The sequence below is a fragment of the Kogia breviceps genome, chromosome X (assembly GCF_026419965.1).
Source record: "Kogia breviceps isolate mKogBre1 chromosome X, mKogBre1 haplotype 1, whole genome shotgun sequence".
In the NCBI taxonomy this organism is placed as follows: Eukaryota; Metazoa; Chordata; class Mammalia; order Artiodactyla; family Physeteridae; genus Kogia; species Kogia breviceps.
The window spans coordinates 81,711,791-81,783,879 of NC_081330.1; the positions used below are offsets into that span (position 1 = coordinate 81,711,791).

Below are 72,089 nucleotides of genomic sequence, written 5' to 3' on the forward strand. Positions count from 1 at the left end.
AAAGCCAAAAATGATTCAGATGAATCCTTAAAATGACCATGCAAATTAGAGTGTTTAGACTCAAACTTCAACTGTAATGTGCCTGTGTGGATGAGTGTGTGCCACTGCACTGACAAGTGTGTATGTCAGAACAATTTTTAAAAATTATACATTTAATGTCATGTTGGTTTCCCAGCCCCCCACCCAGGTTTCCAACACTAAAGGCATTAAACTGATTTTAATAAAGATACAGTCTTCGAACTGAGGGAAAATTGTAGTGACTCCCCATTCTCTCCTAATACTACTAACCTTTGCAACACTTAAAAAAATATTCCTTCTACTTAGTAATGTAATAATTTAGAGTGAAAGAAAAATACTAACCAAGTACAGAAACTGAAGTCTTCTCTTGTTGATAAGAGGCCGTGATACCATTTGCAGTAGAATTGGGACCAACCCAAGTATTGGTTTGGCCAAAAAGTGCCTTCGGTTTTTAAGTAAAAATAAAAGACACATTTTTCATTTTCACCAAGAACTTTATTGAGCAACGTATTCACTCTTCTGTTCCACTACCTTCTGTCATTTTTCAGGCAACTTCATAATTCCATCTTCCCCAAAGTTTTTATCTTTCTGAGCAAAGAACTGTTCCAGGTGCCTTCTGCAGTCTTCCAGGGAATTGAAATTTTTTCTATTAAGAGAATTCTGTAAAGGCCTAAATAAATGGAAATCAGAAGGTGCAATGTCTGGTGAATACAGCGGATGAATCAGAACTTCCCAGTCAAGCTTTATTGCCTAGTTATCAAAGAAACATGCAGACTTGTGTTATCCTGATGGAAGATTATGTGTTGACTAATTCTGGACGCTTTTCATCGAGTGCTGCTTTCAGTTGGTCTAACTGGGAGCAGTCCTTGTTGGAATTAACCGTTTGGTTTTCTGGAAGGAGCTCATAATAGAGGACTCCCTTCCAATCCCACCATATACACAACATCACCTTCTTTGGATGAAGACCGTCCTTTGGTGTGGTTGGTGGTGGTTCATTTCGCTTGCACCACGATCTCTTCCTTTCCACATTATTGTACAGTATCCACTTTTCATCGCCCATCACAATTGGTTTTAAAAACGGAACATTTTCACTACATTTAAGTAGAGAATCGCATGCAGAAATACGGTCAAGAAGGGTTTTTTTGGCTTAACTTATGTGGAACCCAAACATCAAAGCAATTAACATAACCAAGCTGGTGCAAATAATTTTCACCGCTTGATTTGGATATTTTGAGTGTGTCAGCTATCTCCCGCATGGTATAATGTTGATAGTTCTCAACTAATGTCTCGATATGATTGCTATCAACTTCAACTGGTTTACCTGACTGTGGAGCATCGTCCAGCGAGAAATCTCCAGCGCGAAACTTTGCAAACCACTTTTGACTTGTTTGATCAGTCACAGCATCTTCTCCATACACTGCAGAAATCTTTTTTTTTTTTTTTTGCATTTCAGTTGCGTTTTTACCTTTCTTGAAATAATAAAGCATAATATGCCGAAAATGTTGCTTTTTAAAAATTCCATCTTCAATGTTAAAATAGCTACACAAAAATTCACCAATGTAATGTCTTTTTCTTAAATGCACGCTGATACGACAGCTGTCACATACAATCTAACAAAATTGTTTTGAGTGAAGTTAAAGACAACTAGGTGCTACGAGAGCTATCTCACGGGAAAAAAAAAGAACGTACATTTTGACCAACCCAGTAGAAAGTAGACTGAATCTGCAAAGATTATTTTATATTTCTGATGACTGCAAATACCCAAATCTCTACCAGCAATAAATAGGCTTTCATTTTCATTGTGGTGTCAAACACTTATGTGATATGAATTTGCCAGTTTCTCCAGTCTCAATTCAGACCACTACATCTCCTGTCCACCAGAAGAACAAGGTAATGATGGGGGAAAAACAGAAAAAGAAAATCTCAGTGATATGTGCCTGGTCATTTCCAAATGAGTGAGCCATACCCTGGGGGGAGGGGGTATAATAAGAGGTTATAGAATACACAGAGCACCAGATTGTACTCAAAGGTTTGGGAGAATTTTTACATTAAAACAATTCTGTGCATATCAGAAGAATGCAAACTCTGCACACATGTTTAAGGTAAAACAAGAGACTTTGCAAGGGGCTTCCCTGGTGGCGCAGTTGTTAAGAATCTGCCTGCCAACGCAGGGGACACAGGTTTGGGCCCTGGGCCGGCAAGATCCCACATGCCGTGGAGCAACTAAGCCCGCAGGCCAAAACTACTGAGCCTGTGTGCCACAACTGCCGAGGCCCGTGTACCTGGACCCCATGCTCTGCAACGGGAGAAGCCACAGCAATGAGAAGCCCACGCACTACAATGAGGAGTGGCCCCCACTCGCTGCAACTAAAGAAAAGCCCGAATGCACCAACGAAGACCCAATGCAGCCAAAAATAAAAATAAATGAATAAATAAATTTAAATAAAAAGAGACTTTGCAGAAATTCCACACCCGCACGAGCCTCAGCAGGCACACTGTAGGCCCTCCACCTCGCCTTCACTCAGGTCTGCGTGTTCCCTCCTGGCGCACTCTCAGCAGTGATGTCACGTGCTCAAAACAGTGCCATGTGACTCATGGTATCCTGCATAGATGATATTACCATGCTTTACCAACCAAAGCAAAAACACAATGTTCCTGGTCATTTCCCCTAGAAGACTCATAAGTTGGTATCTTAGATGTTAACATGATCTGAATAGATGAGGATAAGGGAGGCATGGGGAAGCACTATAAATTGTCGGCTTCACAACCACTAATTCTGAAGGTGATCACATTTCTTCTAAGAAATACCTATTACAGTACATTCAAGTATTTATGGGAGGCTAATTCTCAGTTGCTTTTCTTTTTATGGCTTGTAAAATGCTTTCATATCTACCCGCTCATCTAACCTTCAAACCATTCCAGTGAAGTACACAGGGCAGTATTATCCCCGTTTATAACTGAGGAAATCAAGACCCAGTAAGCTGATGAGCTGATTTCCAGCCACCTTCTCAGCTCCAAACCCACCCTTCCTGTACACTGCTCATGAAGCTGGGACTGGGGGCCAGAGAAAACACCCCTCCTTTTTTTTTTTTTTTTTTTTTTTTTGTGGTACGCGGGCCTCTCACTGTTGTGGCCTCTCCCATTGCGGAGCGCAGGCTCCGGACGCGCAGGCTCAGCGGCCATGGCTCACGGGCCCAGCCGCTCTGCGGCATGTGGGATCTTCCCGGACCGGGGCACGAACCCGTGTCCCCTGCATCGGCAGGCGGATTCTCAACCACTGCGCCACCAGGGAAGCCCAACACCCCTCCTTTGACAGCTGTTATGCTCCAACAGTAGCAGACACCAGAGGGACAAGGGCAAGGCTGGATAGAGGAAGGAGAAGGAATTTGTTCCCTCGTTCGCTTGCTTTCACTCAACAGTAGCTCTGTTCCCCGCAGCAGCTGTTCGTTCCAGTTTCTCTTTATTTCTGTACACTTAGAACCAGTCTCATCCTGTCCCCTCGGAAATACCAGCTCCAGCCGGCTGCCACCCCCTTCTCAGAGGTTCAAGAACCAGCTCTGCAGGGGTCTCATCGCCAAGGGTCTAAATTCTAAGAATCCCAAACTCTTCCTTTTGTTCCTTCAGCCTTAGGGGTACAGGCGGCTGCCCACAGTTTCAATCTCAATGTTCCTTCTCTGTGTTCCCTTTCTGCCTTCTCAGTCCTCTAGTGCTTGGTTAACCAGTTCCATATGTTAAACTCTCTCTGATAAAATAATAGCTGTGGCTTTTGTTTTCCTTAATGGACTCTGACTGATAAACCAGGCTTTCTGAATCAAAATCAAAACTCTGAAAAATACACCTGAGGTGTAAGAGACTGAGCAGATATACACAAAAATAGATGACAGTATATTAGAATTCTTGATGGGAATGGATAATGGAATAACGGTAATAGATAACACCTTGTGCCAATTTGGCAAGCATTGGAAATATGATTGTGGTAAAATCCCAAGCTGGCTTTGCTTTCTACCCACCCTGTCAGTATACCTGTTTTTTTCCCAAACAATGTTTGTCTTTTTCCTTAAGACGATGGTTTACCAGCCTCATCTAATTGCTTCTTTCTGAGAATCATCTGTTAGTTTTCACTGTATCCAGTTTTGTAGTTTTCCTGGGCAATTTTATAGCTTTTCTTCAGGCTATTGTTTAATGTTGTTTTAACAATTTATATAATTTATTTATCATTTATATGTAGATACTCACATTTATTTATAATTTATATATTTTAGATTTTCTAGTGCATTATAGTTTTAAAATATTTCACACTTACCAGTGCCTTATAGTTTGTAAAGTGGTTTCTGCTTCGTAATTTCATTTGAAGTTTATCTGAGAATAAGAATATTCTGTTCACGCCTCATAGCTATTAAGGGGCAGAACTTAATTCTTCTTAGTAGTTGCCAATGTGATATTCCCTAATCTTCTGATGAGACTGGTAGCACAAATATTATTACGATTATTTTATAGACTCAGAATTGAAACTTAACTGACATGCCTCATCAAAAACAAGTGAATTCTTGCCAGAGTTGAAATTGGAATAAAAAGTGAGAATTTCCTGATTTTTAGTAAGATCTTTTTTCTGTTGTGGAACAAAACCCTTTTACTTAAGACATATTATCAGATCTTATATCTTTAACTTATGAAGCAAAATAGAAAAGTGTAAAATTGAAAAATAAAACTTAAGTATAACTTGTCAGTTTTAAGTTTCTTACATTATAAAATGAACATATATAATGTTTACCTGAAATTTTTTGAAGTGCCTTAAGAAGTAATAGTTAGGGGTCTGTCATACAGAGTGAAGTAAGTCAGAAGGAGAAAAACAAATACCGTGTGCTAACACATGTATATGGAATCTAAGAAAAAAAATGTCATGAAGAGATTAGTGGTGGGACGGGAATAAAACACAGACCTACTAGAGCATGGACCTGAGGATATGGGGAGGGGGAAGGGTAAGCTGTGACGAAGTGAGAGAGTGGCATACACTACCAAATGTAAATTAGATAGCTAGTGGGAAGCTGCCTCATAGCACAGGGAGATCACCTCTGTGCTTTGTGACCACCTAGAGGGGTGGGATAGGAGGGTGGGAGGGAGGTTGACGCAAGAGGGAAGAGGTATGGGAACATATGTATATGTATAACTGATTCACTTTGTTGTAAAGGAGAAACTAACACACTATTGTAAAACAGTTATACTCCAATAGAGATGTTTAAAAAAAAAGAAATTAAAGACCAAATGGTCAGCTGATTGTGTTGATAATTTAGAAATTCTAATCTTTACACAAAAAAAAACTTCATGTAAAATTATTAGATAAATAATGTTGTGTTAGACGGACATTCACACACAAGCTGTAAAACTGATGCTTCTTGGTTTTCATGGTTAGGAGGTCACTGAATTTCCTCCCTTAAGGACATGTATTAAATGCAAATTAGTAATCCACACTTCCTATGCTGTACCTCAACCTCCTATTTCTCCCAAAACACAAATAAGTAAAAACCTATTTATGGTGAAAAAAAAAGATGTTAATAAAAAAAGACTAGGGAACATCACAGAAAATATTTATGATGAAGTCAGTGAAAAAGAAGAGCACAAACCTGGGAGTTCACTGTGGATGGAACGAGATGAAGATTTGACTACAAAGAGCTAAACAATGGAAAGTGAGAAACGAACAGTTCTTTGAGAGAGATATGACGATTATTGATTTGGTTTTTTGTTTGTTTACTTTAATGTTGTTATAATAAAGATTTTGGTTCCCCCCCCAAAAAGAAGTAATAGTTAAATAGTAATGTTGCTTTAAGAATACTCAAAATATTTTTAGTCTATTCAAGATTATTCTTCAAAACTTGGGGTATGTTAATGCATGAAATGCTCTAAAACTTTAATATAAAATCAATTTCCAGGCAATACTGTTTTCTTACCTCGTTAATAATTCATTTTATTTCAGGTGGGAGAGGCCACTAAAAACTTCGCAGGATTTAATTCATCAACTAGAAGTAGATTTTATTTCCATGTCATGTTAATACTGTAGCATAAAAGTTGGGCTAAAAGTTGGTAATAGCTAGTTTTCTAAATGATTTACTGTAATTGTATGTTTACCTGTGCACTCAAGACATGTATACTACAGATGGTGGTAGAAAAGTAGAGGACTTGCAGTAGCAATTTCTGGAGCTTTTTGGTTATCATGTTGGAAAAAAAACTTAAATATTATAGGGATAAAGTAGAATGGGCTTTGATAGTCACTAGATGCAATATCAACTTTAAGGTTTTCCCAAGTAGGTGCAAATATCCTAACAGCAAATGAGTATCTCTTATACTGCCTTAAATGCGAGGAAAGGATTTTGGCTTCTTCATTATTGAATTGGATGAATGGTATTGATTAAATGAGATAACACATAAGAAAGCATCTGTCATAGGGTTGAGACCATAAGTTCTCAGTACATGTTACTTTCCTTTCCTTCTTCCATATTCCTGATGATTTGGGGCATCCAGGGAGAGAGACACATGTACTGACATTCACCCTCTGCCCTACATGTCTCATGAAACTCCACATAGGCCTAGCTCTAATTCTCCTCACTTACCTGGAGACTCAGATGGATAAGTAGATTACAAGAGTCCTTTCTTACTTCCCCTGACTCTCATGTTAGTCTGTTTTCCTCTCTAGAACCAAGGACATTCTTGCATTTGAACTTTGAAATTTCTATCACTTTATCAACTTTATGTATTTTCCTTTGGCATTCCTATGTGCTTTCACCTGAGCCTCTTCAGGAAAGGGATTTCAGCTTGAGAGGATGATTGTCAACAGTCAGAAGAATTATAGAAAATACTTCATGTGGAATTGTTTGTAAAGTTGACTGTAAGTGAGATTTTCCCTTTTTAAAAAGTGGAATAGGGGCTTCCCTGGTCACGCAGCGGTTAAGAATCCGCTTGCCAATACAGGGCACATGGGTTCGAGCCCTGGTCCGGAAGGTCCCACATGCTGCAGAGCAACTAAGCCCGTGCACGGCAACTGCTGAGCCTGCGCTCTAGAACCCGCGAGCCACAACTACTGAGCCCATGTGCCACAACTGCTGAAGCCCGTGCACCTAGATCCCGTGCTCCACAACAAGAGAAGCCACCACAATGAGAAGCCTACATTGTTTTCCCTTTTAAACGATAGGAAAGGATGCGAAGGACTATTTGACCTTGAGATCAGGTTATCCAATTATAGCAAGGCTGTTGGAAAGGGAATTAAAGTTAACCCTGAAATTATTGCCTCCTTCTTCTTCATATGTTGTATTTAATTTATTACCAAGAGCTATTATTTTTCTTCACAAATCACTCTCAGATTTGCCCTGTTCTTTTCATTCTTCCTGCTGACACCGAAAGCTCAGTCTTCACTTCCCTGGTATCTCTCACCCTAAAACATTCTGTGTACCATTTAAAAATAATCATCCCGAATATTCTAAAGCATTTTTCAGTATTCTGTCCCATCATCCTCTTCTCCTGACTAAATTGTACAATGTATGGTGAATAGTGAAAAAATAATCCCCTCAAATGGCTGGTTGAAGAATGTAGGTGACAAATTCTATCTTGCTGTGCTGGAAGCAGGAATGTTCTAATGTTTTTGACCTCATCTAACCCTTTTGACCCCATGTTCCAAGATTCAGCACACTCTAATAATTGGGGATATTATGAGATGAGCTTCGGATCCATCGAAAAGCCCAGGCATAATTTTTATGGCTAAGCATCAAATGTCTTGCGATCCTGCATGGTAATTGGAGGTGTCCCAGTGTAGGAGAGCCACTGCAGGGACTGATTCAGCAACAGGTCTGGGAAAACTGCTTCTGAATACAGTTAAACTCTTGTGTTTTCAGGGATACAACAAACACCACAGAAGTTCCATGACAGACCTTTTACATTTAGGTTTTCTTTTTTACATTCGGTATGAAAATTATCCATGCGTGTATTTCTTACCAACTATCTAGACGACATACACCTAGCGTAGTGATGTTTTTCCTTTCTACCCAGTTTTTGCTGAAGAGGGTTTGAAGCTTGCTGCAAGTGTGCAAGTTTTCTCAAAACAGGTAATGCACGTATCCCTCCCTGGTGCTGGTGGTGATGTCGTAAATACACACTTTGAGGGTATATTATTAAGGTATAAAGGTACTTAAGATTTAAAAGATGGAATTTCATTGGAGTTGTTATAACTTCCTTATTTACATTTCAGCTGAAAGATGATGATAAGCTTATGCTTCCCCTGGAAATGAACAAGCTTGCTCTTCTATGCCACCAGCTCCAGACAGCAACTACGACACCTTTGCAGAATCAAGTGTTTCTAAAGGTAAAAGGGAGGGTGGGACATTCAGGAAAGCACTTGAGAAACTTTCACACTTCTTTTTTTTTTTTTTTTATTTATTAGGTTAGCTTCCAGCTCCGTTTTCTTCAAAGAAAGCGTTAATACCCACAGAAGAACAATTTATTTCCATTTTTCCTGCCTTGACTGCAAGAACCATTTAGCATCTGCAGTTACAACTGACCCCAGGAAACAGTAGATTCACCAAGTAAATTAGCTTTGAGGACATGATTAACACCACAGCATGGAGCAGCTACCCTTAAATCCCAACATCATCACCTGACTAAATAGGGAACAGATCCCTCAGACTGAAGGGCTTCTATTGTTTGTTTTAGGGAGTCTGAGTGCAAAAAAGTAGAGTGCAAGGAATTGCAAAGAAGGGGGTTCACTGCCACTATTTGGTGCACTTGGAGAAGCCCCTAAGCCATCTGAAATAGAACAGGTTGATTTTCCATCCATTCTTCCTGGGGTTCCATGAAATTGGCATGAGACTTGAGCAACAGTCCCTGCTTCTGAGTTCTGGGACCTTAGGTCATCAAGTCAGTTCAGATGCCTTAATCTACATACCCTTTGAGATCCCTTAGAAGAAATTTTTACCAGTTTCAAACTAAGTAAATGATAAAGTCTTTTGAAGGCCTCCTTCTAAGAATTTGATTTGCTTCCTTTCTGTCAGTATAGGTTGATCAGAGTATTACAAAGACAAGAGGCATAATGGCTATTTTCATCCAACTTCTCTCGTTTTGCTATGAACTGCTGAAGAAGGTAAGATAATTTGTCTATCTTAAACTCACATTTAACAAATTAGGCTAAAGGAAAATGCAGAAGAAAATAGATACTATTTAATTTTGTAATTTTTATTTTAAGAGTAAAGCAGAAACCAATTGTCTTAATTCTTTCCAGCTTCAAGTGGAAAACCACCGATGGATCTCAGATAGAAATAAAGATTCTGTGGACAGTAAAACTTGAGAAGCTCTTGCGGTCAGATCTCTGCAACACCATGTGGCAAAGCTGGCATTTTTAGAAAGCAAAGGATCCTGTATATTTCAGAACTACAACAATTTTGGAAAGAAAACAAACTGAAATCTTGCTTTATTTTCTGATCATGAAACGGATTGTGAAGCTTTCTGACAACTATAAACGCCATGGTAGTTGCTCTATTTCTAATTGCAGTGTGATTTTAAATGGGACATTGCCATGAATAGTGTTCTTTAAAAGGCAAACCAAATATCCTTACTGCCTTCATGACAATTTGATCCAAAGAAGCTATTTGGAAAATATGCTCACCTTTGGCACATTTGACCCTAACTTGCTATGTTTTTCAACTTTAAGCTTATCATCTGGGACACTGATTTGCAGCAGAAGAAACACAGTAGTCTGGGTGATGCAGGGTTTTCCTTAAACCTGTGGACTCTTCTTCAATCCCTCTGTCCACTGAGTGTGACTGGGCCTCTGCTGTCCCCTCTGTCACAGATCATCCATGCCAGGAGCACACGTGTGCTCTCTAGTAAGGGTTTCACAGAGCACAGGAAATCTGTTGTGATGCATGTCCCTCCCCCACCCAAAAACAGGGTCATGGAGCTGACTCCACGGAATCCTGGAGGAACTCACTAGGAGATGGTTTTAGTTCTTGTTCTAGCATAGCTGGCCTGTCCGCCCTGGATATTGGCTGGAATCCTAAGCCTATCTTCCTGGCTTGACAAGCAGTTTTTGTACGTCTCAGTAGTAACTGATGGAACAGAAGATAGAAGACAGAGAACAATTAAACTAAACTCTTGAAAATAATGTGTGAATAAGTATAACTATGTGCCTTTGGAATATTCATTAAACCAACGAATTTAGTCTTTTTAATTTTAGGGTTTAAAGCTTTTGTTTTTGTGGGGTGGGTTTTGATTGAAGGATCTGCTTATAAGTTCTGTCCTTATGATGTAGTATAGTTAACTTGGTTTTGGGCGGCTTGTATCCCGATGCTTTGAAATGTATTTTGAAATCGAACGGGACGTGTCCGTTGCCATATGGCAGTAGTTCTATAAGCTCATCTGATCATCATTATCTGGGTCAGCCATCACAGTCAATATTCACAAGATCCTGAAGAACCACAGTGCTACCAATTAGCTAGTCAATTGTGGAGTGCGCCATTCCCGTTAAGGGTATTCGGCCTGGAGGAAAATGACCAATTGAGCACAGGCTCCCAAAATAGAGGCAGGCATTCATGCATGCCTCAGTAAGGTTGAGCCAACGCTCTTGGGACTTCTCCAACCCACGTTTCCCCCCGAGGTGATCAGTGCATGACAGGTGCAAGTGAAGCCCATTCTGGACAGATGAAAGCCCCCTTTTTGCTAATGTTTATCACAAGGTCAAGAACAATATGCCCAGTTATAACAGAAACTTTGGGTGCAAACACAGACGGTAGAAATATTGTTATCAAGAAGCTAGCAGGATGAAGGACAGACTGTTCCCACGAGAAAGAAACTAACCTAATCTTAAATAGAACCTAGTATGCTTTAACTCCCTGAGCTCCCTGTAACTGCATTTTATAAAAGCTGTGCATATAAACAATAAAATTGACACTTGTTTGCAATGGCTCCTGGTGTCCCTCCCGTCCTCACTCTTTCCTCTTAAACTTTTTCCTCATCCCCTTGCCGCCTGAATTCGAGCCCTCGGTCGTGCTGGCAGCGACAGTCAATATTTTATTGAAGGAAACTTGAAGTTACTGTAGGCCTTGGAGAGAAAATGGGATGCACTCAGCTTGGTTATGACCTTTATAAAATATTTCTTTATAAAAATCATCAAATATGATTTTTATTCCCAGAAACCAAACTATTCTTTTAAATTACAATGGAAATAATGGGAGAACGATGTGAGGTAATGCTACATGTAAAATAGATACATAATTATTTTACTATCTTTAGTATTTCTGTTTTATGACACCTTTGGGAACCATTTGTGCTACCTGAAATGGGGATTTGCTGGTTTGTGCTTACACTTTCAGCGCACAGCACTATCAGAGTAGATGATTCTATAGTTACTACCTGTATCATGTCTAGTGGGTATACTTAGGGGAGGAGAGTTAGGGTTAAAAGAAGTTTCCTTGTGAGTCAAAGATAATTAAAACAATGTTTTTACAAAATATTTTACAAACCTCAAATGAGAATATTCTCTTATTTAAATGCAAGTAGGGGTGGGGAAGGGATAACTTTTGACTTGAACAGCAAAAGATGATGGAGAACTCAAAGAATTTAAACTGAAGGATAATGGTTTTATTTAAAAACAGAAATGTTGGGCTTCCCTGGTGGCGCAGTGGTTGAGAGTCCGCCTGCCGATTAAGGGGACTCGGGTTCGTGCCGCGGTCCGGGAAGATCCCACATGCCTTAGAGCCGCTAGGCCTGTGAGCCATGGCCGCTGAGCCTGCCAGTCCGGAGCCTGCGCGTTGGGAGCCTGGGCTCCGCAGCGGGGGAGGCCACAACAGTGAAAGGCCCGCGTACCGCAAGAAAAAAAGAACCAGAGAAGTGTGTATATGTGTGTATATGTTGCAGCCCTGAAGGAAAAAATAACAATTTTAAAAGAAGTCCTTTTATTTGAAATTCAAAGTAAACAAGTACACAATCTTAAACCATGAATTCATAGTTTTTTGTTTATTGTTTAAATGATGTGAAAGCTTTTGTTCTGTTCAAAAGCATCTGTGTCTTTGAATTCCAGGAACTTTTTGGGAACTTCTTCGCTGGTTACCCTGTAACTAGAGTGTGAGGCTGAGTGACCCCAAATGCACATGTTACTTCATACCACATTATAATATTGATACTTCCATGTTAGCAAAGCCCCTTTCAAAGCCTTTTCACGTGTCCCTCATTAAGAAGCCAGTGTTACAGTGCTACATTGCTCAGAGTTGAAGGCCAACCCATAGATTTGGAGAAGGTACACTCTACACCCTGCCTCTTCCTGGCAACCTGAGGGGGGCAGTTGGGGCAAAAGGGGTGGGACCAGACGTTTGCGTCGTGTCACACTGAAGCAGACTGGGGAAGAAAGGCCAGTTGCGTTTCAACTTCAAAGTGACAGAAAATTGAGGCAAAATCAATAATCATGACATAATATTCAAACAGAATTACATCAAAACCTAGTATTTACTAACGGGTTACAGGATGATGGGTAAACCATTTTTACTTTTCTGTCTTTTCAAATTTTCCTCACACTGCTTTGTTTGTTGGTTTTTAATCAGAAAAACGCCTCTCACTTGCCAGTTGTTAGAAAGAGAAAAGCAAAAGAAGAACAGAGTGAGTACATGGGCAGGCAGATCTGGGAGGTCCAAGACAAAATAGAATCAAGGCTTGTTATGCAAGACAAAGAAGGAAAACTAGGTCAGGTTTTAAGATCAGGTCTCCCTGCGCATAGCCCGGTGTGAAGTGAAGGACGCTTCAGCGCCTCTGGTTCTTCCTTAGTGCACTGACTCATAGGCCAGGTAAGGATAAGAATGCCAATGTTTTTACTCAATCTTAATCCTCATGAGGTAGCTGCTGTGGCATTGATGCTTTTCAGCACGACTTCTTCATTCTGTTTTTGTGTCAGTAACCCTTCTGTTATGCTTTTAGTTTCTTCAAACTTGGGCAACACAACTGCAGTGTAGCTTTCGGTGGATGGCTAGAGGGAAATACTTAGTACCGTCAAACGGTAAAAAATCAGATAAAAAGTATGTGGATGGGATCTTACTTCCCCAGACCCTTTTACCTTCTCTTGAAGAATAGATGGCTTGTGGAGAATGCTTTCATTCACTTCCATCAACTCTGCTCTAACACTGCAATTTAAAGAAAAACTTGCTTTGAAGATAAATATTACCTTCTTTATTTCCCCAAAATTGTGGTTAAAAAATAACTCACCTAGACATGGTGTATTCTTCTCCATCAGAGCAGCAAATATTACACAGAGGTGCAAGTTCTGTTAGAAACTGTGCCCCCGATAATAAAAGGGAAGAAAAAATTAATTGATGTACATTTTCACTTTTCTTTGTGAGGCAGCCCTCAGGGTTACAATAGGATATATTCCTGGAATTAGTGTTTTAAATGAAAATGACTTAAGTATTTAAGTCATCCACATTCATTTATTCAAATATTTAAATACTAAATGCCTCTACGGTCTGGGCACCACCCTAGGCTCTAGGGGAAAAAGCAGACTAAGACAAATGTGATAATAGGTAGTTTAGTTACATATTAAGAATATATTTTATCTTAACTTACTACACTTTATATTTAACTGTACATGAGAAAGCTGCACATAGCCAAGTGTAAAGATTTCAAAAGGGTAGGAAAATCTTACCAATAAGCAGTAATATTAAATTCAACATCATAGAGAATGACAGCAATATTGTACAGTTAGTTTCATTAAGATTCCTACCTTATTTTTATATTAGAACTTAATAGAGAAGGGAACTTGTTTATTAGGCCAATCACTAAGACTTTCTGAAGAAGGGATATTTTTCTAATTTAAAAACTGCAATTTGAGGAACATTTGGAAAACAGAAAAGATTTAAGTAGCAGATAAGAGTAACTTACCCATTATCCTTTAACCCGCTAGCAAATACTACAGTTTGACATATGTCTGTTTGAATGTTGTGGCACGGTTATACTTTCATGTACTCCACCATATGGATATATCTGGGGAGGTTCTGACAAATACCTACTGAGTCGGCCAAAAAGTTCGTTCAGGTTTTTCCCTAACATGAAAAACCTGAACGAACTTTTTGGCCAAGCCAATACAAGGATGCTCATGGGAAACGGATGCAAGCATGTCTGATGAGTTGCTCTTTTTTCCCAGGAATTTTTCCTGCAGGGAACATCTGAGGTCAGGATGCTGTTCTTTATGGCCTCTTTCCCACTCACCCCATTAATAGACAGCATTCAGGTGTTACTGCATGCGCTTCACTCCTCTGCCTGTGGGTACTTTGTTTCAAAATACTAGTCAGTGTGACTCCCCACTTTTGGGAGGAGGGGCTGGGGACTTGTCCCAGATGGTTTGTCTACCACTGGCTCTGTGTCAGAAAGAAGTGTTTTAACCCCTTTTTGTCACCTCCCATGGGAGAATAAATGATGGGCAGTGCTGAGACGTGATCAAAGCTTATCTACCGTGGGCTCCATATGCAGGTCCCTCTCCGTTCCTCAGAAGTAACAACAGTGTTACTATTTCTGACAAAGATGTATCACAGGAACATCACAAGCACTAACTCTTTTACTTGCAATTGGTAGAGTTTTAAGAATGGTCCATGCTTTTTAAAGTTCACTTGCTTCTTGAGTGAGGAAAAATCAATAATTATAAGGCAGGTTTTTAGGGGCCTTCAGGACTACAAAGGGGAGCATAAACAAGGGTCTTCCAGAACACTGAGGGTAATTAGCAGAAACTCTTAGTATGAACTCAGTAAATGAAAGACCTAAATCACCAACTGAAACTTTGCCATCCAGGGGGGTCTGTCAGGATAGTTTAGTATGGTATCGAGTTGTCCTTGGTGTGATACCCTCCTTTAAGAATAAAATGTCCATCCTGCCCAGAGAAGTAGAGGGCAGAGGTAACATTTTCTGTAACTAAACACTACGTGGAGTTAGAGGGTGTAGCTAGATGTGTATTAAATTGGCAATGATTTAGGAATGGGAAAACATACAAAGCAAATACTGTATATTTTCTCAGATTGATTTGTTTTTTCACTACCTCAGGACATATTTTACTTTTAAGTTCACATGTGAAAATATACGATAAAGAAGTATTGATCACTTACATTTTATAGAATTCGAAATACTGGCTTAACACAACTAGAAAGTACTAAATATCTTGTTATATTGGTATTAGAGTTGTTCTTTCAAAGGCCCAGCTTCCCCCTCCTTCATCCTCCAGATGATAGGGATGGTGTCCCAGAAGCTAATATGACAACATACCTTCTGAAATACCTCATTTCCTTGGCCTGAGAATTTCTTTAGAGTTTAAGTCATCTTAAAATCATCTCTAACCACCAGGGAAGTATGCTGAGCATACATTATTGGGTTCTAAGACTGGCTGGCTCTATCATTATTATGATAATAGAGGATTTAAGTAGAGAAATACAGGAACATACACACTTAAATTTCCCAGAGACTTTGTTCTGAAATCTGCTACAGTTGGTACTGATTTGATAGGAAATGCTTTTAACTGCTTTCCCACTTTGAAGAACTAGATGGGATCCTGACAGTGTGATGACACATATTCTACGAGGAGCAAAAATTGATCCTGTATTATTGCTTGGTATGATTCTTCCTCCTATAACACCATATTCCTACTGGCACAAGAATAGCTGAGCTGACATTTGTTTAGTCAGCCTATCATTTCCCCCCATTTTCCTCTGGCTACTATTGTAGCTTAACTGAAGAAAAGAATGCAGTAATAAAAATGGAGAAAATGGGACTGAATTTCCTTCCCCAAAAGGGAAGAGTACCAGAGGTGTTTAGACAGCATGGAGGAGGAAGAGAGAAAAGTAAGGCATGCCGGTATGTAAAGGATACCATCTGTGCTTGCTTCTACCCGAGCCCTCTCCATGGGCTTGGGCCATTCAGTGGTTAGGCACAGGCTGGTTACTTGAGGTAGCAGCCGACTGAGGGTGTGGACCTCCATTTGGAGGTTGGGGTAATCAAGTTTATTTGTTTAGCGTAGGCACTGAAAGACTCATTCTTGTCAACCAAACCCCTACTAAAATTAATACCATCTCAGTAAAGTGGAATAATCGTTTAATGAATATTTATTCAATACAAGACCATACCAGGCTACAGTGCCAGAAAAAAATTTTTTTTGATAATTTAAAATTCCCAATTTGCTTACCGGTTACAGTGTTGTAGTATACAGTGGTCCTCACAGGGTTTTCCTTTGACATCTAGAAGAAATGAATGAGTCTGATGGCTGTTGAGTCAATATTTACTACCACTGTCCAGTACTTTCTTTGGTTCATAGAGGTAGTTAATTATGAAGGGTGGACACATACATCACTGGTATCCCTTCATTACTCAAAGAGATATACCTAAAGGCTTACCATAAAGTACTTAAAGATATCTGGTCCAGATGGAAATATTCATTCAATGTTAAAATGATGATTAACTCTTTGCGCCACCTTTTTTAATCCTCACTTTAAAATGAGTACAATCATTATTTAGAAAAAAGTGATTAGTAATGTATTCTTTTTGTTGTTTTGTTTTAAACTTTATTTATTTATTTATTTTTGGCTGTGTTGGGTCTTCGTTTCTGTGTGAGGGCTTTCTCTAGTTGTGGCAAGTGGGGGCCACTCTTCATTCCGGTGTGCGGGCCTCTCAGTATCGTGGCCTCTCTTGTTGCGGAGCACAGACTCCAGACGTGCAGGCTCAGTAGTTGTGGCTCACGGGCCTAGTTGCTCTGAGGCATGTGGGATATTCCCAGACCAGGGCTCAAACCCATGTCCCCTGCATTAGCAGGCACATTCTCAACCACTGTGCCACCAGGGAAGCCCAGTAATGTATTCTTTATGTAATTTAGTAGCATGTTTTTTTGGTCTATTTTAGAGAGACGAACTCATACTGGTTCGCCCAGGATTGTCCTGATCATAGCACTGAAAGTAATGGATTCTGGAAAACACCTCAATCCAGGGTAAACCGGATGGTTGGTTACACTAAGTCTGGCTAATAAAACGTATGCTATTGTAAAATATTTCAATATTGTAAAAGATGAGTACACCTATTACCCCTAAATGAATTGGAGAAAGTTGGTTTAGAGGAGGGTCCCCAACGATGCTTTCATCACTGATATTTGCTGGGTACACAAAGCTGTACAACAGGATACCTACTTCTAAGTGGCAAATGTGTAATACCAGCGACTTCCTTTAAGTAAAACTGTTAGATTCTGCTTTCTAAATGCCTCTACTCTACCCCACCCTCTTCTCTCCATCCCTATGCCTCTACCTCAGTTCAGACGGCTACCATTTAAATCAGTTTATGTATCGCATCTTCCTGGAGGACAGAGCCCCCCAAATCCCTTTAGACACTCATGGAGATTGCAATCCATCTCCTGCCTCCCTCGGGGATCTCACCTTAGTCTACCATCTTCCCGCAAGCCACCCACCCTCGTGAACTCGCACTGAGCTTGCCCTACCCAGCATGCACCCTGCTGTTTTCCATGTCTTTGCAAATGCCATTCCCTTGGCCTACAGGGGAACAGAGAGATCCAGTTCCTTCTGACGTGAGGAGGAAGCGCTGGGGAGGGCGCCTATGGCTTACGATCTGTCATCATAGTCGCTATACTGTCAGACAAATTGGGCCCAGAGGAAAATGACATCATTCTCCACTTACCAGCTTTGTACCAGCGATTGAAGTAACTATCCACAAGCGATGGCATCACGGGCTCCGCAGCCAAGGTGGCCTCAGGGGTCTCCTGCTCGGTAGCCATGGCGACCTCAGGTGCTGCAAACCCCGCCCCCTGGGGACCTGTACTCTTCCTCCACTTGCCAAGGAGGAAGGTGTCTTTCTGGCCTGTAGCCCAGAACACGCGCGGTGCGCACGCGCGCTGCTCCCCAGGCTCCGCAGGCTCCACCCACCGGTGCCACTCACTGAGCTTTGCGGTCTGACGTCAAAGCGGGGCTCAAACACAATAGGCTAGTCAGTAGGAGGTAGGGATAGCGGGCAGTGGCCAGCGCCGCTCCTCCGAAATCTTTGCGGGGCGACGAAGCAGGCAGCCTACGGCCCCTCGGCGTCACTCCTGCGCCGCTTGGCGCGTGTCGGGGTATCTTCGCTTGCGAGTACGTGTTTCGTCGGTCGCGCCTCCGCACGGCTTCAGCCACTACCGGAGGGGGTCGAGCGGCGCGGCGGCTCGGAGACCCAGTGCGCGTCGCGAGAGCTCAGACAGAAGCAGCGGACTGGTAGAGGCCCGTGCACAGCCCTGGGCAGACGCAGCGCTGTTTGGGGGTCCTCAGAACGCGGCGTAGGTGAGCGTTCGAGCGACCTAGCTGGGTTGGGGGCACAGAAACGGGCCCTGTCCGCCAGAGGGTGTCCTGATGAAGGGGACCCTCTAGCGCCCAACCGCTGCCGGCTGCTGGGCTGGGTGTGAAGTGCGTTCTGAGCACCTCTGCCCTCCTTGAGTCCCCTTTCTGCAGACTTGCCGCCCGCTGCACCCGCGACCATCAGTGGGCTCAGCGCGGCGTTTAAGGAGGGGGAATGACATGCTGCTTGCCCAGCTGCACACTTATCCAGTCTCCGGATTCCTTTCAGTTGCCGACAATACCGCTGAACCAAGTAATGCACCAATTAAAGCACAACAATGCATGATAGAAGGTGACGGTAGTAGACAGAAGTTCAGGTACTGCGCTGCGAGTCCCTTCTCGCACCTGCAGCTTTTCCTTGGAGACGTTGTCCCTGTGCATTTCCATGCAACGTGGTATCTTATGTGGCCCTCTCCCCCGTTAAGCTGTGACCTCTGAGGAGGCAGTGACTTTCAGTCATCTCTTGTCCAGACTAGCACTTAGCAAGTGCTCAGTCGGTATTTGATGTAGGCCACAAACCGGATCGTAGCATTACATAGTAAGTAAAGGATTCAAACCGTACACTGACAGGGCAGTAACCAGTGAATAATTTACTGTGAAAGTGTGGGCAAAAGGGAAGCTGACACACAGTTTCAGCTTGGAGGACAGAGAAAGAAGGAATGCCATGTCCCCAGAGGGGAACATAGTTTGGTAGAGAATAGCAGATACTTCATTTAACAGGTTGCATTTGACGTGTTTTTGAGAAATCCTTGTGGTGACAGCAGGAGGTTGAGAATGTGAGTTTACTGTTCAGTTTAGGGAGGGTCAGGGCTAGATGTTTAGACCTACTAAGCATATTAGTGAACTGTTTGGTACTTGTGGTCATGGGCATGATAATTAGCCAAGAGGTGGATGGTTGAAGGGGCAAGGGAAGAAAATAGAGGAGTTGCAGAAATTTCTGAGAGGATCCAGAATTGATCTACGGTGTGGAGAGATCTTTAGCGCATTTAAGGGCTGAGAAAGGATGAGTCATTTGAGGGCAGGGGAGTTTGGAGATGGCAGATGTAAAAGAAAGGGTTCTGATAAGCCAAGGTCCTGGGGGAGTTTGGAGGGGTCTCCTTTGCTGGTCTTAAAAAAGAGTAGGACACTTCTGAGAAGGTACGGGAATAAGGATGATAGGTGTGAAATTGTAGAGAAGTTCATTTTGAGGCTGGAAGGGTTGGGGAGGAGGGAGATGAATGATGAGCTGCCCTTGTGTCACCAAGTCTAAGCTCGTACTGCTCACCATACGACAGGCCAATAATCGATAGACGAGTTGCTGGGGCAAGGAATAAGGACGTTTATCGGAAAGCCAGCAAAACAAGATGGTGGGCTCGTGCCCCCAAAGAACCATCTTGCCTGAGGTAGACTTCAGGCTTCTTTTATACTAAAAGGGGAGGGAGTAAAGTCAAACATTTCCTGGTTCCCATCAGCCTCCAGAGGGGTATGTGTGAATTTCTTCCTCCCTGCAGTCATTCACAGGTGGGCCTAGTCAGGTGGTTTCTTGTGAGCTAAACAAAAGTATTTTGGCTTAATGCTCATTACCTGGGAGTCAGGGTTCTGAGAGTTGGGTGATGATGTATAATTTAAGCTTATAGGCTGCATCCCTTTAGTGATTAACTTATAATAGAATACCAAAGGTTCTTCCGTATTACACGTGGCTGGTGATTTTGAAAGCTCAGTGATTTGAGAGCTCAGGTTGTTTGGTATGTTTGTCAGTCAGGGTCCAGTCAGGAAAGTAGAAGCCACATAATATTTCAACAGAATTTAAAACGAAGAATTGGTTAAATAGCTGCTGGAGGGACAGAAAGCCAAAGGGAGCAGTGAAGTAACTAAACAAGTAAACTGATGGAATAACTTACAACGCTTAGCTAGGTCTGAGGATCAAAACAAGGGAAGCCATTGGGGTTATCAATGGCCTAACCTTGGAGGAGAGGCATTGTAAAGCTGGTGTTGATAACTCTGGAATTCAGAGGAGGAGCTGCATGTTACTAGACTTCAGGCACCTGGAGGGGGCAACTGCCTGGTTAGTGCTGGTACCTCTGAGGTGGTAGTTATCATGCTGGTCATGGGAGTGCTAGAGGCTGGGACCAAGGGCCGCTGGAAGGATGAAGGCCCATTGCTGGGGTGATATGGATGGAAACAGCAAGGTAAAGGAAAAAGGGAGTCCTCCTCAGCTCCTTCTGCCTTTGCCTTCCAAAGACTTATGCTGGTGTTCACGGACGCCTGAGCTCCACAGATTGTTGGTGAATAGAATCCAAGTTCACAGGGAGACATTTTGATGCTCTGATCATGGCAACAATAACAGCATAATTATTATGAGCCAAACCAGGATGAAATACACCTGGTCTTCTGTCGCCTGTTTTCATCTCTTGCTACTCTGTCCCGTGTTTGCTCCCCTCTAGTCAGACATCCTCTCATCTCAAATCTACCCATCCTTTCAGATCTATGTCAGTGGTCATCTTTATGTTATTTAAAGATGGAAAATAATGTAATTTTTATATGCTTTCAAAAACCCAAGCTTTCTATACAGAATTAAATCTAAATAAAAAGTCTTCATGGTGTAATACAGGTTCAAAAAGTTTGTAGAAGTTCTTGAATATAAATGTCCTGAAAGCTTAGAAAACCATTGTTTGCCTTGATTCTCTTCCTCGCTTCCACCATGTGTTGGCTTGCCTTCCTTTAACCCACATTTTATGTTGTCTCACTCATACTACACTTAATATTTTATCTGCTATGTAGTATAAGGATTAACTCATGTTTATTCTTTCATTGTCATAAGTATGAAATGCAAAATGAGAGAATTCACCTTGGATTAAGGTGACAAGAAGGCCAGTGTGGACTGTGTAATTGTCACCCCTAACATAAGTTAGGGACTTCCAATTACAGTATAAACCTTAAAGGGGTCTGGATATAAATATACAGCATGTTAACTTATTTTTCCCTCTTAGATAATGTTATAAGTTAAAACAAGTCTGATTTTGCCAAACCAAAGTAGATTTCCTATTGATTGTTCTTTTCTCAGCTTTTCTATTGCCCTGGTGAAAATCAGGCCAGGAAAGTGGAGTAATGTGAAGTAGTTTTATCTGGTTATCAAGCTCCTTGACCTGTTTGTCATCATTTTGAAGTATACTGTTGTAATTTCATAGTGTCTTCTTTTCTCCCTGAGAGCAATAAATGGTTTTCTTTTCTTCTTTTTTTTTTAAAAAAATATTTATTTATTTATTTGGTTGTGCTGGGTCTCAGTTGTGGCACTCGGGCTCCTTAGTTGCAGCAGGCAGGCTCCTTACTTGTGGCATGCAAACTCTTACTTGCAGCATGCATCTGGGATCGAGTTCCCTGACCTGGGATTGAACCTGGGCTCCCTGCATTGGTAGTGCAGAATCTTAACCACTCCACCACCAGCGAACTCCCATAAATGCTTTTCTTTATTTCTATGTTCGATTTGAATTTTAGTTTTTTAATGAAGATATAGAGCCAGTTTATCAATAAATGTAGTTGGTGGTATTAAAGTAATTTTATTTTCTTCAGCTGCCAGGATATATATGTGGATTTTTATATTATTTTGTAAATCTGTCAAGATATGAAAACATCCTCATGTGCAAAAATAAAGTGTTTTCTCATTCATTGCGTTCTTCTCAACTTTCCTGCAGAATAACTGATGTTAAATCTTTTTTGAAGAAAAAACTCTGAAGTTGAGAATCTTGCCTCTTGCAAAGAGTGAGACCGTAAAATAGATTTCACATCCTCAATTTGTAGACCATAGATTTACACAATTGATTTTGGTGCTACCACTCATCTCTGTGTGGGTTCAGATTAGATCTTTAGTATTTTTCCTTTTTTTTCTTTGTTTTTCTAACTTCTCTGCTCCCTGAATCGTTTTGCTTATATTGGAGTGTCACTTATCTCTACTAAGGTGTTTCAATTTCTCAGAGACATTAAAGCTTCATCAAGAGATATTTGTATATTTGTGCCACATATATACAATGGAATATTACTCAGCCATAGAAAGAAAGTAAATTGAAATATTTGTGTGAGGTAGATGGACCTAGAGTCTGTCCTACAGAGTGAAGTAAGTCAGAAAGAGAAAAACAAACACCGTATGTTAACACACATATATAGAATCTAAGAAAAATAAAAAGCTCATGAAGAACCTAGGTGTAAGACGGGAATAAAGACACAGACCTACTAGAGAATGGACTTGAGGATATGGGGACTGGGTAGGGTAAGCTGTGACGAAATGAGAGAGTGGCATGGACATATATACATTACCAATCGTAAAATAGATAGCTAGTGGGAAGCAGCCACATAGCACAGGTAGATCAGCTCGGTGTTTTGTGACTACGTAGAGGGGTGGATAGGGAGCGTGGGAGGGAGGGAGCGAGACACAAGAAGGAAGAAATATGGGAGCATATGTATATGTATAACTGATTCACTTTGTTGTAAATGAAAAACTAGCACACTATTGTAAAACAGTTATACTCCAATAAAGATGTTTAAAAAAAAAAGAACCTTCTTTGGAACAAACAGAAGTTCTGCTACACACAAGGAGCTCTTAGGTGTCCAGGTGTTACCAAAAGTGGGGTCCGGCTGCTCGCCGCTCTAAAGCCAATAAAGAGACAAGGTTGGTGGAAAGGAAAGTTTGCTTTATTCTGCTGGATGACAGCAACCGGGGGGTGGGAGGGTTGGGGGCAGGTTTTTGTGCAAAGGCCGACTCCCCTCCCTGACAACCAGTGGGCAAGAGCTTTTATAGGCCGAGGGAGGGGGCTACATGCAGAAACAGTACAGGCAGCTCTGACAGTCATCTTGAAATTGGTCATGTGCTGGTCTGACCAGCATCATCTTGATTATTAAGTACAGTTAGTCTTTACTTCCAGGGTCGGTTTGTTCCCATTTCTTTGAGGCCAGTTCTCGGATTTGTGGCAGCTTATGTCATGGCCACAGTCTGGTCATCATGTAGTTAGCTTCTTCCACCCTGTGGGGGTTTCAGTATCTATAAGACAGTTCAAAGGATATGGCTCAGAATATCATCTATAGCCCTTGAGGAGGAACTAAAAAGGTCCTTGACTGTGCTTAATGACTAAACTATTATTATGTAGTCATGTTGGACTGTTTTCCTTTGTTTCTGCATTTTCTCACTTCTCTGATTAAACTTACTGTTTGGCTCAAGGTTTTCTGCAGACAAAAGGCAGGCTGAGGACATGGGGTGCGGGCCGGTGGGGGGACAATAGGGTCCTGCTCTGTTTCACAAGTAGAGGGTGTTAATGGGCAGATCTCTTCTGCTCTAGTAAAACTGAAGCTGTTTAGAGACCTTAACGAATGAGTCATCCTAGAAAGATCCTTTTATCCTTTCTGTTGCCAAGTTGTTTTGTAATTCTTTTTTTTTTCACATAGAGGATAATGATCACCAATATTCATTTAAAACAATAAGTCATCACAGACAGAAATGAAACACTCTGTATCCCTTCCTGATACCCTTCCCCTTCCTCCCCAGAAGGAGCTGCTGCCCTGCATTCACTGTTGATCATTCACATGCATGTTTTTCTACTTTTCCTACATATGTATATATTAGTCTTTTTTTTTTTTTTTCTGATTTCCCTTCCTGGATGAAACTATGTTTTCCTTCTTTCTGGATACATTTTGAAGATAGAGCTACAGGATTTATTGATAATAGATCAGATGTAGGGTAAGAGAGAGAGAGAGAGAGGAGTTGGGGATAATCCCCTCATGTGGGCCGGAGCAAATGGAAGCATTTTGTCAACATTATATGTGGAAATTTCCCTGAGCTGACCTTCTAGGATAGATGAAATCATTTACTGCCTGCCGTTACATTTTCCATCCTTAGTTTATTTCTGGCTACATTCCGTGTCACTCATATTGTCTCCTAACCCTTCACTAGAGGAAGTTTGTGTATACCACAGGGCGATTTCATTGAGAATAAATCTTGTTAGGCTGCTGTGTATTCCCTACTGTGCAGCTTGTGGCACCAGCACCATTCCGACTTAGCCTATCACTGGAATGTGATGATGGATGCTCAGGTGGTGGTCATTTGTCCCCAGCCGCACAGAATTGGCTTCTGTCTTCAAGGCTTTCGGGACGGAGGTGCAAGTGGCACTGGAAACCTTTCTTCTTTCTGTGCTGCAAAATGCGGAGCTTGTCCGTGTTTTCATCACTGCTGCTGGCTTCATCTCCTCTGGCTCTTCCCTGCCCACCTTCCTCTCATCTTCTTAACTCTTCTGTGCAGCATTGCGAAGTTTACTCAGTGAATGAAAGTCTACCCGCTTGAATTTAGACAAACGTTAATTTCCTTGTATAAGGTTACCCGATAGATTCCTCAGCTCGTTATTTTTAATATCTAGATCTGTAGCTCTTTTTCCCTGTTGCTATGCTTGGAGGCCACTTTTTAATGCCCAGAGAAAGATTTTGATTTGCTTTGTTAAGTTCTTTTCTCTTGATTTCTGGGTCTAAGGGCCCTTCTGGAAGGGTTCCTGAGGATCCTGTGAAACTCGATTTCTAGATAGCTTAAACCTTATATAAAAGATTTACCTTTAATAGCCTGAGGCTTGTTTGGTTCTGGGCCATTTAAGGCCCCCAGTACCATTTGTGTTTCTTCCTCTCTTTAGCACAAGCCTGCTTTGCCCTGGGATGACCATGGACCACAAGTTACCTGGTGTGGTGATGGACAGTTTTTTGCCATGAGTGTTGTTCGCATAGAGACAGGTATGGAAATAAATTTTTCTTCAGTTTGCTTTGAGGGTTTTCTTTCTTTACACCCATGCGGTAACGATGTGCTGGTTTCGGTATTAAATGAATATAGAGCTAAGAATCAGAAGAGTTCTTTGCGGCTATTTGGCCCAGCCTCCTACCTGTTGGATACGAATTTTTAACAGGATTCATCTAATTGGCTTTGTGAAACCATGACAGTTTTTATTAATAAGGAAGGTGTTTGGAAGTTCGGACTTGACAACATTTATCACAAAGCTTTAAGTTTTGCCGTTGTTGTTTTTCTCCCTCTGTCTACTACACAGGGGCTCAAAAGGTCAGAGTGTGGAGCGGGGAGATTGCTTTATAGTCAGCCAGTGAGCCTGTGGCAGGACTGGGACCTGCTCTGGCTTGGAAGTGAGTGGGAGAATAAACCTTGTAACTTCTTCCCAGAGAATTTCTTGGTACTAGGGTGGGAGTGGTGGTACCTATTGAATGTAGGTGTTTATAAAACACAAAGAGATAATTACTTTTTCTCATTTGGCTGTAAGCCTGTGTCTTTCTTTTATAGTTCCCTGAAGTCTGAATGTGGTTTGAGTAGTAGATTCTGAGTTTCACAGACCTCATCATTCCAAGGCCCACACATTTTGTAGGTTATAGGCAGGGCCTACCTGAAGCCACTGTGTAAAACAGAAAGTGGTGCTTAGAAGGAAAGTTGCAGTCTGTGAATTTCTGTGGGGCAGCAGAGCTTTGGTGAAACCTAGGAAAGGGCTTCCTTTCTCTGCACAGACTCCCACACTAAGGGGACCTGTTTGCTGAGGAACACGTGAGCTGGATTTGGGCCCAATTCACCCGTTGGCCCACTACCCTTGTGCAGGCCACAACCTGCTTGTGATATATGGCTGCCCTGATTGTAGATAGAAGAAATATTTCCTGCCTCAGTAGCATCTGTTACAGGCAAAACCTAGGTCTCTAGGTTTTAGACATGTGTTTCCCACCAGTATTTCAGTGGCAATTGGATGGCAGAGCAAAGGGAGAAATGTATTTGAATTAAAACTAGAGACACATATAAACAAGATGGGGCGATCAAGGTGTTTTCAGTAGATTGAGAAGTCTTTAAAAATACCTACCTGAGTTGCTGAAGTCATATAATTGAAGGAGAAATAGTTCATGGTTTTATAGGACATTATCCTGGAAATGGTTTAAATAATTTATTGGTTCTTTTAAAAAGTCACTCAAGTGCAGTCTAAATCTGTGAGTCTGTGTGGGCAAATAGAGACCTTGTGCAAATCAGGAAAAGGCACTATGTCCTCTGGGCAGATACAGTCCCACACTAGGGTGACTGCTTGCCAGGAATCATGGGATTTAAAACTTCCTTGGATGGAGGCTTTTTGTTTTTGCTGAAGGAATTGTTTCTCTGAATTTCATCTTGTTCTTAGCCAGCTGGATGAGCTTTTGGATGCTCTAACACTCTGGGTTTGCTTTAAGGCCCTCAGGCAGTTTGATTGCATCTACGCAAGATAAACCCAATCAGCAGGATGTTGTGTTTTTTGAGAAAAATGGACTTCTCCATGGACATTTTACACTTCCTTTCCTCAAAGATGAGGTTAAGGTAGGTGCCTGAGTTGTTTTACCATCACATTTGGAGGACTTTCCACAGCTATAGAGAAGATTTGTATTTGATATGGGTATGTAAATAGAAGCCCCAGAGTAGACAGTAAGAAAATTAGTGGCTTCCTATGACTGAATTTGTTTTTACAGACCAAATTGTTTTTCTTTTTTTTTTTTTTTTTTTTTTTGCGGTACACGGGCCTCTCACTGTTGTGGCCTCTCCCATTGTGGAGCACAGGCTCTGGATGCGCAGGCTCAGCGGCTATGGCTCACGAGCCCAGCCGCTCCGCGGCATGTGGTATTTTCCCAGACTGGGGCACGAACCCGTGTCCCCTGCATCAGCAGGTGGATTCTCAACCACTGCGCCACCAGGGAAGCCCCAAATTGTTTTTCTTAAGGAGATTTTGCAGAGAAGAAATAGCATTCCTTCCTCACCCTAGATGAAACACAGAAAGGAAATTAAAATGTCAGTTTTTATTGTTCATTTTGACAAAAGCATAATTCTTCCAGTGATAAAGATACTTGTCATTTTTAACATTTAAACCTTCAGGAGGTTGTGTACCATTTAGATCTTTGCTGGAGTGGAAACAAATCATGGTAATTTTTAAGTGTGTAAAAATTTAAATATATTAGAAGTTGAGAGGAGAGTTTAATGAACTCCCATGTACCTATTACTTACTTTCAACAGATATATACCAGCATTTTGCAAAATTATTTTCATCTATTCTTCTCGCCTGCACACACGCACACACACACACACACACACACACACACACACACTTTGTAAAAATTTCCTAGGGTTTTAATTTTTAAAATCATATTTTCAATATTCATTTCTCTAACAGTTGAGAACATGTTTCTTTGTATAAGCACAATTCCATTATCACACCTTACAAACTTTGTAATAATTCCTTAATATTACCTAATACCTCATCCATATTCAAATTTCCCTGATTGTCTAAAAATGTCACCTTCATTTTGGTTAAGTATTTAAACATAATGCATGTTTTTGAAGTCTTCTACATATGATGACAGAGATTTGTTTAATAACTCCATAGATTAGTAATTTACAGCTAGGTATCAACTCAAGTGTGGGATTATTTGACTTGTGAGAGCAGGGAATTTAGCTATCATAAAGATTTAGAGGTAAATACGTAAAGGCCAGTGATAGGTCTTTTTTCCCTACTAGGTTAATGACCTTCTCTGGAATGCAGATTCCAGTGTGCTTGCAGCTTTGCCTGGAAGACCTTCAGAGGGAAGAAAATTCCACTCTAAAAACCTATGGTAAGACAGCTCTCGTATCTTAGCCTTCTGCCCCACAAAATGTAATTGAAAGTAGTAGGCCGTGGAGTTTCCTTTATCCCTTTCACTTAGTCCTGTAATGGAATCAAAGATAACTGAAGGGGGTAGGTAGAGATGAGGGAGTGGTTAGCTATTGATGGGAGGGATTTCAGTTACGTATCAGGCAGGGTCTCTAGAGAAATAGAATCAGGGTAAGCTGGCTGGTTGGAAATTCAGTGAAGAGTTGATGTTGCAATCTTGAGTCCAAAATCTGTGGGACAGGCCCACAGTCTGGAAACTCGCACAAGATTCTGTGTTACAGTCTTGAGACAAAATTCCTTTTTCTCTGGGAAGCCTTAGTTTTAGATCTTAAGGCTCTATAAACTCTTTGGATGAGATCTATCCACATTATGGAGGACAGTCTGCTGTACTTAAAGTCAGCTGATTATAAAGGTTAGTCACATCTGCAGAATACCTTCCCAGCAACATCTAGACTGGTGTTTGACCAAACAACTAGACACCATAGCCTAGCCAAGTTGACATGTAAATTAACCATCACAAGTCATCAGTGCTTTCTCTTCATGGATGGTACCAGTGTGGCAAATCAAAATGCTAGCCAAAGGAATACTGTGGAAGTGAAAGAGAAATGAGATTAGATATAAGTAAGAATTTTCTATAGCTTTTAAATGGTAAACCAAATTATAAATATGTATTTTTCAGTGTATATGTAAGATGTGAAAGGATTAGAAAATAAAGATGGGAAGAAAAAAAGTTCTTCTGTAATTCTGTCACTCAGTAATAATCAGTATTTAAATTTTCTTGTCTTCCAGATTTTATGTATACATCTCAGTATAGCTGTGATCTCATTTTTGTTAAATATGTAGGTATGATACCTGCAGTTTTGTAATTTGCTTTTACAGTGTGTCACAAACTATTTCCATTTCAGATATCTATCTCTATCATTTTAACTTGCTATATATTCATTTATGCTACAGTTTATTCAATCTTATGTTGTTAGGCATTTAAAGTTTTGTAATTTTTCACTGTCATCGATACAGCACTGAACATTTTTTTCATAAATCTTTTCATTTGCTTGATTATGTTCTGAGTGGCTTTCCAACATTTTAATCAATAGAACTAACTGAAATGTTATTAAGAAGCTCATTCATTCATTCAGCACAATAGTTCTCAACCCTGGCTGTACCTTTAGAAAAAAAAGATGCTATCCATGTCTTATCTCAAGAGTTGCTCTCAGTGCGTTATAATGGGGACTATACATCAGTATTAATTAAAAAAAAAAAAGCTTCCAGGTGATTTTTTTTAAACACTGACATTTATTTTTTTATAATTTTATTTATTTATTTTTGGCTGCGTTGGGTCTTCGTTGCTGTACGCGGACTGTCTCTAGTTGGGGCGAGCGAGGGCTACTCTTCGTTGCGGGGCACAGGCTTCTCACTGAGGTAGCTTCTCTTGTGGAGCACGGAATCTAGGCACACGGTTTTCAGTAGTTGTGGCTCTCAGGCTCTATAGCACAGGCTCAGCTGTTGTGGCGCACAGGCTTAGTTGCTCCGCGGCGTGTGGGATCTTCCCAGACCAGGGCTCCAACCCATGTCCCCTGAAGTGGCAGGCAGAGTCTTAACCACTGCACCACCAGGGAAGTCCCCAGGTGATTTTTTAGTGTGTAGCCAGAGTTGACAACCACTGACTAACCAGGTGTTAATGGCTGGCCCTGTGATATGCTCAGGATAAAAGTGTTGCTGTAAGAACAGTCACAACATCTGTCCTCACAGAGCATGAGCATGGAGTCTATCTTAACTCAAAGCTAGGTCTAAGTATTGTAGTAGCCTGGTTCTAGAACTAGGTTGGATTTGCTGTTATTGCTGAGTTAAGAATTAGTAATCAGGGAGACGTTTAAAGAAAAGAAATTCCTTAATATAATTAAAATCTTCATTTATATGTGTCACCTGTTTAACAAAGGTTGGCTTTGACATGATTAGGTCATTTATTTTCCAGCTTTACTGAGATATATTTGACATGTAACATGTACATTCAGGAGGTACAATGTGATGATTTGATACATGCATATGCTGTGAAATGTTTACCACAGTAAGGTTGATTAACTCATGCTTCACTTCACATAATTACCATTTTTGTTGTTATGGTGAGAACTTTTCTTTTAGTTGCGTTGGGTCTTCATTGTTGCGTGTGGGGTTTCTCTAGTTGTGGCGACCGGGGGCTATTCTTCCTTGCCGTGCATGGGCTTCTCATTGCAGTGGCTTCTCTTGTTGTGGAGCACGGGCTCTAGGTACTCGGGCTTTGGTAGTTGTGGTATGCGGGCTCAGTAGTTGTGGCTTTTGGGCTCTAGAGCACAGGCTCAGTAGTTGTGGCTCACAGACTTAGTTGCTCCGTGGCATGTGGGATCTTCCCAGACCATGGCAAAAACCCGTGTCCCCTGCATCAGGAGGCGGAATCTCAACCACTGCACCACCAGGGAAGCCCGGTGAGAACATTTTAAATCTACTCTCATAGCAACTTTCAAGTATACAATACAGTATTGTTAACTGTAGTCACCATGCTATACATTAGATCTCTGGAACTTGTAACTGAAGGTTGTACTCTTTGACCAACTTCTTTCTGTTTCCTGCACTCTACAGGTTTTGGTCTGGTTCTTTTAAGGGTAATTTCATGCTGATCTCCCTTGGACATAACTGCATGCCAAACACCTGGAAGAAAATAATAAGCATCTTAAGCCTAATACAACATAGTGATGCTACTCTAATGCTCTTGGATTGGGTGTTTTAATACTTTTAATCTGATTGCCAAGTTTTCTTCTTTGTAAGTCTTTATGAAAAAAAACAACTCACTAAAGCACTGTCCTATGGTAGGAGACTTCCATCATCATGATCATAAAGTTTGAAGGTAGAGGCAGAAATGAACACATGTGCTTCTGACCTTATTGATGCTTAATATTTTGTCCTCATGAAAAACTGTACTTTAAAAATTATTGTTAACATTATTCTCTTAGTGAAGAGGCTGAGCAGAAAGCATCATTTGAAAAAGAAAAGGGTGCCCTCATCCCTCTCTAGCAAGTGGTACGAAGTCTGGTCCTCTGGCCCCTGCCTCTGATGGCCTTCTTTTCATTTTCCCATGCAGTTCATCTCTGGACAGTTGGAAACTATTACTGGTATCTCAAGCAAAGCCTGCCCTTCGGCACCTGTGAGCAGAGTAAGATTGTGTCCCTGATGTGGGGCCGGGTGACCCCATACTGGCTGCATGTTCTCTGTCAAGGCTGGCATTACCTCTACTGTGAATGGCACTGGACGACTGACCGGAACTCAGGAGATAATTTAAGTGACATGGCAAATGTGGCTGTTGTTGATGGAAGTAAGGAGCTGAAAAGTGTGTCCATGGGCCTACAAGGGCACTGAGCCAGGAACCTGCAGATGTGGTAGTTTGACTTAGACAGTGCAGGATTTTCATTTGATTGATTATTCTGGATGTTTGGTTTGTTTTTACTTGTTTTGGTTTCGATTGGATGGGAACACCCTTAGGTGAGGCGTGTACTCCCCTGAGGACCCATAGTCTCTCCTCTCCCCCCGCATCCCTCAACTCCCTTTTCTACTACAACCATGGCCTTTACATATTTACTTGTCTGGGCTTTGAAGACATTGACATTTCTGACCCTGGGTCGAGAGGAAGACAACAGTACGCTTGTGGCATTGGTGTGTCAGCCTTGTCTTTGTGCCCTGACATAGCCTTACGTTGACTCTCACACCACTCCATTGTGTTGCTTTGTTTTCTGATATAATGCTTGCTAATTATGTACCTTTCCAGTATCTTCAGTTCAAGTCACAGACATCTGCCTAGTACTCATATTGGATTGGTGTTTTTTAATTAGGTTGAGGGTTTTTGTTTAGTGAGGGGAAAGAAACTAGGGAAAGTCAGTCTTTCCTGAATCGACAGTTTATTTATTGCTGATGACATAAAGGAAGACTTGCTTCTAAGATTGTAATGTGAGTTGTGTACTAATTTATGTTCTATGTAGTGATCATAATACTGATTTTACAATCATATGTTCTGTATAGAGGACTTAAGCACATATGCCTTATTACCAGATCCATATACAGGGAAGTGCTTAAAGGATTTTGGTTTATTCTGGCTTGGTTGCAGGCCCAGGTTTAAAGCTAGAACTCTGACCTTTCGTCCTGCTTGCCGTAGTCCCTGGCACCTGAAACTCCAAGCCCCCAGATGGACTGCTATAGGCCTGGAGGTGACAATAGCCAGATATAGACAGAGCTCTGACACTTACTTTCCTCCTCTACACTGTATTTAAGCTTATTCATGATAAAAACACCAACAATTACTTTTAAGAATCGCTGTATATTTTCTACCACCATTATTTGTTTGTGGTCCTGTGCTGTTCAGATGCCTTGTTTTATAAATTGAACATCCATGTGTCTAATCCTCTCTGTCTCGCCCATGCAGACAGGGTATTCGTGACAGTCTTCCGGCAGAGTGTGGTTCCACCTCCCAGGTGCACCTACTGACTGCTGCTCCCACACCCTGTAAATCAAATCATGTTCTCCACACACCCTAAAAAGAGTAACAACCTCTCTGTCCTAAATGCCAGTAACCAGATTTTTGTTTATAAATGTGGTATGTTCAAAAACTGTTATCAGGTTGTCCTGAATCAAATCTCTCCTACACAAAAGCAAATTATAGTTTGCTGTTGTGTTAGCTCTAGGGCATTGAAAAATTTTGACGTTTATAATTAATATCATTATTACTGTGATGTTTAATTGACTTGTAGGGTTTTTTTGGTGTGTTTGTGGTGGGGTTCAATCCTACCCTGGCTAATAAGAACAACTCTTTTGCTTTGTTGACCTTGAAGGGTTAGTATTTAAGAATAATTCTGAATCCTAGAAAGAACGTAGTATCTCATTACATCCTTGATATGTTTTACAGTTTTCATTGCCATTGCACATATTTTCAGTTGATCTCGCAGCTTTCCTAGGAGCTGTGTCAGAGGTGGAGTTCTTCTGTTTTATAGATGAGGGAACAGAATGCCAGAGGGTTTGCAGTCTGCTTGAGCAAAAAAGGACAAGGACCTCTACTTAGGTGTTTTAGCATCTAATCTAGTTGTCCTTCCACAGTCCCGTTGCTCTCAGTTTCTACTTACTTTCCTGATGTTCTTGAAGAACCTGTAATTTGTGAATTCTATGGTTGTATCATAAGTTATACTGGCACATGGCAGTGGTAGCCTGGTTTGCAAATATGTTTTGAGTTGTCAGCATGAAAGTTAGGCAGAAATTTAAGAAAGAGGTTCAGATATGGTTATTTTCTAGATTGCTTGATTTGTAAAGTGGATTACCTTCTAGAACCCATTAAATGCATGACCCCATATCTGTAGTATCAGGAAGAAGGTTTGTAGTTTACAATGATAGTATTTGTATTTTTCCCTAGCTGATAGTCCAAGCATAGACTCTACAGTGAAACTGGGAGCTGTGGGTGGAAATGGATTTAACATTTCTCTTAGAACACCTCATCTGGACAAGAGATTCACGTAGGTTGTTCTTAGTTTCCTTGGAACTCTGGGCACAGAAGTAGACAGCATTTGGTCCTAAATTCAGCCAACTGTTATTATCTTATCCTGTGCCTGTTGCTCAGTGGAACAAGAAGTAGATACAACACCTGGGCCCTGGTTTTTCAGCCTGGTTGGGGAAGTCAGTTACCTATGTATCTGAATATCATATATGCTGATGGGTGGCAATGGAGCATAAGTCTTAAGCTCACTTAGAACCCATTCCCCTAACATCCCTGGGGGGATATTCAACAGGGAAAATCCCATGGGAAAGATGGAGATGCAGATGATAGAGCAGAGTGCATTTGCTTACAAAGATGAGGATACGTACATTGTTAATGTGCGGCTGACCTAATGCAGTCTCTACTTTGTCTCTTCCTACAGTGCAGAACTTTTGGTTGCTGTGTTTTGAGGGTCTCAGATTGGAAATCAGAATGCATTTTCCTATTGAAACGATACTATGAAGAGTTGGATATAAGTGAATACCTCAGGTATATCATAGGTTTTGTAAAATGACCCAGAAGCCAAATTATTAATTATAAGTCCATTTCTGTGAGAATCCAGAATTTGATTCTGTTTTGTTTAATGAGCTCATATTCTTTTTTTTTCCTTTACATTGTTTAGTTTCCGCTTTATAACAAAGTGAATCAGCTATACGTATACATATATCCCCATGTCTCTTCCCTCTTGCGTCTCCCTCCCTCCCACGCTCCCTATCCCACCCTTCTAGATGGTCACAAAGCAACGAGCTGATCTCTCTGTGCCATGTGTCTGCTTCCTACTAACTACAGATTATACATTTGGTACTGTATATATGTGCATGCCACTCTCACACTTTGTCCCAGCTTACCATTCTGCCTCCCTGTGTACTCAAGTCCATTCTCTTGTAGGTTTGTGTCTTTATTCCTGTCCTGCCCCTAGGTTCTTCCTCACCATTTTTTTCTGATTCCATATATATGTGTTAGCCTACAGAATTTGTTTTTCTCTTTCTGACTTACTTCGCTCTGTTTGACAGACTCTAGGTCCATCCACCTCACTATGTATAACACAATTTCGTATCTTTTTATGGCTGAGTAATATTCCATTGTATATATGTGCCACATCTTTTCTATCCATTCAGTTGTCGATGGACACGTAGGTTGCTTCCATATCCTGGCTATTGTAAATAGAGCTGCAGTGAACATTGTGGTAAATGACTCTTTTTGAATTATGGTTTTCTCAGGGTATAGGCTAAGTAGTGGGATTGCTGGGTTGTATGGTAGTTCTGTTTTTAGATTTTGAATGGAGCTCCATAATGTTCTCCATTGTGGTTACATCAATTTACATTGCCACCAACAGGGCCAGAGGGTCCATTTTCTCCACACCCTCTCCAGCATTTATTGTTTGTAGATTTTTTGATGATGGCCATTCTGACCGGTGTGAGGTGTTACCTCATTGTGGTTTTGATTTGCATTTCTCTAAAGATTAATGATGTTGAGCATTCTTTCATGTGTTTGTGCCAATCTGTATATCTTCTTAGGAGAAATGTCTGTTTAGGTCTTCTGCCCATTTTGGATTGGGTTGTTTTTTTTGATATTAAGCTGCATGAGCTGCTTGTAAATTTTGGAGATGAATCCTTTGTCAGTGGCTTCATTTGCAACTATTTTCTCCCATTCTGAGGGTTGTCTTTTGTTCTTGTTTATGGTATCCTTTGCTGGGCAAAAGCTTTTAAGTTTCATTAGGTCCCATTTGTTTATTTTTGTTTTCATTTCCACTTCTCTAGGAGGTGGGTCAAAAAGAATCTTGCTGTGATTCATGGCATAGAGTGTTCTGCCTATGTTTTCCTCTAAGAGTTTGATAGTGTCTGGCCTTACATTTAGGTCTTTCATGCATTTTGAGGGTTTGTTTGTGTGTATGGTGTTAGGGAGTGTTCTAATTTCATTCTTTTACATGTAGCTCTCCAGTTTTCCCAGCAGCACTTATTGAAGAGGCTGTCTTTTATCCACCATATATTGTTGCCTCCTTTACCAAAGATAAGTTGACCATATGTGCGTGTGTTTGTCTCTGTACTTTCTGTGCTGTTCCATTGATCTATATTTCTGTATTTGTGCCGGTACCATACTGTCTTGATTACTGTAGCTTTGTAGTATAGTCTGAAGTCAGGGAGCCTGATTCCTCCAGCTCCATTTATCATTCTCAAGATTGCTTTGGCTGTTCGGGGTGTTTAGTGTTTCCATGCAAATTGTAAAATTTTTTGTTCTAGTTCTGTGAAAAATGCCATTAGTCGTTTGATATGGATTACATTGAATCTACATTGAATGTGTAGGTTGCGTTAAGTAGTATAGTCATGTCACAATGTTGATTTTTCCAATCCAAGTACATGGTATATCTATCTATCTTTTGTATCTTCTTTAATTTCTTTCAACACTGTCTTAAGTTTTCTGCATACAGGTCATTTGTTTCATTAGGTAGGTTTATTTCTGGATATTTTATTCTTTTTGTTGTGATGGTCAATGGGAGTGTTTTCTTAATTTCAATTTCAGATTTTTCATCCTTGTGTATAGGAATGCAAGAGATTTCTGTGCATTAATTTTGTATCTTGCTACCTTACCAAATTCATTGATTATCTCTAGTAGTTTTCTGGTAGCATCTTTAGGATTCTCTGTGTATAATATCATGTCATATGCAAACAGAGACAGCTTTTTTTTCTTTCCCAACTTGGATTCCTTTTATTTCTTTTTCTTCTCTGATTGCTATGGCTAAAATTTCCAAAACTATGTTGAATAAGAGTGGTGAGTGTGGGCAAACTTGTCTTGTTCCTGATCTCGGTGGAAATGGTTTCAGTTTTTCAACATTGGGGATGATGTTGGCTGTTGGTTTGTCATATATGACCTTTATTATGTTGAGATAATTTCCGTCTATGCATGCTTTCTGGAGGGTTTTTATCATACGTGGGTGTGGGTGTTGAGTATTGTCAAAAACTTTCTCTGCATCTATGAGATGATCATATGGTATTTCTCCTCATTTGGTTAATATTGTGTATCCCATTGATTGATTTGCATATATTGAAGGATCCTTGCATTTCCTGAATAAACCCCTCTTGATCATATTGTATGATCCTTTTAATGTGCTGTTGGCTTCTGCTCATTAGTATTTTGTTGAGGATTTTTGGATCTATGTTCATCAGGGATATTGGCCTGTAGTTTTCTTTCTTTGTGACATCTTTGTCTGGTTTTAGTGGTTTTTTTGGTTTTGTTTTGTTTTGTTTTGTTTTTTTGTGGTACGCGGGCCTCTCACTGTTGTGGCCTCTCCCGTTGCGGAGCACAGGCTCTGGACACACAGGCTCAGCGGCCATGGCTCACGGGCCGAGCCGCTCCGCAGCATGTGGGATCTTCCCGGACCGGGGCACGAACCTGTGTCCCCTGCATTGGCAGGCGGATTCTCAACCACTGCGCCACGAGGGAAGCCCATGTCTGGTTTTGATATCCGGGTGATATTGGCCTCGTAGAATGAGATTGGGAGTGTTCCTCCCTCTGCTATCTTTTGGAAGAGGTTGAGAAGGACAGGTGTTAGCTCTTCTCTAAACGTTTGATAGAATTCGCCTGTGAAGCCATCTGGTCCTGGGCTTTTGTTTCTTGGAAGGTTTTTAATCACAGTTTCAATTTCAGTGCGTGTGATTGGTCTGTTCATATTTTCTATTTTTTCCTGGTTCAGTCTTGGCAGGTTGTGCATTTCTATGAATTTGTCCATTTCTTCCAGGTTTTCCATTTTATTGGCATAGAGTTGCTTGTAGTAATCTATCATAATGTTTGGTGTTTCTGCAGTGTCAGTTGTTACTTCTCTGTTTTCATTTCTTATACTATTGATTTGAGTCTTCTCCCTTTTTTTTTTTTTTTTTTTGCAGTACGTGGGCCTCTCACCGCTGCGGCCTCTCCCGCTGCGGAGCACAGGCTCCAGACACGCAGGCTCAGCAGCCATGGTTCACAGGCCCAGCCGCCCCGCAGCATGTAGGATCCTCCCAGACCAGGGCACGAACCCACGTCCCCTGCATCGGCAGGAGGACTCTCAACCACTGCACCACCAGGGAAGCCCTTTCTCCCTTTTTTTCTTGATGAGTCTCGCTAATGGTTTAGCAATTTTGTTTATCTTCTCAAAAAACCAGCTTTTAGTGTTATTGATCTTTGCTATCGTTTCCTTCTTTTCTTTTTCATTTATTTCTGATCTTTATGATTTCTTTCTTTCTGCTAACTTTGGGGTTTTTTTATTCTGCTTTCTCTAATTGCTTTAGGTGTAAATTTTGGTTGTTTATTTGAGATGTTTCTTGTTTCTTAAGGTAGGATTGTATTACTATAAACTTCCTTCTTAGAATTGCTTTTGCTGCATCCCATAGGTTTTGGGTAGTTTTCTTTTCATTGTCATTTGTTTCTAGATATTTTTAAATTTCCTCTTATATTTCTTCAGTGATCTCTTGGTTATTAAGTAGTGTGTTGTTTCATCTCCATGTGTTTGCATTTCTTACAGATTTTCTCCTGTAACTGACATCTCGTCTCATAGCATTGTTGTCGGAACAGATACGATTTCAATTTTCTTAAATTTACCAAGGCTTGATTTGTGACCCGATATATGATATATCGTGGAGAATGTTCCATTAGGAGTTGAGAAGAAAGTGTATTCTGTTGTTTTAAGATGGAATGTCCTATAAATATCAATTAAGTCCATCTTGTTCGATGAGTCATTTAAAGCTTGTGTTTCCTTATTTATTTTCATTTTGGATGATCTGACCATTGGTGAAAGTGGGGTGTTAAAGTCCCCTACTATGATTTTGTTACTGTTGATTTCCCCTTTCATGGCTGTTAGTATTTTCTTTATGTATACATGTGCTCCTATGTTGGGTTTATGAATATTTACAATTGTTATATCTTCTTCTTGGATCATTCCCTTAATCATTATGTAGTGTCTTTCTTTGTCTCTTGTAATAGTCTGTGTTTTAAAGTCTATTTTGTCTGATATGTGAATTGCTACTCCAGCTTTCTTTTGATTTCCATTTGCATGGAATATCTTTTTCCATCCCATCGCTTTCAGTCTGTATGTGTCCCTAGGTCTGAACTGGGTCTCTTGTAGGCAGCATATATATGGGTCTTGTTTTTGTATCCATTCAGCCAGTCTGTGTCTTTTGGTGGGAGTATTTAAACCATTTGCATATGGGGCAATTATCGATATGTATGTTCCTATTACCATTTTCTTAATTATTTTGGGTTTGTCATTGTAGGTCTTTTCCTTCTCTTGTGTTTCCTGCCCAGAAAAGTTCCTTTAGCATTTGTTGTAAAGCTGGTTTGGTGGTGCTGAATTCTCTTAGCTTTTGCTTGTCTGTAAAGGTTTTAATTTCTCTGTCAAATCTGAATGAGATCCTTGCTGGGTAGAGTAATCTTTGTTGTAGGTTTTTCCCTTTCATCACTTTAAATATGTCCTACCACTCCCTTCTGGCTTGCAGTGTTTCTGCTGAAAGATCAGCTGTTAACCTCATGGGGATTCCCTTGTTGTTATTTGTTGTTTTTCCCTTGCTGCTTTAAAATTTTTTTCTTTGTATTTAATTTTTGATAGTTTGATTAATATGTGTTGTGGCATATTTCTCCTTAGATGTATCCTGTATGGGACTCTCTGTGCTTCCTGGACTTGATTAACTATTTCCTTTCCCATATTAGGGAGGTTTCAACTATAACCTCTTCAACTATTTTCAAAGTCCCTTTCTTTCTCTCTTCTTCTTCTGGGACCCCTATAATTTGACTGTTGGTGTGTTTAATGTTGTCCCAGAGGTCTCTTGAGACTGTCCTCAATTATTTATTTTTTTTCTGTTCTGCAGTCGTTATTTGCACTATTTTATCTTCCATGTCACATATCTGTTCTTCTGCCTCTGTTATTCTGATATTGATTCCATCTAGAGAATTTTTAATTTAGCTTATTGTGTTGTTCATCATTGTTTGTTTGCTCTTTAGTTCTTCTATGTCCTTGTTAAACGTTTCTTGTATTTTCTCCTTTCTATTTCAAAGATTTTCGATCATCTTTACTATCATTACTCTGAATTCTTTTTCAGGTAGACTGCCTATCTCATCTCATTTGTTTGGTCTGATGGGTTTTTATCTTGCTCCTTCATCTGCTGTGTGTTTCTCTGTCTTCTCATTTTTCTTAAATTACTGTGTTTGGGGTCTCCTTTTCACAGGCTACAGGTTCATAATTCCCGTTGTTCTTAGTGTCTACCCCCAGTGGCTTAGGTTGGTTCAGTGGGTTGTGTAGGCATCCTGCTGGAGGGGACTAATGCCTGTGTTCTTCTACATGAGGTTGGATCTTGTCTTTCTCATGGGCAGGACCACCTCTGGTGTTGTGTTTTTGGGGGTCTGTGACCTAAGATTTTAGGCAGCCTCTATGCTTATGGGTGGTGTTATGTACCTGTCTTGCTAGTTGTTTGTCATATGGTGTCCAGCACTGTAGCTTGCTGGTCATTGAGTGGAGCTGGGTCTTGGCCTTGAGATGGAGATCTCTGGGAGATTTTCTCTGTTTGACGTTACATGGAGCTGGGAGGTCTCTGGTGGACTAATGTCCTGAACTCAGCTCTCCCTGGTCAGAGGCACAGTCCTGCCTCCCGGCCAGAGCACCAAGACCCTGTCATCCACACGGCTCAGAATAAAAGGGAGAAGAAAAAAAAGAAAGAAAGAAAAGAGAGAAAAAGAAAGAAAGAAAGAAAGAAGACAGGAAGGGAGGGAGGAAGGAAAGAAGGAACAAAGAAAGAAAGAAAGAAAGAAAAATAAAATTGTTAATAATTATTTTTTGTTCATTTTAAAAAATAAAAAAAATTAAAATGCAGTTTTAAAAAAGGAAAGAAAGAAGAGAGCAACCAAACCAAAAAACAAATCCACCAATGATAACAAGTGCTAAAAACTATACTAAAAAAATCGGACAGACAGAACACTAGCACAAATGGTAAAATCAAAGCTATACAGGCAAAAGCACACACAGAAGCATACACATACACACTCACAAAACGAGAAAAAGGAAAAAAATATATACTTGCTCCAAAAGTCCACCACCACAATTTGGGATGATTCGTTGTCTATTCAGATATTCCACAGATGCAAGGCACATCAAGTTGAGTGTGGCGATTGAATCTGCTGCTTCCGAGGCTGCTGGGAGAGGTTTTCCTTTGTCTTCTTTATTCGCACAGCTCCTGGGGTTCAGCTTTGGATTTGGTCCCGCCTCTGCATGTAGGTCGCCTGACGTCGTGTGTTCTCACTAAGACAGGATGGGATTAAAGGAGCAGCTTATTATAGGGCTATGGCTCACTCAGGCCGGGGGGTGGGGGATGGTGGGCAGGGAGGGAGGGAGGGAGGGGCACAGAATGCAGTCTGAGCCTGCAGTGGCAGAGGCCATCATGATATTGCACCAGCCTGAGGCATGCTGTGTGTTCTCCATGGAAGTTGTCCCTGGATCACGGGACCCTGGATGTGGCGGGCTGCACAGGCTCCTGGGAGGAGAGGTATGGATAGTGACCTGTGCTTGCACACAGGCCTCTTGGAAAATTCTGCTATTGATCCCATCTAGAGTATTTTTCATTTCATTTATTGTGTTGCTCATTGTTGCTCGCTTCCTCTATTTCTTCTAGGTCCTTGTTAACTGTTTCTTGCAATTTGTCTATTCTATTTCCAAGATTTTGGATAATCTTTACTATCATTATTCTGAATTCTTTTTCAGGTAGACTGACTATTTCCTCTTCATTGTTAGGTCTGGTGTGGTTTTATCTTGCTCCTTCATCTGCTGTGTGTTTTTCTGTCTTCTTATTTTGCTTATCTTACTGTGTTTGGGGTCTCCTTTTTGCAGGCTGCAGGTTCGTAGTTCCCATTGTTTTTGGTGTCTGTCCCCAGTGGCTAAGGTTGGTTGAGTGGGTTGAGTAGGTTTCCTGGTTGGGGGGATTAGTGCCTATGTTCTGGTGGATGAGGCTGGATCTTGTCTTGCTGGTGGGCACGTCCACATCTGGTGGTGTGTTTGGAGATGCTGGTAGCCTTATTATGATTTTAGGCAGCCTCTCAGCTAACGGCTGGGGCTGTAGTCCTGTCTTGCTATTTGTTGGGCATAAGGTGTCCAGCACTATACCTTGCTGGTCCTTGAATATAGCTGGGTCTTGGTGTTGAGATGGAGATCTCTGGGAGATTTTCGCCATTTGATATTGTGTGTAGCTGGGAGGTCTCTTGTGGACCTGTGTCCTGAGGTTGGTCCTCCCACCTCAGAGACACAGCCCTGATGCCTGGTTGGAGCGCCAAGAGCCTTTAATCCACATGGCTCAAAATAAAAGGGAGAAAAAATAGAAAGGAAAGAAAGGAAGGAAGGAAGGGAGAAAGGAAGAAAGGAAGGAGCGGAGGAAAAAAGGAAGGAAGAAATGAAGGAAGGAAGAAAGCAAGAAAGGAAGGAAGGAAGGAAGAGAGGAAGAAAGGGAGGAAGGAAGGGAGGAAGGAAGGGAGGAAGAAAGGAAGCGTGGAAAGAAGGGAGGAAGAAGGAAGGAAGGAAGGAGGGAAGAAAGGAAGAAGACAAAATGAAGTAGGATAAAATATAGTTATTAAAATAAAAAATAATTATTAAGAAAACAAATTTTTAAAAATATGGGTCGCTCAAAACCCTAGGACAAATGGTGAAAGCAAATCTATACAGACAAAATCTCACACAGCAGCCCATACATGCACACTCACAAAAAGAAAAATGGGGAAAATAGTCATATATCTTGCTCCCAAAGTCCACCTCCTCAACTTGGGATATTTCGCTGTCTATTCAGGTTTTCCACAGATGCAGGGCACTTCAAGTTGATTGTGGAGCTTTAATCCACTGCTTCTGAGGCTGCTGGGAGAGACCTCCCCCTCTCCTCTTTGTTCGCACAGCTCCTGGGGTTCAGCTTTGGACTTGGCCCCGCCTCTGCGCGTAGGTTGCCCAAGGGCGTCTGCTCTTCAGTCAGACAGGACGGGTTTAAAAGAGCAGCTGATTCAGGGCCTCTGGCTCAGGCCGAGGGGAGGGAGGGGCACGGATGCGGGGCGAACCCATGGCGGCAGAGGTCGGCGTGACGCTGCACCAGCCTGAGGCGTGCAGCATGTTCTCCAGGGGAAGTTGTGCCTGGATTCCGGGACCCTGGCAGTGGCGGGCTGCACAGGCTCCCAGGAGGGGAGGTGTGGCAAGTGACCTGTGCTTGTACACAGGCCTCTTGGTGGCAGCAGCAGCAACCCTAGCGTCCCACACCGGACTCTGGTGTCCGCACCCACTGCCGTGGCTCGCGCCTGTTTCTGGAGCTCCTTAACGCGGTGCCCTTAATCCCCTCTCCTTGCACCCCAGGAAGCAAAGAGGCAAGAATAAGTCTCCTGTCTCTTCGGCAGCTCTGCGGCCGTTTCTGGAGCTCCTTTACGTGGTGCGCTTAATCCCCTCTCCTTGCGCACCAGGAAACAAATAGGCAAGAAAAAGTCTCCTGCCTCTTTGGCAGCTCTGTGCCCATCTCTGGAGCTCCTTTAAGCGGCGTGCTTAAGGCCCTCTCCTGGCACACCAGGAAGCAAAGAGGGAAGAAAAGGTCTCTTGCCTCTTTGGCAGCTCCAGACTTCTCCCGGACTCCCTCCCGGCTAGCTATGGTGCACTAACCCCTTCAGGCTGTTTTCACTCTGCCAACCCCAGTCCTGTCCCTGCGATCCGACCGAAGCCAGAGCCTCAGATCCCAGCCCCCTCCCGCCCCGGTGGGTGAGCAGACAAGCCTCTCGGGCTGGTGAGTGCCGGTCTGTGCGGCAATCTCTCCACTTTACCCTCCGCACCCTGTTGCTGCACTCTCCTCCATGGATCCGAAGCTTCCCCCCTCCACCACACACAGTCTCCACCCACGAAGGGGCTCCTAGTGTGTGGAAACCTTTCCTCCTTCACAGCTCCCTCCTACTGGTGCAGGCCCCATCCCTATTTTCTCTCTGTTTATTCTTTTTCCTTTTGCCCTACCCAGGCACATGGGGGTGTTTCTTGCCTTTTGGGAGGTCTGAGGTCTTCTGCCAGTGTTCAGTGGGTGTTCTATAGGAGCAGTTCCACGTGTAGCTGTATTTCTGATGTATCTGTGAGGAGGAAGGTGATCTCCGTGTCTTACTCTTCCGCCATCTTCTCTGGTTCTCCACTTTGGATTCTTTTGGAATTCTTTTTGACTAAGCAGCATTTTTAGTTAAGAGAAGTGTTTCTTTGTTTTGCTCACATTCTTTGAAGAGCAAATGGGTACTGACTGTCCAGACGTAGGTGTTTTGAAAACCAGGTTGTGCTCTTGCCATTGCAACCAGACTTGCAGAACTCAGAGCTTTAGTCTCCTGTGTCTTCCTGCAAGGGCAAAAGCTGAGGAGTGGTGGAATTGTTTCTCATCACCTATAGGAAGCTTCTACTATTCCCATTATTTTACTGGTTACTGTTGTGTTGCATATTTTACAAGTAATCAACAAAATAGTTTTGGAACCTTTGTACTTCACAATTTTTACTTCTTTAAAACTCAGTGCTTGCTTCTCAATTAATGAGTGTCTGTATTTGGGGGTGTTGGTTTAGCCTTGGGCTGGAGGCACATTCCAGCTGTATCCAGCACGTGCAAGCAGTATGAACATGTTTATTTGAAATTCTGTGAGTAAATGCAGGCCGAGAAGCAGCAGCAGGTGTGACCTAGGCAGGTATCTTGCAGTTTCAGCTGAAAGGTGATAAGAGCCCCGTCGTGGATTTTATGGTGAAGAAATGCCAGCCAAACCCAAATGGAGTGAAACTGCACAGAATAAGTGGCCTAAAACCTTCTAAAATATCAAGAGCAAGAAACTAAATGAAAGGAGGTAGAACTGTTCCATACTGAAGGAGTAAGTGCTAGGTATATAACTGGGCTGTTCCTGAACGAGGAAAGATAAACTATAAAGGACATAATTCAGAAAATTGATGAAATTGGATTATGGACTGCATATATGTGTGTGTATGTGTATGGCTATAATTTTCTGAGCCTGGAGAAGTATATATACTAAGTTGTTAACTTTGGTTATTTGGGAAAAAGTGGGGGTTGAGGATGAAGGGGGAAAATACCACACTTTAGTTATTTTTCTTTTAACTTTATTGGAGTAGAGTTGCTTTACAATGTTGTGTTAGGAAATTTAAAAAAATAAACAAATGGGACCTAATGAAACTAAAAAGCTTTTGCACAGCAAAGGGTACCATAAACAAGACCAAAAGACAACACTCAGAATGGGAGAAAATATTTGTAAATGAAGCAACTGACAAAGGATTAATCCAGAAATTTTACAAGCAACTCATGCAGCTTAATATCAAGAAAACAAACAACCCAATCCAAAAATGGGCAGAAGACCTAAACAGACATTTCTTCAAAGAAGATATACAGATTGGCAACAAACACATGAAAGAAGGCTCAACATCTTTAATCATTAGAGAAATGCAAATCAAAACTACAATGAGATATCCTCTCACAATGGTCAGAATGGCCATCATCAAAAAATCTAAAAACAATAAATGCTGGAGACGGTGTGGAGAAAAGGGAACACTCTTGCACTGTTGGTGGGAATGCTGGTTGATACAGCCACTATGGAGAACAGTATGGATGTTCCTTAAAAAACTACAAATAGTACTACCATATAACCCAGTATCCCACTACTGGGCATATACCAGTGAAAACCATAATTCAAAAAGATTCATGTACCAAAAATGTTCATTGCAGCTCTATTTACAGTAGGCAGGAGTTGGAAGCAACCTAAGTATCCATCATTGGATGAATGGATAAAGAAGATGTGTCACATATATACAATGGAATATTACTCAGCCATAAAAAGAAACGAAATTGAGATATTTGTAGTGAGGTGGATGGACCTAGAGTCTGTCATACAGAGTGAAATAAGTCAGAAAGAGAAAATAATATACCATGTGCTAACACATATATATGGAATTTAAGAAAAAAAAGTCATGAAGAACCAAGGGGTAAAACGGGAATAAAGACACAGACCTACTAGAGAATGGACTTGAGGATATGAGGAGGGGAAAGGGTAAGCTGTGACAAAGTGAGAGAGTGGCATGGACATATATACACTGCCAAACGTAAAATAGATAGCTAGTGGGAAGCGGCCACGTAGCACAGGGAGATCAGCTCGGTGCTTCTTGACCACCTAGTGGGGTGGGATAGTGAGGGTGGGAGCGAGGGAGATGCGATAGGGAAGAGATATGGGAACATATGTACATGTATAACTGATTCACTTTGTTATAAAGCAGAAACTAACACAGCATTGTAAAGCAATTATACTCCAATAATGATGTCAAAAATAAAAATAAATAAATAAATAACAGCCAAAGTATGCAACAATGTTAAGTCATCAAGATTTCAAAGGACAAATGGTATTAGAGCAGGGACTATTTTCTATTTCACACACTGAAAACTTACTTTTCAACAAAGCATCTCTCAGGCAAAAACACTGGCAAGTATGGGAAGGAGTCGATAAAAATAAAAACTCATCATATACTGCAAATGATGTGATATTTGAAGCAACCTACAAAAGGTCAGGGAGCAAAGGGGAGAGTTAGCTATATTACTTGGAGCCAAGACTGAGAAAGATCCAGTGTCCGAAGAAGCCTTGATACCTCAGTGTCACTGACAAAAAAGCAACATCTGTCAGTCAGACCAAGGACACATTCCTGCAAAGAAATAAAATATGAAATTACAAACAATTCTAACCAAACTAGTTAAACAAAACTCTTCTGTTACATGGTTCCATTGCCCTATGATTTCACATCTAGGTCCTTGTAATGGGGACTGAAGACACCGAAGATGTGGTTGGTCCAGTGCAAAGTGGACTGTGTCGCATCCAGTGCATCAGCAAGCCCTGCCATTTCTATGTCCTACGCATGTCTCAAACATATCACCTTTCGGCCCTCACTGCCTCCACTCACAGCCACTTCCACTCTCGTCCCTTTCAACCTACTCTCTACTGGGCAGCCAAAATAACCTTTCAAACCATGAAGCACATCACACTACTCCCTGATTAAAATCATCAGTTTCCCAATCTATGTTAACTGAGCCAAGCCACAGTCCTTCCGATGGCCTATCACTAAGGTCTAGCCATTGCTTCCATTAGGTTCCTTGAATAAGCTGAGCTCTTTCTAAGCTCACAGTACGTACAGTTCCTCCTCCCTGGAACACTCTCCCTTTCTCAGAGATAGAGCTTTCTTTTTCTTCACACTCAGCACATACACCACCACCTCCTAGAGGCTTTCCCAGACCACCAAAAGTTGGTCTCCCCATCCTCACAGCTACCATCCTCTAACTAGACTCAAACATTTCTCTATTCTCTACCATTACACCCTGCTCATTTACTTCATTCTCCTATCAGAGGCGACAGCCATACCCGTATTGATAGATTAAAAATTCCAGAAGGGCAGGAATTAGTCAGCTGTTTGGTTTTGTAACCACTGTGTCCTACCACCTGCCACAATTATAGGCATTCTACTATTTGATGAATGATAACTGACTGAATACTAGTTTCAAGATTACATTTCTGTTGTCCCCAAAAGTTACTTATAAAACTAACTTTGAATGTTTTGTACAACTGGGGATAAATGTCTGCCAGTTGCATTTTTCTATTTTTGAGTATATACTTCCAAGCAAAGAAATCAACTAACTACTACATGCCAGGCAATCTCTTAATCCCATTTCAGAGATTGAGAGGCTGAGGATCAGGAAATTCTCATTGTTGACAGTGAATAACTTCTCATTGTTGCCTTGAGATTTAGTGGACACTCAGGTCCACCTCCAAAGCACACACTCTTTCTACTTAATGCTGTCACTTCCTTGGTCACTGCTCTAAGTGGTAAGTTTTTCTGCCTTGTGTTTACTTACCTCTCCTCCAATCATGGCCAATTCAGTCTGGGTGCACGGATAAGGAAATCAAACAGGAAATCCACCAGGGTTCTTCCATGGTTCAACAGCCAGAGAGGGTGATTCTGCAGGATTGGCAGATGAGGTTTACCAAGAGCTGATTTGCTCTGTGTAAAACAAAAAACTGTTACATTAATACTTGCTAAATTGATTAACATGCAATTTAAATCACTTTCCAAATGTGTTTTGGAAACTCATTAAAGTACTCCAGTTCATTACAAGAGAAAATACAAGGAGAACACACCTGCTAATTCCACTCTATAGATTAGGGTTTCTCAGGGTAGTTAAAAGGCCTAATAACCACCACAGTACTGATAAGATACAAGTATATGTGCTCAAGAATTAAATATCTACGTAAGTCATAAACATGCTTTCCTAACATTTTGATACTCACCACAAAGGTACTTAAGTATCTGACCACCAGACACCTGCAGTGCTACTGACTTGGTCCTTGAGTTGCAACACAGACTGATTATGACCCCCATCCACTGTCACAGATGAACTGACAAGATGTAAAAAAAAAAAAAAAAAAAAAAAAAGGAAATGAGGAAGGCGTGGACAGACCATTTCTCTCAAAAGTAGTGACATTTCACTGATTTTGCAAAACAGAAAAAGAATTAAGTTTCCTTTGGTGCTGCACTGCCTATTTCAATATAACGTAAATGTAATAAGCGCACACATATATATATACACACTAATAGATAAACTATTGCAAGCGCTAGCCCAGGTAAAGCAATTACCTGTCACATGACATGATTTTCCACGATGTCAATAAGCTAGGTGTCTACATTGTGAGGTCACCACTCCTATTCTGGCAGCAACTTTATATAACGTATTGCAACTTACTTCAATTTACTGCATTAATAAAGCAGTCAATCTGTAGGAAAGTGAGCACACTTAATACCTCTATTGCTATTATATTCATTCATAGAAATCTGTGAGTCTCCCTTAATGGGAAGAGGGGAATCTCTTATTGCCATTATAGTTTCTCCTAAGTCAATGAACCAAGAGTAGACATGTCTTAAGGGAAGTGGAAGAGGTACAATAAAGGCTAATGGTGCCAATGCTAACATTTATTCAAAGAGTTTTTAACAAATCTACAAAAAACCCCAAAATACCACAAATCTGGGGAGGATAAATTACCTGAGAAGTTAAGGGAATAGACTCTGGAGGTGAAATGGCTGGGATTGGATCCTGGCTCCACCTGCATTATCTCAGGCAAGTTACTTAAACTGCTCTGTGCCTCAGCTGTCTCAGCTGTAAAATGAGGGCGCCAACAGTACATACTTCAGAGAGGTATTGTGAGAAATAAGTGAGTTAATATAGGAAAAGCACTTAAAAGAGTACCTTTTAAAAAGCACAAGCTATAGTAAATGTAAGCTCTAAGCTGATTGGGGGACTACATATTCATCAAAGACATTAACATTTTACATGAACAAAACAGTCTTTTTTGAGAAACAAAAGTCAAAGCAGCAGAAATATATTTTAAATGACTTCTCACTTCCTTTACAGCAAATGAGATGTCCGCATCTACCTTTTACAAGATAATGATAAAAAAAACCTTCAAATTTGGAGTAGTAGAAACATGCATAATTTAGGCATTTCTAATGTAAATTGCTCTGTTTTCCAAAGGAAGCCCCTGTTAAGTCTGCATGCAGCTAGCACACGTTCTGCATCCAGACATACTCACAAAACCTTCTTAAAAATATGAAGCATTATTGGGACTTCCCTTTTGGTCCAGTGGTTAAGACTCCACACTCCCAATGCAGGGAGCCCAGGTTCGATCCCTGGTTGGGGAACTAGATACCGCATGCCACAACTAAAAAAGATCCCGCGTGCTGCGAGTAAGACCTGGCGCAGCCAAAATAAATCAAAAATAAATAAATATTTCTTTTAAAAATATGAAGCATTATCATTCAAAGATTAGAAGTTAATGACTGCATTTGGAATATGCTTTATGTATACAATATGGGTTCCTAATTTTGCAACAATGGTTTTCAGAATTTAAAGCTTACCAGTAGACCTTTAATTCCATGTGAATCTGGGGATTATTATCAATGTATGCCTAAGGAGCCGAGTTTTGACACTGGAAACCTGAGGATTTCTCGGAGCTGTCCAGACAACGCTATGTGCTGCACAACAGGGCTTGCGATACAGAAAACAGCATTCATTAATGACACCTGTTATGTGACAAAGATGCAGTCAGGGATCAAACTCAGGGCCAGGAAGATATGAAATTTTAGCAAAGAAAAATACAAGGTGCGTTTAATGTTGTCCCAGAGGTCTCTGAGACTGTCCTCAATTGTTTTCTTTCTTTTTTCTTTATTCTGTTCTGCAGTCATTATTTCCACTATTTAATCTTCCACGTCACCTATCTGTTCTTCTGCCTCTGTTATTCTGATATTGATTCCATCTAGAGAATTTTTAATTTAGTTTGTTGTGTTGTTCATCATTGTTTGTTTGCTCTTTAGTTCTTCTAGTTCCTTGTTAAACGTTTCTTGTATTTCTCCTTTCTATTTCCAAGATTTTTGATCATCTTTACTATCATTACTCTGAATTCTCTCTCAGGTCGACTGCCTATTTCCTCTTCATTTGTTTGGTCTGATGGGTTTTTATCTTGCTCCTTCATCTGCTGTGTGTTTCTTTGTCTTCTCATTTTTCTTAAATTACTGTGTTTGGGGTCTCCTTTTCACAGGCTGCAGGTTCATAGTTCCCATTTTTCTTGGTGTCTATCCCGAGTGGCTAAGGTTGGTTCAGTAGGTTGTGTAGGCATCCTGGTGGAAGGGACTAGTGCCTGTGTTCTGGTAGATGAGGTTGGATCTCGTCTTTCTCATGGGCAGGTCTGCTTCTGGCTGTGTGTTTTTGGGGGTTTGTGACCTGATTATGATTTTAGGCAGCCTCTCTGCTTCTGGGTCATGTTTTGTTCCTGTCTTGCTAGTTGTTTGTCATAGGGTGTCCAGCACTATAGCTTGCTGCTCGTTGAGTGGAGCTGGGTCTTGGCCTTGAGATGGAGATCTCTGGGAGATTTTCACCGTTTGATATTACATGTAGATGGGAGGTTTCTGGTGGACCAATGTCCTGAACTCAGATCTCTCTCGTCAGAGGCACAGGCCTGCCTCCCAGGCAGAGCACCAAGACCCTGTCATCCACACGTCTCAGAATAAAAGGGAGAAGAAAAGAATGAAAGAGAGAGAGAGAGAGAGAGAGAGAGAGAGAGAGAGAGAAGTAGGGAGGGAGATAATAAAGTTGTTTATAATTATTTTTTGTTTTTTTTTATTTTAAAAATTAAAAAACTTAAAATGTAATTTAAAAAAGGGAAAGAAAGAAGAGAGCAAACAAACCAAAAAACAAATCCGGTAATGGTAAGAAGTGCTAAAAACTATACTAAAAAAATCGGAAAGAGAGAACACTAGGACAAATGGTAAAATCAAAGCTATACAGGCAAAAGCACACACAGAAGCATACACATGCACATTCACAAAACGAGAAAAAGGAAAAAGAATATATACTTGCTCCAAAAGTCCACCACCTCAATTTGGGATGATTCGTTGTCTATTCAGGTATTCCACAGATGCAGGGTACATCGAGTTGAGCGTGGAGATTGAATTCGCTGTTCCTGAGACTGCTGGGAGAGGTTTCCGTTTGTCTTCTTTTTTTTTTTTCCTTCGGTACATGGGCCTCTCACCACTGTGTGGCCTCTCGCATTGCAGAGCACAGGCTCCAGACGTGCAGGCTCTACAGCCATGGCTCACGGTCCCAGCTACTCTGCAGCATGTGGGATCCTCCCAGACCGGGGCACGGACACGTGTTCCCTGGCAGGTGGACTCTCAACCACTGCACAACCAGGGAAGCCCCCTTTGTCTTCTTTATTTGCACAGCTCCTGGGGTTCAGCTTTGGATTTGGTCCCGCCTCTGCATGTAGGTCGCCTGAGGTCATCTGTTCCCTCTTAGACAGGATGGAGTTAAAGAGCAGCTTATTGGGGACTATGGCTCACTCAGGCCGGGGGGCGGGGGCTGGTGAGCAGGGAGGGAGGGAGGGGTATGGAATGCAGTCTGAGCCTGCGGCGGCAGAGGCCATCATGACATTGCACCAGCCTGAGGCATGCTGTGTGTTCTCCCTGGAAGTTGTCCCTGGATCATGGGACCCTGGATGTGGCGGGCTGCACAGCCTCCTGGGAGGAGAGGTGTGGATGGTGACCTGTACTTGCACACAGGCCTCTTGGTGGCTGCAGCAGCAGCCTTAGCATTTCATGCCCATCTCTGGGGTCCTCGCTGACAGCCGTGGCTCACGCCTGTCTCTGGAGCTCCTTTAGCTGGCGCTCTTAATCCCCTCTCCTCGCGCACCGTGAAATAAAGAGGCAAGAAAAAGTCTCTTGCCTCTTCTGCAGCTCCAGATCTTGTCCCTGGGCACACTCCAGCCTAGCTGTGGTGCACTAGCCCCCTTCAGGCTGTGTTCATGCAGCAAACCCCAGTCCTCTCCCTGAGATCCAACCTCTGAAGCTGGAGCCTCATCTCCCAGCCCCCACCTGTCCTGGTGGTTGAGTAGACAAGCCTCTCAGGCTGGTGAGTGCTGGCCGGCACCCATCCTCTGTGCAGGAATTTCTCCGCTTTGCCCTCCGCACCCCTAATGCCGTGCTCTCCTCCGTGGCTCTGAAGCTTCCCCGCTCCAAGTCCATGTTCTTAATTACTGTGCTACTTTGTCTCCTGGGAACATTTATTTCTTAATTAATGGGAATAATGAGGAAATAACTGAATATAATAAATTATATGTTTCTTAAATATCATTATATACAATATATTTAATAAATGAATATATTTCATACCTGTGTATGATTTGGGAGCTGTCTGTATAATGCTTAGTAGTTTTTCAAAGAGCATGTACATGGATTATTTCCTTTCCCAGAGTTGAAAGTTTAGAGGACAGATTTAAGGCAAACTAGAAAGTGTGAGGCAATTGAGAATATAGTTTCATGTTTTAAAATATTGTGAGAAGGATAGCTCTAAGTCATTTAGAGAAGATTTCATGAAGGGCATAAATAACTTACCTTGAACTTTGAAAAAGAGAGAGGTTTAGGATTTCCAGAGAAGGATTGAGAATGTTGGGTGTGGTGGGCAGAAGAGTGTCAGTGAGAACCCGAGGCAGGAATGCTCCTGTGTGGGGCTGAATGCAGTGGAGAGACTGAGTCCAGGGAGAGCTGATTGAATAGGAAGATCAGACTAGTGCCTCAGCTTGTTCAGTGCCCACTGAGGATCTGCTGCTTGAGCTGAAAGGCAGGAAGTAGCCATTGTGAGTTCCCGCATGAAGTAGTAAAAACAGGCCCTCCTCCAGTGTCTGAATGCTACAGGAGCAAGGCATTAGCGGCAAAGAAGTCATCTCCCAAACTAATTAGTCATTTTGAAATGAGATGCTTAGGAAAGGATCCATTCAACTGAGACCTAAATATCTGCTGGAGCCTGGTTTGAATGCTGGTAAGTGGTAACAATGGAAGACTCCTGGGGTTTATTAGTGTAGGTCATGGGGCAGTCAGTTTTTCTTCTGTAGTCACTTTCGTAAAATGTTCTCTTCAAATCTAAGGATCTCAGAGTATAAGATACTTAATTTTAAATACTAGAAAACCATATTCTTAAGCCAGACAAACATTATTTGTGGAGTTTTTAGTATTGGGCATTACCTCAGGTTTTGTCCCTCCAAATAATGAGTTGACTGTATATAAAGTGTTTTGTTCTTCATTCAGGAAAATCTCGGTGATGTTAAAGTTTTATTCATGTTTTGAAAATTCTTCAATATTTAAAACAGAATTCAGTTTGAGAACAGGGAAGATGAAGAAGTAAACCCACTGAAGCTTAGCCTTCTCACCTGGGTTCAGGAAGAGATTTTCCTGGCTGTGAGCCACAGTCAGTCCAGCCCACAGTCTGTCATCCACCATCTGACTGTGGCCCCTTCTGAGATGGATAAGGAGCAGGGACAGGTCAATATTAGGCATTCCAACAATTCCCTGTATTCCATGTGTTAATATGCAGATAGAGTTAGGCTTCTGTCTTTTATGAGCCGAGGACTTTTTTTTTTTTTACTTCCACTTAGCAGGGTTGAGGGGCAGTGGCTTCCTTTTTAGACATACTTAGCAAGTGGGTTAAGTCTAGTTTTTAGTCATGTCAGAACATAGACTAAAATGCATCAAGAATTGGTGAAAAAGAGCACAAATACCAATAGATGAGGCAAAACATTTTTAAGGTGTGTTAAGAATTTCAATTCAGCCTATACTTACACTCCAGCAGAGTAATTATTAGCCAATGAGAATTAGCCACTCTAATTACCCTTGTTAGTTATTAAAATCAATTATGAGATCTATCCATATGCACTTCATTTAGATTTAATGACTTCAAAATACTTCTTCCGGCCTCCTATACATTTTGTTGGACAGTTGATTGCATTTATTACTAGAAAGCCTCTCCCATACAGGATACACCTAAGGAGAAACATGCCAGAACATATATTAATCAAACTATCAAAATTTAAATACACAGAAAAAATATTAAAAGCAGCGAGGGAAAAACAACAAATAACATACAAGGGAATCCCCATAAGGTTAACAGCTAATCTTTCAGCAGAAACTCTGCAAGCCAGAAGGGAGTGGTTGGACATATTTAAAGTGATGAAACGGAAAAACCTACAACAAAGATTACTCTACCCAGCAAGGATCTCATTCAGATTTGACGGAGAAATTAAAACCTTTACAGACAAGCAAAAGCTAAGAGAATTCAGCACCACCAAACCAGCTTTACAACAAATGCTAAAGGAACTTCTCGGGGCAGGAAACACAAGAGAAGGAAAAGACCTACAATGACAAACCCAAAATAATTAAGAAAATGGTAATAGGAACATACATATCGATAATTGCCCCATAGGTAAATGGATTAAATACTCCCACCAAAAGACACAGACTGGCTGAATGGATACAAAAACAAGACCCATATATATGCTGCCTACAAGAGACCCAGTTCAGACCTAGGGACACATACAGACTGAAAGCGATGGGATGGAAAAAGATATTCCATGCAAATGGAAATCAAAAGAAAGCTGGAGTAGCAATTCACATATCAGACAAAATAGACTTTAAAACACAGACTATTACAAGAGACAAAGAAAGACACTACATAATGATTAAGGGAATGATCCAAGAAGAAGATATAACAATTGTAAATATTCATGAACCCAACATAGGAGCACCTGTATACATAAGGAAAATACTAACAGCCATGAAAGGGGAAATCGACAGTAACACAATCATAGTAGGGGACTTTAACACCCCACTTTCACCAATGGACAGATCATCCAAAATGAAAATAAATAAGGAAACACAAGCTTTAAATGATGCATTGAAAAAGATGGACTTAATTGATATTTATAGGACATTCCATCTAAAAAAACCACAATACACTTTCTTCTCAACTCCTAATGGAACGTTCTCCACGATATATCATATATCGGGTCACAAATCAAGCCTTGGTAAACTTAAGAAAATTGAAATCGTATCAAGTATCTGTTCCGACCACAGTGCTATGAGACTAGATGTCAGTTACAGGAGAAAATCTGTAAGAAATGCAAACACATGGAGACTAAACACACACTACTTAATAACCAAGCGATCACTGAAGAAATATAAGAGGAATTTTAAAAATACCTTGAAACAAATGAAAATGAAAAAACAAAAACCACCCAAAACCTATGGGATGCAGCAAAAGCAATTCTAAGAAGGAAGTTTATAGCAATACAATCCTACCTTAAGAAAGAAGAAACGTCTGAAATAAACAACCTAAACTTACACCTAAAGCAATTAGAGAAAGCCGAATTAAAAAACCCAAAGTTAGCAGAAAGAAAGAAATCATAAAAATCAGATCAGAAATGAAAAATAAATGAATGAAATGATAGCAAAGATCAACTACACTAAAAGCTGGTTCTTTGAGAAGATAAACAAAATTGCTAAACCATTAGCCAGACTCATCAAGAAAAAAATGGAGAAGACTCAAATCAATAGAATAAGAAATGAAAACAGAGAAGTAACAACTGACACTGCAGAAATACCAAAAATTATGAGAGATTACTACAAGCAACTCTATGCCAATAAAATGGAAAACCTGGAAGAAATGAACAAATTCTTAGAAATGCACAACCTGCCGAGACTGAACCAGGAAGAAATAGAAAATATGAACAGACCAATCACACGCACTGAAATTGAAACTGTGATTAAAAACCTTCCAAGAAACAAAAGCCCAGGACCAGATGGCTTCACAGGCGAATTCTATCAAACATTTACAGAAGAGCTAACACCTATCCTTCTCAAGATCTTCCAAAAGATAGCAGAGGCAAGAACAACCCCAAACTCATTCTATGAGGCCCAATCACCCTGATATCAAAACCGACAAAGACGTCACAAAGAAAGAAATCTACAGGCCAATATCACTGATGAACATAGATGCAAAATCCTCAACAAAATACTAGCAAACAGAATCCAACAGAACATTAAAAGGATCATATACCATGATCAAGTGGGGTTTATTCCAGGAATGCAAGGATTCTTCAATATACACAAATCAATCAACGTGATACACTATATCAACAAACTGAAGGAGAAAAACCATATGATCATCTCAATACATGCAGAGAAAGCTATTGAGAAAATTCAACACCCATTTATGATAAAAACCCTGCAGAAAGTAGGCATAGAGGGAACATTCCTCAAAATAATAAAGGCCATATATGACAAACCCAAAGCCAACATCGTCCTCAATGGAGAAAAATTGAAACCATTTCCACTAAGATCAGGAATAAGACAAGGTTGCGGACTCTCACCACTCTTGTTCAACATAGTTTTGGAAGTACTAGCCACAGTAATCAGAGAAGAAAAAGAAACAAAAGGATCCAAATTGGAAAAGAAGAAGTAAAGCTGTCACTGTTTGCAGATGACATGATACTATACATAGAGTATCCTAAGGATGCTACCAGAAAACTACTAGAGCTAATCAATGAATTTGTTAAAGTAGCAGGATACAAAATTAATGCACAGAAATCTCTGGCAATGTTATACACTAATGAAGAAAAATATGACAGTGAAAGTAAGAAAACACTCCCATTTACCACTGCAATAAAAAGAATAAAATACCTAGGAATAAATCTACCTAAGGAGACAAAAGACCTGTATGCAGAAAATTATAAGACCCTGATGAAACAAATTAAAAATGATACAAATAGATGGACAGATATACCATGTTCTTGGTTGGGAAGAATCCACATTGTGAAAATGACTCTACTACCCAAAGCAATCTACAGATTCTATGCAATCCCTATCAAACTACCACTGGCATTTTTTACAGAACTAGAACAAAAAATTTCACAAATTTGTATGGAAACACAAAAGACCCCGAATAGCCAAAGCAATCTTGAGAACGAAAAATGGAGCTGGAGGAATCAGGTTCCCTGACTTCAGACTATACGACAAAGCTACAGTAATCAAGACAGTATGGTACTGGCAGAAAAACAGAACTATAGATCAATGGAACAGCATAGAAAGTCCAGAGACAAACACACACACATCTTGTCACCTTATCTTTGATAAAGGAGGCAGCAATATACAGTGGATGAAATACAGCCTCTTCCATAAGTGCTGCTGGGAAAACTAGACAGCTACATGTAAAAGAATGAAATAAGAACACTCCCTAACACCATACACATTAAAAAAAACCCTGAAAATGCATGAAAGACCTAAATGTAAGGCCAGACACTATCAAACTCTTAGAGGAAAACATAGGCAGAACACTCTATAACATAAATCACGGCAAGATCCTTTCTGAGCCACCTCCTACAGAAATGGAAATAAAAACCAAAATAAACAAATGGGACCTAATGAAATTTAAAAGCTTTTGCCCAGCAAAGAATACCATAAACAAGACCAAAAGACAAACCTCAGAATGGGAGAAAATAGTTGCAAATGAAGCAACTGACAAAGGATTAATTTCTAAAATTTACAAGCAACTCATACAGCTCAGTAGCAACAAAACTAACAACCCAATCCAAAATAGGGCAGAAGACCTAAATAGACATTTCTCCACAAAAGATATACAGATTGGCAACAAACACCTAAAAGAATGCTCAACAATATTAATCATTAGAGAAATGCAGATAAAAACTACAATAAGATATCCTCTCACACCAGTCAGAATGGCCATCATCAAAAAATCTAGAAACAATAAATGCTGGAGAGGGTGTGGAGAAAAGGGAACACTCTTGCACTGTTGGGGGAATGTAAATTGATACAGCCAATTTGGAGAACAGTATGGAGATTACTTAAAAAACTACAAATAGAACTATCATATGACCCAGCAACCCCACTACTGAGGATATACCCTGAGAAATCCATAATTCAAAAGAGTCATGTACCAAAATTTTCATTGCAGCTCAATTTACAATAGCCAGGATATGGAAGCAACCTAAGTGTCCATCAACAGATGAATGGATAAGGAAGATATGGCATATATATATATACAATGGAATATTACTCAGCCATAAAAAGAAACGAAATTGAGTTATTTGTAGTGAGGTGGATGGACCTAGAGTCTGTCATACAGAGTGAAGTAAGTCAGAAAGAGAAAAACAAATACCGTATGCTAACACATGTAAATGGAATCTAAGAAAAAAAATGTCATGAAGTGACTAGGGGTAGGACTGGAATAAAACACAGACCTACTAGAGCATGGACTTGAGGATATGGGGAGGGGGAAGGGTAAGCTGTGATGAAGTGAGAGAGTGGCATGGACATATATACACTGCCAAACGTAGGGTGGATAGCTAGTGGGAAGCAACCGCATGGCACAGGGAGATCAGCTGGGTGGTTTTTGACCACCTAGAGGGATGGCATATAGAGGGTGGGATAGGGAGGGAGACGCAAGAGGGAAGAGATATGGGAACATATGTATATGTATAACTGATTCACTTTGTTGTAAAGCAGAATCTAACACACCAATGTAAAGCAACTGTACTACAATAAAGACGTTAAATTAATTAGTTAATTAAATAATGTTGCTATGAATATTCATGTACAGAAAAACAATAAATGAAAAAGAAATGAAGAAAACGATACCAAAGATCAATAAAACTAAAAGCTGGTTCTTTGAGAAGGGAAAGAAAATTGATAAACTATTAACCAGACACATCAAGAAAAAAAGGGAGAAGGCTCAAATCAATAAAATAAATTGACCAAGGAGAAGTAACAACTGACACTGCAGATATACAAATGATCATGAGAGATTACTACAAGCAATCTATGCCAATAAAATGGACAACCTGGAAGAAATGGGCAAAGTTGTAGAAATGTACAACTGGCCCAAACTGAACCAGGAAGAAATAGAATATATGAACAGACCCATCATAAGCATTCAAAGTGAAACTGTGATTAAAAATCTTCCAACAAACAAAAGCCCAGGACCAGATGGCTTCATAGGCAAATTCTATCAAACGTTTAGAGAAGAGCTAACACCTATTCTTCTCAAACTCTTCCAAAATATAACACAGGGAGGAACACTCCCAAACTTATTCTACGAGGCCAACATCACCCTGATATCAAAACCAGACAGAGATGTCACAAAGAAAGAAAACTACAGGCCAATATACCTGATGAACATAGATTCAAAATTCCTCAACAAAATACTAGCAAACAGAAGCCAACAGCACATTAAAAGGATCATACAATATGATCAAGAAGGGTTTACTCAGGAAATGCAAGGATTCTTCAATATATGCAAATCAATCAATGGGATACACAATATTAACAAAGTGAAGGAGAAATACCATATGATCATCTCATAGATGCAGAGAAAACTTTTAAAAAATTCAACACCCACACCCACTTATGAAAAAAACCCTCCAGAAAGCAGGCATAGAGGGAACTTATGTCAACATAATAAAGGCCATATATGACAAACCCACAGCCAAAATCGTCCTCAATGGTGAAAAATTGAAACCATTTCCACTGAGATCAGGAACCAGACAAGATTCCCCACTCTCACCACTCTTATTCAACATAGTTTTGGAAATTTTAGCCACAGTAATCAGAGAAGAAAAAGAAATAAAAGGAATCCAAGATGGGAAAAAAAATGCTGTCTCTGTTTGTAGATGACATGATACTATACACAGAGAATCCTAAAGATGCTACCAGAAAACTACAAGAGCTAATCAATGAATTGGGTAAAGTAGCAAGATACAAAATTAATGCACAGAAATCACTTGCATTCCTATACACTAAGGATGAAACATCTGAAAGTGAAATTAAGAAAACACTCCCATTTACCATTGCAAGAAAAAGAAAAGAATATCCAGGAATAAACCTACCTAACGAGACAAATGACTTGTATGCAGAAAACTATAAGACACTTTTGAAATAAAGATGATACAAATAGACAGAAAGATATACCATGTTCTTGGATTGGAAGGATCAGCATTGTGAAATGACTATACTACTTAAAGCAAACTGTAGATTCAATGTAATCCATATCAAAACGACTAATGGCATTTTTCACAGAACTAGAACAAAAAAATTGTACAATTTGCATGGAAACACAAAATACCCCGAACAGCCAATGCAATCTTGAGAATGACAAACGGAGCTGGAGGAATCAGGTCCCTGACATCAGACTATACTACAAAGCTACAGTAATCAACACAGTATGGTACTGGCAGAAAAACAGAACTATAGATCAATGGAACAGCATAGAAAGTCCAGAGCCAAACCCATGCACATATGGTCACCTTATCTTTGATAAAGGAGGCAACAATATACAGTGGATAAAAGACAACCTTTTCAATAAGTGCTGCTGGGAAAATTGGAGATCTACATGTAAAAGGATGAAATTAGAACACTCCCTGACACCATACACACAAAAAAAACCTCACAATGGATTAAAGACCTAAATGTAAGGCCAGACACTATCAAACTCTTAGAGGAAAACAAAGGCAGAACACTCTATGCCATGAATCACAGCAAGATTCTTTTTGACCCACCTCCTAGAGAAGTGGAAATAAAAACAAAAATAAACAAATGGGACCTAATGAAATTTAAAAGCTTTTGCACAGCAAAGGATACCATAAACAAGACCAAAAGACAACCTTCAGAATGGGAGAAAATAGTTGCCAATGAAGCAACTGACAAAGGATTAGTCTCCAAAATTTACAAGCAGCTCATGCAGCTTAATATCAAAAAACCAAACAACCCAATCAAAAATGGGCAGAAGACCTAAACAGACATTTCTCTAAAGAAGATATACAGATTGGCAACAAACACATGAAAGAATGCTCAACAACATTAATCATTAGAGAAATGCCAATCAAAACCACAATGTGGTATCACCTCACACCAGTCAGAATGCCCATCATCAAAAAATCTACAAACAACAAATGCTGGACAGGGTGTGGAGAAAACAGACCCCTCTTGCCCTGTTGGTGGGAATGTAAATTGATGCAGCCACTATGGAGAACACTATGTAGCTCCTTTCAAAATCTAAAAATAGAACTACCATAAAACCCAGCAATGCCACTACTTGGCCTATACCCTGAGAAAACCATAATTCAAAAACAGTCATGTACCAAAATTTTTATTGCAGCTCTATTTACAATAGCCAGGATACGGAAGCAACCTAAGGGTCCATCGACAGAGGAATGGATAGAGAAGATGTGGCATATATATACAATGGAATATTACTGAGCCATAAAAAAAACGAAATTGTGTTATATATAGTGAGGTGGATGGACCTAGAGTCTGTCATACAGAGTGAAGTAAGTCAGAAAGAGAAAAACAAATACCGTATGCTAACACATATATATGGAATTGAAAAAAAAGGTCATGAAGAACCTAGGGGCAGGATGGGAATAAAGACACAGACCTCCTAGTGAATGGACTTGAGTACACAGCGGGGCGGAATGGTAAGCTGGGAGAAAGTGAGAGAGTGGCATGCACATATATACAGTACCAAATGTAAAATCAGTAGCTAGTGGGAAACAGCCGCATGGCACAGAGAGATCAGCTCGGTACTTTGTGACCACCTAGAAAGGTGGGATTAGGAGGGTGGGAGGAAGGGAGAAACAAGAGGGAAGAGACATGGGGATGTATGTATATGTATAGCTGATTCACTTTGTTATAAAGCAGAAACTAACGTACCATTGTAAAAAGAAAAAAGAACAGTGGCCCATTATACAGCACAGAATCAAACTCTGGATTCTCACAGAAATGGACTTATAAATAGTAATTTGGCTTCTGGGTCATTTTACGACACCTATAATGTACCTGAGGTATTCAATTATATCCAACTATTCATAGTATCATTTCAATAGGAAAATGCATTCTGATTTCCAACCTGAGACCCTCAAAACACAGCCAAAAGTTCTGCACTGTAGGATGAGACAAACTAGAGACTGCATTAGGTCAGCCGCACATTAACAATGTACGTATCCTCATCTTTGTAAGCAAATGCACTCTGCTCTATCATCTGCATCTCCATCTTTCCCATGGGATTTTCCCTGTTGAATATCCCCCCAGGGATGTTGGGGGAATGGGTTCTAAGTCAGCTTAAGACTTATGCTCCATTGCCACCCATCAGCATGTATGATATTCAGATACATAGGTAACTGACTTCCCCAACCAGGCTGAAAAACCAGGGCCCAGGTGTTGTATCTACTTCTTGCTCCACTGAGCAACAGGCACAGGATAAGATAATAACAGTTGGCTGAATTTAGGACTAAATGCTGGCTGCTTCTGTGCCCAGAGTTCCAAGGCAACTAAGAACAACCTACATGAATCTCTTGCCCAGATGAGTTGTTCTAAGAGAAATGTTAAATCCATTTCTACCCACAGCTCCCAGATTCACCATAGAGTGTACGACTAGACAATCACCTAGGGAAAAAAATGCAAACACTATCATAGTAAACTACAAACATTCTTCCTGATACTATGGATATGGGGTCCTGCATTTAATGGGTTCTAGAAGGTAATCCACTTTAGAAATCAAGCAATCTCGAAAATAACCACATCTGAACCTCTTTCTTAAATTTCTGCCTACCTTTCACACTGAGAATTCAAAACGTATTTGAAAACAAGGCTACCACTGCCATGTGCCAGTATAACTTACAATACAACCACAGAATTCACAAATTACAGGTTCTTTGAGTACGTCAGGAAAGCAAGTAGAAACTGAGAGCAACGGGACTGTGGAAAGACAACTAGATTAGACGCTAAAACACCTAAGTAGAGGTCCTTGTCCTTTCTTGCTCAAGCAGACTGCAAACCCTCTGGCATTCTGTTCCCTCATCTATAAAACAGAAGAACTTCACCTCTGACACAGCTCCTAGGAAAGCTGTGACATCAACTGAAAATATGTGCAATGGCAATGAAAACTGTAAAACATCTTAAGGATGTAATGAGATACTACCTTCTTTCTAGGATTCAGAATTATTCTTAAATAACTAACCCTTCAAGTTCAACAAAGCAAAAAGAATTGTTCTTATTAGCCAGAGTAGGATTGAACACCCCTCCCAACAAACACACAAAAAAACCCACAAGACAATTAAACATCACAGTAATAATGATATTAATTATAAACTTCAAAATTTTTCAAAGCCCTAGAGCTAACGCAACACCAAACTATAATTTGCTTTTGTGTAGGAGAGATTTGATTCAGAACATCTTGATAACAGTTTTTGAACATACCACATTTATAAACAAAAATCTGGTTACTGGCATTTAGGACAGAGAGGTCGTTACTCTTTTTAGGGTGTGTGGAGAACATGATTTGATTTACAGGGTGTGGGAGCGGCAGTCGGTAGGTGCACCTGGGAGGTGGAACCACACTCTGCTGGAAGACTGACACCAATACTCTGTCTGCATGCGAGAGAGAGAGAGGATTAGACACATGGATGTTCAACTTATAAAACAAGGCATCTGAACAACACAGCACCACTAACAAATAATGGTGGTAGAAAATATACAGCGATTCTTAAAAGTAATTGTTGGTGTTTTTATCATGAATAAGCTTAAACACAGTGTAGAGGAGGAAAGTGTCAGAGCTCTGTCTATATCTGGCTATTGTCACCTCCAGGCCTATAGCAGTCCATCTCGGGACTTGGAATTTCAGATGCCAGGGACTACGGCAAGCAGGACAAAAGGTCAGAGTTCTAGCTTAAAACTTGGGCCTGCAATCAAGCCAGAATAAACCAAAGTCCTTTAAGCACCTCCCTGTACATGGACCTGGTAATAAGGCATATGTGCTTATGTCCTCTATACAGAACACATGATGGTAAAATCAGTATTATGATCACTACATAGAACATAAATTAGTACACCAACTCACATTACAATCTTAGAAGCAAGTCTTCCTTTATGTCATCAGCAATAAATAAACTGTCGATTCAGGAAAGACTGACTTTCCCTAGTTTCTTTCCCCTCACTAAACAAAAACCCTCTACCTAATTAAAAAACACCAATCCAATAAGAGTACTAGGTAGATGTCTGTGACTTGAACTGAAGATACTGGAAAGGTACATAATTAGCAAGCATTATATCAGAAAACAAAGCAACAGAATGGAGTAGTGTGAGAGTCAATAGTAAGGCTATGTCAGGGCACAAAGACAAGGCTGACACACCAATGCCACAAGCCTACTGTTGTCTTCCTCTCTACCCAGGGTCAGAAATGTCAATGTCTTCAGAGCCCAGACAAGTAAATATGTAAAGGCCATGGCTGTAGTAGAAAAGGGAGTTGAGGGATGTGCGGGGGGAGAGGAGAGACTATGGGTCCTCAGGGGAGTACACGCCTCACCTAAGGGTGTTCCCATCCAATCGAAACCAAAACAAGTAAAAACAAACCAAACAACCAGAATAATCAAATAAAAATCCTGCACTGTCTAAGTCAAACTACCACATCTGCAGGTTCCTGGCTCAGGCCCCTTGCAGGCCCATGGTAACACTTTTCAGCTCCTTACTTCCATCAACAACAGCCACATTTGCCATGTCACTTAAATTATCTCCTGAGTTCCGGTCAGTCGTTCAGTGCCAGTCATAGCAGAGGTAATGCCAGCCTTGACAGAGAACATGCAGCCGGTATGGGATCACCAGGCCACACATCAGGGACACAATTTTGCTCTTCCCACAGGTGCTGAAGGGCAGGCTTTGCTTGAGATACCAGTGATACTTTCCAACAGTGCAGAGATGAACTGCAGGGGAAAATGAAAAGAAGGCCATCAGAGGCAGGGGCCAGAGGACCAGACTTTGTACCACTTGCTAGAGAGGGATGAGGACACATTTTTCTTTTTCAAATGACGCTTTCTGCTCAGCCTCTTCATTAAGAGAAAAATATTAACAATAATGCCGGGGACCAGCCCCAGCTGAACAGGTTTCACCCAAAGGGGAGACGGAGTCGGCGTGGACAGATCACAAGACACCTCAGAGGATGCAAGGATCTGACAAATTTAATATCATGATTCCAAAGCATTTATACTGTAAAATAATCTCATTTTCAATCTTAACAACAACATTCCCATGCCAAAAAGTCCCTTACATAAGCCATAAAACAAAAGTAGTTTACATCAGCAGGTTAAACAAGTTAAGTAATCTTCTTATTGTCTCCAGTCTCTTTCGTCTCTTGTGTACATTCACATCTAGGTCAGGAACTCTGTCTGCGGTTTCCTCATTCTTCTCAGAAGATTAAGGTGTTTTTGTACCTGCACATTCTGCTCAATCAAGCCATAAACTTAAACATGTTAAAAACAATAATACAACATTTCATCCACAGATTTTCTAACCCTATCATTATAATCAAAACAATGTACATCATTATTTATACTTCTAGGAGGCCATGGGGGCGGACATTGTACCGTAAACTTATTGAATATACCCACTGTTGCATAAAACTTCCTCGTCACCATAGCCAGGTATTTCCCAAGATATTTACAACTCTCCTGGGGAGCCATAACTCTTTCAGTTTTTCTTTTACAATAAGTTCTTGCCACACAAATGTTCCCACCATTGTTTTTTCCCCAAGTCCAATGCCCTGGCCTAAAATAAAAATTTCAAATATAATCATTAAAAAAGAAGCCGGAGTAGTTACAATCATTTTTGGCTTTACCCTAAATCGGGGTCTTTCCTTAATCCCTAGGCAAAAGCAGGGGAAAACAGGGGGAACCATACAGAGGAGAGCTTTGCTTCTCCATATTTGTACCTGACAGTACCAGCTTTGCTTGGCACTATAGGTCTCGTCCCGAGGGGGATTTGCTTTGTAATACTTCCATCTTCTTGGCCTAAACCCTCCAGAAACCCCCTCAGTTTTTAGCAAGAATTTTCCTAGAATCAGAAGAGATGCTTTCCGCCGCCCACCAGGAGAGGAGCTTTGCTTCCTCATGCCATAACTTCTCGCCGAGCTTTGCTCAGGCAATAGTTGGCAATGCTGGACGGCTTCCGGCATCTCCCCCTTTTTTGTTTTTTAAAATTGCAGCGTAGGCTTCAGCTTTAGATTTTCTTAAGGCCTTTTTGAGAATTCTGAAAAGAAGAGGAAGTGAAATACAAAGCAAAATAAGTACAAATAATGTCATTCCAAATGTAATCATAAGATTGATAAATGATCCATGTGAAATAAAATAACATTCTTAGTTAATGTGTTAACATAATGAGCTGTATGGGTTTCTTTAACTAATGCATATACTGATAAGCTTACACTGGCCATAATAGATATCAAAGCTGAAATTCCTAAAATCAAAGCAGCAACAAATCTCTTGGGTCTAAATAATAATTCCATCTTATGTAACACCTCTAAACTATAATCATCATACCAAGATCCATTAATATGTACAGGCATCATAATATAAAGAGGTCTTTTTAACAACATAATAGTTTGTATATTCATTAAGGGATTTACACATGCAGTCAAAATACAATTCTCACATTTAACCTTATATTTTCCATCTTCTTGATTAATAGTTAACCTTTTTGCACTCTTAGAGACCAATAATACATAAGGAGCTGGCACGCAAGCTTGAGTATAATGTGTACTAGTAATATTGCTAGGCGCTTTCGTGGTCCGCGGTGCGGTTTTGGAGACAGGTAAAGTGGCTGTTCCTCAACAGATTCTGCAGCTGGCGCAGCAGTATCTTCCTCTGTGATCGATCCAAGTGAAAGCTGTCGCATAGGACCGATCAATGTTTGTGGCAAACATTTAGTCGGTGGGGGTATTTTTATCATCGCTCTGATCTTTGGAGGACCTCCGTCCGACTCGGGGATTCTTTCTGCCATGGCGGATAAGCCTATCAGGAACCCACAGGGAGGAGTCAGCTTCCTGTGGAAATATACAAGCATAGCCTCTCCCGCTTGTTAGTAAAACATCAGGTCCTTTCCATTGTCCAGTTAATAAATCTTTCCAATATACCATAGGTTTTTGAGTTAATTTATCAGTTTCCCAATGTCTCATCATAGGTGAACTTCCTTCATGATTTAAATTCAAAAAATTTATCACAAACATAGCATGTTGCAAAATATGATGAGGAGAACTATATTTATATTCAGAATCTTGTAACTTCTGTATTTGATTTTTTAATGTTTGATGAGCTCTTTCTATTATTGCTTGTCCTTGAGGATTATAGGGAATTCCAGTAGTATGAGAAATGCCAAGTTTTTTGCAGAAATCTGCAAATGCTTTAGAAGTATATGCAGGGGCATTGTCAGTTTTTAACTTCTTAGGAGTTCCTAGGTAAGACATGGCTAAAAATATATGCTGTATTACATCTTTGTAAGCTTCTCCAGTCCTTGCTGATGCAATAATTACATGAGAATATGTATCAATAACAGCATGAACGTAGGATAATTTTCCAAAGCTCTGCATATGAGTTACATCCATTTGCCACAAATGGTTTGGCTGCAACCCTCTAGGGTTTACTCCCAGTGGTAAGGAAGCAGCCTGAGTTGGACAAATAGAGCAATCGCTTACTATAGCTCTTGCAGATTCTCGGGGAATTTTAAATTGATATCTTAGTGCCTGAGCATTCTGATGATGTAATGCATGAGATTGCTGTGCCTGTTCAAGACTTAGAGCAACAATATCTTTAGTCAACAAATCAGCTCTATAGTTTCCTTGACTTAAAGGGCCAGGTAAATTGCTGTGAGCTCTAATATGTGCCACATGATAAGATTCTGTACGAACCCAAATTAAGGCCTGTAACTGCTGTAAAAGAGACAGAATTGTACTTTTGCTAGAGGAAATCGATGCAGTTTCAATTTGAGGAAACAGTTTCACTATATATTTGGAAGCAGTATAAAGGTTAAATTTCTTCCTCTGTAATTCTGAGAAGACTTTCAAAACTGCAATAAGTTCCGCTCGCTGAGCAGAAGTTTCTTGTGTTTGCAAAACCTGTTCTTTCTGTTCTATAATTATGACTGCTTTTCCATTGGAGGACCCATCAGTAAAAACCAATAGTGCATTATCAATAGGCTGCTCGCACCATCTGGTGGGAAAAATTACTTCGTGGTGCAAGTAAAACTGTACCAAGGGATGTTTTGGCAAATGAAATAAAATTTGTCCTGTATAACTTGTCAAGGCTATCTGCCAATAATCATCATTGTTTAATAAATATTCAAACTGTTCTTTATTATAAGGAATTATTATATTTTTAACATCAGCTCCAAATAGTTCTTTGAGTACAGTTTTTCATGAGGACAAAATATTAAGCATCAATTAGGTCAGAAGCACATGTGTTCATTTCTGCCTCTACCTTCAAACTTTGTGATCATGATGATGGAAGGCTCCTACCATAGGACAGTGCTTTAGTGAGTTGTTTTTTTCATAAAGACTTACAAAGAAGAAAACTTGGCAATCATATTAAAAGTATTAAAACACCCAATCCAAGAGCACTAGACTAGCATCACTATGTTGTATTACGCTTAAGATGCTTCTTATTTTCTTCCAGGTGTTTGGCATGCAGTTATGTCCAAGGGAGATCAGCATGCAATTACCCTTAAAAGAACCAGACCAAAACCTGTAGATTGCAGGAAACAGGAAGAAGTTGGTCAAAGAGTACAAACCTTCAGTTACAAGTTCCAGAGATCCAATGTATAGCATGGTGACAACAGTTAACAATACTATATTGTATACTTGAAAGTTGCTATGAGAGCAGATTTTAAATGTTCTCACCGGGCTTCCCTGGTGGCGCAGTGGTTGAGAGTCTGCCTGCCAATGCAGGGGACACGGGTTTGTGCCCCGATCCGGGAAGATCCCACATGCTGCGGAGCCATGGTAGCTAAGCCTGAGCGTTCGGAGCCTGTGCTCCGCAACGGGAGAGGCCGCAACACTGAGAGGCCCACGTACAGCACAAAAAAGAGAAAAATGTTCTCACCGGGCTTCCCTGGTGGTGCAATGGTTAAGAATCTGCCTGCCAATGCAGGGGACATGGGTTCCAGCCCTGGTCCGGGAAGATCCCACATGCCGCGGAACAACTAGGCCCGTGAGCCACAACTACTGAGCCTGTGCTCTAGAGCCCAAAAGCCACAACTACTGAGCCCGCGTGCCACAACTACCAAAGCCCCCGTGCCTAGAGCCCATGCCCCGCAACAAGAAAAGCCACTGCAATGAGAAGCCCGCGCACGGCAAGGAAGAATAGCCCCCGCTCGCCACAATTAGAGAAAGCCCGCACGCAACAACGAAGACCCAACGCAGCCAAAAAAAGTTCTCACCATAACAACAAAAATGATAATTATGTGAAGTGAAGGAAGAGTTAATGAACCTTACTGTGGTAAACATTTCACAGTATATGCATGTATCAAATCATCACATGTTACCTCCTGAATGTACACATTGCATGTCAACTATATCTCAAGAATATGCAAGACAACCATTAAGCTAAATAAAATAAACGCAGTTTCATAGCTATTCTTCATGAAGTTGGATCCTCTGAGACCTCTCAATAAATTGACCAGCAGTCAATATTTTAAAAACCTATGTTCTATACTGTATGCTGAAGTGATTTTGAAGACTTTGAAATGCCCTTATTTTGGAAAGAGCTCTACTGCCATCGTATATAAGTTCCCTTGAGGACAGTCAGCAATCAATCCCCTCTTTACAAGGAGAATGAAACATGAACAATCTATGCAATACGTCCACAGATAACAAAACATAAAACTCAAGAAGACAAGAGCTGGGAATAAAATTCCGATTGTAAGTGTTTGATCCACTAAATGTATCCAACCTCCCTGCTAGTGTTGGAGGAGACCATGATTATGGAATTCAACCCCTCACAGAGACAGAGACTGAAACCCCCTAGTGACAGAGGCCAAAATTAGAACACAGGGCTTCTGCCTTCCAGGATGGGCTTCTTTCTAAATTATAATGCTGATCTTACCTAAAATATGAAGTCAGAGTTGCTGAAATAATGCAGCCTTCTGTTGCTGAAGGTAGGACTTGGCATCCACCTATAAGAGGTACTACAGAGATGCCCCTGAAAGCATCGGCCAGATCCAGGACCCAATATTTCCCTCCTATAATTGATGCTGATTCTGACGAAGCAGGGCTGTTTATAATTCCTATAAATTATGGGTCAGCATGACCATTTCCTGTCTGCTCTGCTTGGGCAAGAGTTTGTACAATACTCCAAGTATTGTAGTACCCCAAAACATACCTTGCTGCTGTATACAAACAGTAGTGCCTATCCTGCTGCAGACCCCTGGGCTTCTATCCAAAAGTTTCCACAGAGAGATAAAGGGTCAAGGAGCAAAAGCAAGACAACTTTTCCAGTCAGATCAGATAATAAGTGGTGGATTTACACCAGGAATCAGCAAACCACAGCCTGCATCTGCTTTTACAAAACAATTTGTATTGGAACACAGCCATACCCATTTCTTTATGTACTGTCTTTTGAGTGTTTTCACGCTACATCAGCAGAGTGGAGTAGCTGCGACACAGACCATATGGCCGGAAAGCGGAAAACAGTTACTATCCAGTTCTTTACAGGACACGTTTGTCGACACCCCGGTTAGAAGAAAAATATCTATTCACCACTCCACAGAGTGACTTTTTGTTTTGACAAGTACATTTCTGAGACCTAAGACCCTGGCTTGGACTCCCTCTCCTCTGATTTACTCTACTAGACGTCTTATGGAAAAGTCGGTGGAATGAGCCAGGCCCAGAGCAGTTTCCCATGCAAAGATGTGTTGGTTACTACCTCTATGATGATCCTCAAAGCTGGATGCCCTAGAGTCCACCCTGGGCCCTAGACCCAGGACCATACCTGCTCCCTGAGCAAGCACATCTAATCCCAAGATTGGAAAGATTCCCACATGCCAATGACTCCCAGTCCACAGCTCTGGCCTCTCCTGAGCTTCAGCCCCTTCTATTCACCTGCTTTACTTGGTGATCCCATACGGCCCTTAAACAAATCCAAAAAGGAACTCATCACCCAACCTTTACAGACGAGCATTTCCCCCACCTTCCCTCTCACATACTGACATCTTTATTTCCACCACCGGAGCTTCTGGCTAGAGTCCTACTAAACTTTCGTCTTCACCTGACATATCCAAAGCCTATTTATTTCAATTTCTAAACTGGTATTTCTCAAACTAGCTAGGGCAGGATGGGAACCATGCCCATATATTCAAGTTTCCCATAATTCCAAAAAATGTACTCCTATACTCATTGAGGATCAAAATTTTCCTGCATTTTTCCCTTTTCTAGTCCCACACGTTCTTTAACTCTCACCTGGATTCCTGTAGCAACCTCCTACCAGATCACCCTGTCTCGTCGCTTCCCTCTCCACCAATCAATCAATCTTGCATCATCAGAAACTTTAATGACTGATCTCCTATAACTTAATGTCCAAATTCCCTATCAAACTTAATCAAAATCCCTCCCTATAGTTCATTGCACATCCATGTCCTGTCACTAGGCAATGCTGAAGTACTTATAGTTGCCTGAATAAGCCATGCTGTGTCAAAGGCTTCTATGAAACATTCCTGCCTTGGAATGAACTAATTCACTTGCTTGGACCACTCCCCCACCCTCAACCCTCATTTACCCACACCAAATCAACCAAAACTCAGCTCAAGTCGGTCTCCTCTGGGAAGTCTTCCATCCCCATTACTCCCTTTCTCTCCTTATGCTACCCTAATTCCTGCACATCCTGTTATTATCGACTCCTTAAGGGAAAAGATGAATTAGCCACAGCACCAAACACACTGCTGGGTTCATACTACCTACTCAAACATTATTTCTGAACAAATTATTTTCAAATGAATAAATGAGTACCACTTTTGTAAATGATTTCTTACTTAGTAGAACGAGAAGTCATGAGGTTAGACCTCAGCAAAAGTTAAAATACCATTTTCCCCATCCTTCTCCTCAATCAGGCCAGCTACCTGGTGCCCTCAAGTTGGCCAGAGCTTCATATAAGCTTCTTATAAGCATCTCGCCTTCAGTACTTCCACAGCCTAATGCCCATATCACCTCAGCTACATCTTAGCAAGAAAACAATATGATGGTTCCCATGAAAATTCAGGTCGAATCAGTAGGAACAAAACTCAGC

The 72,089-nt window shown here is 40.8% G+C and overlaps 1 protein-coding gene and 1 pseudogene across 1 annotated transcript; one reads left to right on the plus strand and one right to left on the minus strand.

Moving 5' to 3' along the window:
• Window positions 1-11,991: 11,991 nt before the first annotated feature.
• On the minus strand, window positions 11,992-17,910 carry LOC131748734 (protein Abitram-like). The gene is made up of 4 exons (XM_067023765.1): window positions 17,695-17,910; window positions 16,202-16,253; window positions 13,097-13,163; window positions 11,992-13,009 (listed from the first exon to the last, which is right to left on the minus strand). The coding sequence occupies exons 1-4, from the start codon at window positions 17,789-17,791 to the stop codon at window positions 12,872-12,874; spliced, it is 354 nt and encodes a 117-aa protein (XP_066879866.1). The 5' UTR covers window positions 17,792-17,910; the 3' UTR covers window positions 11,992-12,871.
• A 2,620-nt stretch (window positions 17,911-20,530) lies between these two features.
• On the plus strand, window positions 20,531-33,928 carry LOC131748135 (elongator complex protein 1-like; annotated as a pseudogene).
• The last annotated feature ends 38,161 nt before the right edge of the window (window positions 33,929-72,089 follow it).

Excerpts from the sequence above, each read along its gene's own strand:
- LOC131748734 (XM_067023765.1), bottom strand. The coding sequence starts at position 17,791 with ATGGCTACCGAGCAGGAGACCCCTGAGGCCACCTTGGCTGCGGAGCCC. Across the intron at positions 16,254-17,694 it reads CAATCGCTGGTACAAAGCTG|ATGTCAAAGGAAAACCCTGT; the intron begins GTAAGTGGAGAA and ends CATTTCTTCTAG. Across the intron at positions 13,010-13,096 it reads CATCTATTCTTCAAGAGAAG|CCATCCACCGAAAGCTACAC; the intron begins GTAAAAGGGTCT and ends ATTTCCCTCTAG.